Source organism: Lepisosteus oculatus (assembly GCF_040954835.1).
Source record: "Lepisosteus oculatus isolate fLepOcu1 chromosome 22 unlocalized genomic scaffold, fLepOcu1.hap2 SUPER_22_unloc_1, whole genome shotgun sequence".
NCBI classification, from domain to species: Eukaryota; Metazoa; Chordata; class Actinopteri; order Semionotiformes; family Lepisosteidae; genus Lepisosteus; species Lepisosteus oculatus.
Window position 1 is genome coordinate 385,348 of NW_027167649.1, and position 72,089 is coordinate 457,436.

Here is a 72,089-nt window from a genome sequence, read left to right on the forward strand (position 1 = left end):
TTGATAAGGATCACATTGAGATACCACATAAGTGGCTACTGCTTCAAACACAGTCCCCACCCAGGTTTGGGTAACCGGCACACCATTTAACTCGCACACAGGTGTCCGACAGAGTGCATTTGTCGAGCTACAAAGGGCATTAGGCTGTGAGGGCATGCAGAGCGTCCAGTGTGCTGGCAGCACCACACTCTTTTCTAACCATGTCCTTTTCTCTGCTTTAGAGGCCTCAGCCTGAATATCCTGTAGCTGTCCCTTTTTCACCAACAGAGGTTTCACAGGGGTCTCAGACCCCTGTTCTACCAGGACTGCTCACCTGACCGCTACATCTGCAAAGTTGTTCCCCCGAGTTACTGGAAACATTTCTTTATTATGTGATTTACACTTTACCACAGCTACTTCAGTCAGCAGCTGCAAAGCTTCTAACAGTTCAGAGACAAACCCAGCATTCTTGACTGGAGTCCCTGACATGTTGGGGAAATCCCTATTCCTTCACTGCCATCCAAAATTGTGGCATACACCAAATGTATATATACAGTCTATATAAATTGCTACAATTTTCCATTTACCATATTTACAAGTTTCAATTAAATCTTTTCATTCGGTCTGCTAGTTCTACACCAGATTATTCACAGTTTATACAGCCAGGCAGGTAGCCTGCACAACACATAAACACGGCCCCTTGGCCACCGCATCAAGGGGTCCTGAATAATAATAACCCACCAGACGATGCCTATCTCCATGCTCCTGCACCAGCACAACGGCTCACAACCCATTTCTTTCACTTACATACAGATTACATACAGATGATCCGTCTTAGGGAATCCAGTCCAGGGCCAGTGTCTGCAAGAAAGCTTGTTTCAAAACATCAAAAACAGTTTCTGCTGCAGGGGTCAAGGCAATTTTGTCTTTATACTGCACTACCCCCCTTAAACCAATACGTCACTAGACAAGCTCGTTCTGAGAAGGCATTCACCCTGGCTTTATCATGTAGTTGGTTTTATACTCCTTTTTTTCCTCTCAAGATCCAATACTGTCACGACCACCAGCCAGCTGAGATCAACACGTAAGCGAGCCAATCAGCACCAGCAGGGGATTACTACTAACAAGCGCCGCCGCACGAGTTAACACACCTGCAATTGCTCTACCGTGTGGCACGCCGGGTTATTTATACCATTCGTACCTGATTCCCGTTGCTCGGTATTGAGTTCTCTACTTGTTGCTCAGCCTAGCGTTCTTACCCCTCTTTTGCCTTCCTGGAATTCTGCCTGCACCTTTTGCCTTCGGACTTCGGATCTCGTCTCGCCCCTTGGATTGTTTGCTATCATTGCCTGTTTTGGATTTGACCCTGTAGCTCTCTTTTCGACTACGATTCTGTCTCACGTTTTGGATTGTTCGCCACCAGTGCCTTTACCGGATCTCGACTTACCTTCGCCTTCGGACTACGACTCAGCTCCTGGATTTGCTCGGTACGTTTACTTACCTCCCTGCGACTCCTGCATCTGCATCGGATCCTTTTCACCTCTACAGAGCAGCGTTACAAATACTTGGAGTAGCCCGGCCTTATGGATTCCCTCATTAGGTAAAACAATCACAATATCACATAACTCTATTGAGTTAGTTTACATAAATGCTATTTCATGCAGTAATTCCTTATAAAAGGCTGCAGTCTGGGCCTAAAATAGGTCTGGGGTGTCCCCCACCCACATCAGTAGTTGAAACTGTACATCTTTTCCCAAGCAGACTGTGACAGCTTATATTTGCTTTAAACACAACCCTTGCACCCCTTCTCCTGTAGCCTCCTGTTACCCGTTAGAAAACGTTATATCACATCTTTATGCTGTTTTAGTCTAAAAACAGGACAGCTGTGCTCCTGTGTCCCCCAGTTACTGCACACTGTAAGATTATTTCACTTTTATTTAAATCCTGAGATAAATTTAGGAAGGCTACAGAGGGGTTTACTAGATTAAAACTGTTAGTTCACACACGGCTCTCGTTTCAGCTTCTGACGTGTTCTTTAATTGTGAAATCAAGCCTCTTTCTTACAATTTCTCCAAAAAACAGTAACTGCACACCAGCTTATTAGTAGTTTTGTCTTTGGGGTTTTATATCTCGGTATAACATTAAAGTCGCACAATAATTTCGACAAACTGGCGGCTCCCTTTTCTCCTCCTTGGGAGTCTTTTTACCTCTCATTTGCAGCGCTCGCACTTCTGCATGCATGCTTCGCGAGTTATTAAATCAAATCTGTCTCCGCTGTCCGTAATATCAGGAAAGCATAGTTGTACATTCTAGGCAACATCAGGTTTTAACACACTCAAGTAAATTTGTTTTATTACTGTGGAAGTATCTTCGTTCACTTCCTTTTCATCGGCTAACCCCGAGTATACTATCCATAAAGCTATAAACATTTCTGTAAAATCTGAAACATCCTCACTTCCTTCTGCTGACATGCTGTTACTTTTCTCTAATCAGTTTTCGGTGGGTAATGCTCTTTCAAAAATCTCCACACTAATCCCCACCCTTCTCCCAGATTCTCTCTTAAGGCGTGATTTCTTTTTTTGCTGTTTCTTTTTCTGCATATATAACTTCGTTTCGTTCAGCCATTGCTTTTAGCTCTTCCATCAGGGATTTTTGCGTCTCATCTATGATATTCTGTTGAATTCTCAAATATTCCTCTAACTATTGTTTATTTTTATCCAAATGTTCATACACTTTTCTACATTCCTGTTCAGCCTAAATTCCGTCTGACAGTCAATATTTCTTTTAAGTTTCACTTTGGATTAATCAAACTTTTTTTTCTTCACACCAAACCATTTTCACGTCTCCCACGCGCCCCGCGGAATCCCCCAGTCGAGACAAACTGACGAACTATCACAATTCGGGAACATGGACCAGGTTCCAAATCCTGGCTTTAAACACACAGTTGAATCGAGTTACCACCCTCGGCTCTTCTGCGAGTATAGTTCTAGTTACTACCTTCAGCCGTACTGCAGTCGTGTACCAGGATGCAACACCTGGATTTTTTCGCACGGGCAGGGTGAGACGCTATTCCTTCAGCAATCCCTCTTTTTCTACCCCACCTTCACAAAACAGGCATCTAAAAACACATACACCATTAACTCATTTTTCTGCTGTACTCGCTTCAGCTTCAGGAAAACCCTGAACCCACCACAGCAACATGGAGAGGACAAGGGACTTTTTAGAAAAGTGGAGTCCTTACCTCTTTTTAGAAGTGGCTGCCTAACTTTTCCTCTCCATGTTTGTGTGGTTTAATTTAGATGGATACTTCTTCATCATTTGGGTCACATATCCGCCAATCTGCCTCCTCCTTTTTAGAGGACGTTGTAAACCTTTAGGAACAATATGATCTAGCAACAAGGTTATGTCACTGTAATTAGGCTTAAGACAATCAAGAACAAGGCTTTCCTTTCTTCTAAATTCTTTACGGTCATCAGGCAATTTAGGAAAAGACTTAACTAATGCAAATAATTCACTAGGAGACCAAAGTCAATGTACATATGCTGGAGTTCCTTCTGGACCTGGAAAAGTGCACATTGGCATTTCACGAACAAGTGAAAAGGCTTTGGCTCCGGACCGCTTTCTAATTTCGGTGGAGACTTTTTCTTTTTAAAAGGCATGGCCATGACTTTAGCTGCAGCTTGCTGTTCTTTAGTTTCAAGACTAGTCTTTTTTGAAGCTTCCCATTATTTCTGTGATTCCTCTTTCCATTACATAAGTTTTCCAATTCACTTTCTTTCCTTTCTTCTCCTTCTCTTCTAAGTTTCCCCTTCTTCAGGAAACTTCTTTTTCCTAATTCAACTTTCCTCTGTCCATTCTGATTCACTTACAAAGATCCTTCATAGTTATGGGCCCCTAATTATCATATATAAATTATGTGCAAGTTCCCTTACACCTATTACCCTAGCTTTACAGTTCATGAACATAAAACATTTTTTTTACTCTAACCCAGGCTATAATTGTTTCTCTGAATTTGTCGTACATGTACTTTTGCTGGACTGCTCGGTCCCATTTTCGTCTTTGAATTTTAATTTCCCATTTTTACCGATCGGTGCCTTACTTAGAACCTTATCACATTAACTACTCCGCAGAGCAAAAACCACAGGTCTGTGTTAAGATAAGTTCTTTATATGAGTCCCAGACCCGCGTGAGAACACCCCTGTGGCTCGCTTCTCAAGCTATTAATTTTTAAGGATAACTTACTGACGTCAGACAGCTGCCAATTCTCCAGATGCGTCTCTGGAAGGATAAACAATTTATCCTCCGAGGTTCGTCCAATTTTACTAAAATTATCCGTGTCCGGATGGAGTTTCAGCAGCCATTCGCGTTCAGGTTTGTGATCCCGGACGAGCCCCCAAATTGTCATGGAAATATAACTATCAAGGAAGCCACAAGAGAGAGTTCTCACCTGAGTAAGGTCTTTATTTCAATATTGCAATATTGGGAGCCCTGCTGCCACTTCGCAAAGTGCAACCAGAGACTCAATTTGTTACAAGCAGTACAGGGTTTTTATAAGACGTTGCGCTGTAAAAAAGCTCAGCGCTTTGCTCCTTCTAAAACTTCCCCTTTCCCTAAGACAAAACAGATTACATCATAGAGTGAGAGAAGAAGCACTAGACTTGTTATTCAAAGCTAATCAGTTACTTTTGGCTAATTCTAATGACCCAGACAGCATATATTGTTTTGGTACATTGTCTTCTAAAGTAACCTAAACAGTGTACTTTGTTGACGCACTGTTTTCTAAAATTCTGCACGTACTGTAGCACAGCAATTACATCCTTGAAATATATTATCTAAAAGCACCAATATATTTTTTGCAAAGCTCTCTACATTTTAAGAATCAATTTACTTATTAGATTTCCACTTCAATTCCCTCCTTTTTATTCTTGAAAATGATTAAAAGTTAGATTCTTCATATGGACTCCCAGGAGGCTCCCATACTTCGGATTCTTGCATTCTTATCAGAACATACTGATACGCAAACATATTCATTACCATTTTTCAAAGCAGTGGAATAATATATGTCGTACAGCAACACAAAAACAGGAAGACAAGTATCACAGCTACTATAATTGGTGTTAGTAACTTAAAGAAAAACATTCCCCCTGGCCCAAACAGTGATTCTAACCAGGAGAGAAATGGGTGAGGCTCTAGAATGAGGCATTAAAGCACATACATAACAAGATGCATTAAGTTCCTTTAACTTTACAGTATGATTTATAAGTTTATACCACAAATTACTCATATCCCCCTCATTATCAGTTTCATTCAGCCAGTTTGTATACAAAGAGGCTTCGCGTTTAGATTCTTCCTCTTTCTGGGTGGTGACAGGCTTCCACATAAAAAGGAAAAAAGCTGTGCACATCAGTCTCAAGCATGTGATCCCCATCTATCATTTGGAGACATCACTCCTGCGCTTTGCTCAGTTCGTTTGTGACCTTTTTACAGTGGGAAGCATGAATCCAGGGCACCCTTTCCGTGACTTTCACAGCAGTTGCAGTGGTCAGCAGCCTTGGTACGGCCCCCTCCACCTGAGTGAACACCATTTCTTTTTCCTGAAGTCTTTCACCAGAATCCAGTCTCCTTATTCACTCATTAGTTCTTACAGCACAGGTAAATCCCTGCGGGCTGGAGCCCAGCATTTTTCTTAGGGTTTTTTTTTTACAAGATTGGTCAACAGCTGGGTAATATCTCTTAGAAAAATCTACACATTGTTCCACTGCCTCAGCTGTGTCGTTTTGCAGAACAATTCTAGCTGAAGTTGTAAAATTTGTCTTTGGTCCGTTCCTGCAAAACATCTTATTATGAACAAACAAACCATAATAATAATGTGCATCTATGGGAATCACTCCCAAGGGTAACCCCCCTTAAAACTATACTGTTCTACCCATCAGGTTCTGCCACTAGATAAGAGAACCTTTCCCATGAAATCATTTTTTGACCTTCATGCTCCCTTCAGGGCGTACAATTAGCACAGAAGCAGCAGCTTTAGTCCACATGTTTTTCAAGCAGGATATTAACAGTATGATCATAACAAAAAATACCAGACACACAAATATGTATTGAACCAGAGACCCTCTCCAGGTTCCTAGCACAGACTGTAGCCATGCACCAATGCCCCAATCATCTGGATTATAATTATTATATATATTTTTCTTCATCATAGATGTGCTTTGCTAAGTCATTAATTAGCTTTTTCTTATTTTAGTTAACAATGACGAAATGCTAGCGAATAAAATCCACAGTGACCGTGATGAAGACTAAATTGCTTTGCATTTTTATTTGAGTGAATTAGGATGAGTCAAAATGACCTGTTTGACTAAACTCAAACGGAAATTATTTTCATCACATGAAGTTGGCCGTTTACGCATTTACTTTCTGTCTGGCCAGTAGCAAGCCGGCTGCGTTGGGAATAATCCCAGAGCTGTGAGATTCTCACACAGCAGTAGCCCTGAGGCACCCCTCAGGGCTACTGCTGTGTGAGAATCTCCAGTATCAGGGTATGCTGCTCTCTCTCCTCTTCTCCTTTGTTGAGCTGCAGTTCTTTCCATTCGGTCTTCCCCACACCCCCCGTCATGAATCCCCATTGTGTGTTAATTGATTGCTACGTAGACAGACAATGAGATGTATACACTGTGCTAATTAGATTAAAGATTCAAATCGGAGCACCTTGATTAGAAAAAAGAAAAGGCGAGGAGATGAAATAAATGTTTGTGGTTCTCCTTGCTTTCAGCTGGAAGAAAAAGATTTGGAGTCTGAGATACTTTATATACGACGAGCAAACCAAGAAAAACTCTTTTATTATTTCAATATTACTGAAGATAAGGAAGCAGAATGTGGCTAACATTATAAGTTGAAAAATGTCAACAAATCTGAAGCGGCATAAGAACCAGACACTTTCGCATCAAAAATATTTTACTCTGTAGCAAGGCAACAAATTAAACATTCAGAATTAAATGAAGATATTTTAGTTTGCATATCAGGAAAATAATCATTTAATGTCTGGGTTAGAGATTAATGTGTAAGATGTTAATTGCTCATTTAAAATATGAGTGCTAGTTGAACACACCATGAGTGCTGCATTTTAGCTTCATAGTGGCGCTCTGTCAGAAATGTGATTTTTGTTCATGTTATTTATAAATTGTTGAAGTGAGTCTATGAAATTAATTTTGTGTACTGTACATTTCACATTATGTAATAGTGATCAGAAAAGACTTTTCTTTGTGTTTAGTCTATTTATATAGCTGGATATTCAGCTAACCAAGAAAATATTATTGTGGCACCAACATCTTACAGCATGTTCCTCCATTCCGTCTAATTTCTTCAGAAGAGTGTAGGTGGAGTGAAAGCACTGAGGCACACTGAAGCAAGGTCTGTCACTGTTAGCATGATGTATTTAATATGATATTCTTATTTTTTCAGAAGAGTGTGTGTTAGCATGATGTATATAATGACTGAGATTCTCAATATATGTAGTATGTCACTATGTACCTTCTTCCAAGTCTCATGTAGATCACAGATCTTGCTCACACAGGTTTATTAAAATATTCACCCCTGCTCACACCTGAAGAAGGCTTCACAGATGAATTTTTTCTCTCTTCTCTTTTCAGCATGGATAAACCTATTACTTGTTCCTTTATTAACGTACTCTCATTATTGTTTTAGTTTTGTTTTCACCGTGGCGCTAAAGACAGATAATTGTGTCTCATGGAATCTAATTTCAGGTTGGAGGTTAGCTTCAGTAGTTTCCCTTCCTGCACAGACTGATGGGGCTGATTGACATGCCCAGTAGATAGTTAGAGACATTCAGACATTCAGAGAAGTCCACAGAGAGACATTCAGAGTCAGGATGTTATAGCCTCCATCTCCTGTGTCTGTGAGGGTCTGGGTGTAACCTGAGACAGACACCTGCTGTTCTCAGACTGGGGGACAGAGAGGCAGTTCATTCTCCAATTTAACTAGAGATCATTAAAATATTCCTTTGCACTCTTACTTCTTCCTGATTTTTTTTAAATCTCTTCTTCTCAAAAAGAAGTAGAACGAGGAATCATTACATTAATGGGTAATTGGACTGTTCCCAATGATGGGCTGGTTGGTAGTACAAATTACTACTGGAAAGAACACAATTTATTATGTCTTAACATTAAGATTGTTCTTTTCTTTCTTGTGGGATTAAGAATCGTTATGTTTTGTCGTTCAGAACGTCTCTGTACTGTAAGTTTTGAGTGTAGTGAGTAAAACTCCTCCCGCTGTATTTACTGTACAAACATATGGGAACCACACAATGAAGGGCCCACGCAATAACAACACTTGTAAATAAATTGTATGTAAGAGAAATATAGAAATATAATCCTTTTCTAGTGATGTGTGCTAATATGAAAGCCGTTATTTTCCGTGACATGATCTGGTTCGTTAGATTGAATAAAAGGCTGGGCTTGGAGGAGGGGAGGAGACTGCGGGGGTGGAGCAGCCGAACTGATTTCTTTTGATAAGCCACATCTCTCTACTCACTAGAGACACCAATTCCATCTGAGACACAACTCACTGGATGAGCTCTTCAGCATTTCTACTGTTGGATGCATTTTCAATTTCTCCTCTATTTAAGCGGTAGAAAAAACCTGAAGATCTGGATTTTCTATCATTAACATCTGAGTTCAGCTTCTGCAATCAATATTGCCGACAAAAGGTAAGAAATTGTATTTAAACATCATATATGCTTATACAGGCCAACAACACTACTACCAACTTAATAATTAGTTTATGTGGGTTAATGGTGATGAAGGCCAATCTAAAATCCAAACAAAGCAACGAGCAAAAATATGGTTCTTCCAAGTGCTGGAGTGTCAAGTGGAGAGCCAGGTTAACAGCATCCTCAGCAGACTTGATTGCCCGAGAGGCAGACTGTTAAGGATCCAACAGGGGAGATGGGCACAGCTGGAGGTGCTTAAGCGCCAGATGCTCAAAGCCATTCATAGCCTTCTAGCTCAGAGCAGTTGGTCTGGCTTGTAGCCATTAGGGCACGATTTTTTTGAAGATTCAGGACCAGGATTTAGAGTGGACACTCTGAAACTGTGAAGAAAAAGAAAAAAATGACCAATTATGAAACAAAAAATCTGGTCAAAGGCCCCAGCCTGCCAGGTAAACTTCAGTTTGATGTGCTCTTTGAGAATCTTGATTGAAGGGCTCTAGACAATATGTCACTGTGCAGACCACCTGGATCCTGTGTTCACCGGATTTGATTTGTCAGAGATATATTCAGTTCAGTCAACCATGATAAAAGACCTGTTCTCTTTATGGCACAGGTCTTGTAATTCTTTTGAGAACCATGGATTCTTATTGCCATATATCTTAACTGTTTTGTGGGTATGCATACATCTTCACAGAAGCTTATGGAAGATATAACAGTGTCAGAATATTGAATAAGGAAAGTGGAAGCAGAGCTTAATGTGCCCCAATGATCTTACTGATTTTTAGTTTTGACATGATATTTATTGCTTTTAAAGACTACGATTAAAACTTTAAGACTTCCTAACTCATCTCCCATTGTTTAGAGACTTTCAAACATTCTCTGTTTATTGGAATATGTAAAATAGCACTAAGATTTCATTTAAATATGAATATTATACAGTTATCTTTTAATGTGTTATTGTTCAGAACATCTCTGAAAAAGTACTTACAGAACAAATGTAAAACTCATTTCTTTCTGATGTGATGGCAGCCATCGTGTGCCAGAATACTTACCACACCAGCTCTCAGTGGGGAGAAGAACAGTGTGATAAAGCCAATTCATAAATAGGGATTATTATGAGGCCATGATTGGTAAAGGCCAATGGGAAATTTAGCCACGATGCTGGGGTAACACCACAGGGGGTCAGGACCCAACAGGTCAGTTTTACGACCCATCCGAAAGACAGCACCTTTCTACAGTACAGTTTCTCTGTCACTACTCTGGGGCATTAAGACCCACATAGACTGCAGGGTGAGCGTTCCCTGCTGGCACCACTAACACCTCTTCCGGCAGCCTTACTTTAATTACTTTCCTTTTTCTCAGGAGGTCTCCCATCCAGGTACTGACAAGGCTCACACCTGCTTAGCTTCAGTGGGTTGCCAGTTGTGAGTTGCAGGGTGGTATGGTTGCTGGCAATTAGATGGGAACCTAAGGGAATTGTTTTAGCTAATTCATTTTGACTTCCCCTGATATTAATAATGTAGACTTAATTCTTCATATATCTTTTGAAAAGGAAAATTCCCTCAGTCTTTTACATCTGAAGACGTCTGGGGACAGATCTCACATGGCTTCAGTTGGAACATCCACCAAGTAAGAGTTCATTGTTGTTGTACAAAGTCATGTTTTATTTCAGAATCATGTACCTAGCTGATAAAATACAATTAGGGAGAAAGCTTAATTAGGAAAATGTAGGCTTTCTCTTGTTTCTATAGACAAACATTTTTCTATGTTGTCTTAGGAAACCCAACAGGATTCCCCTGGTATGCAAGATATGCCTGAGGACATTTGACCAGCTTCCTGCTCACTTGAAGAGGGTGTGTATGAAGCAAGCCACACCAGAGGAGATCAGGATGACCTCTCGCCAGGCCAGGAAGGATTTGATGAATCACCTGAGGAATGGGCATGTTGTGGATTACGAGAGCATAGAGCTATTGTTTGACAAGGCAAATAGGAACCTAGCTGTGAGACTGGTGGAGTCCATGGGCTGTTTTGTACGTGGGAAACCTGAAGACAAACCAGCAAGGTGAGAGATTCAATTTTGCCATTTCTTCATTGTATTTTCAAAGGCTTTTTTGAAACCGGTTATCTCGGTTAGTATTTTATGAAATGGTACTTTTACAGTTCCAGATGCCCTGAGGAAGCGCATGCAGTCCAGCAGAAAGAGCTGCCGCAGGCTCCTCCAGAGACTGAGGAGGACGAGGAAGATGAAGGGGAACATGGGAGGTCTGAAGAACTGGAGCAGCAGTAAGACTTTCCTCTCATGTTTCCATTTTGATTAATAATTCCACCGGCTCTCTTATGTATGAAATCATTCTGTGATTAGTGTCCTATATCCCTACAGGACCCCAGTAGTGAAGAGTTATCAGCAGGCTCTCCGGAAGAGAGTGGCCCGGGCTGGACTATACAGAAAACACAATCTGGATGTTCCTCTCCTGGCTGGGTTTAAACAGTACCTTATCCAGGACCTGGGTGTGGTAAACTGCTCTCAGGAGGTAGGTATTTAAAACTGGGCAGAGGCTCACAAAGTACATATTTTAAATCATTCGCACAGAATTTACCCATCTGAGATTTTGCCAGTCCTAAAAATAAACCCTAAAAACATTTTTTTTAGATACACAACGTTTCCAGATTTCTGTTTTTTATGGATCCGTCTAAAGCATCCTTGATGTTTGTGAAGGACATTCCCAAAACACGCAATTTTTTTTACCAACTGAGGATGACTGGACTGTCTCACCAAACCATTGCTAATTACATCAAAAATATCAACCGGTTCCTGTGCTACATCCTGAATGCCACCAACCTAAGACAGGAGGATCCCAGCCTGGCTAACATCATCATCATCTTCCAGAGCATCCTAAAGGACATTCAGCAGAAAAAAAGCAAGGATGTCTCAAAGGAAGTAATCAGAAAGAGGTATGTTCCATTTGGAACTCTGATTCCAGTTGGTTTCCAGTTCCAGTACATGATGGGAATTGACATTGATGGTACTACTCCTTTTGCCACAGATACAGACAGCTGCAGACTCCTGGGCCGAGCGCCAGTGACTGCTGGAAGGTGCTGAGGGCTGCAAAGAGAGATGTGGAGCGGATACTGAAGAAGACGCACACCTCTGAAGACATCACCATGCCTGAGCAGCTTCTTGTGCTGTATTACCTGCAGGCCATTCTCCAGCTGAAGCACCTACAGCACCCACGGGTGGTAAAGAATATGACAGTAAGCATGACAGTCATGCATATTTCAGTTGTTTGGCCCAATTCTAACAATGAAACAATGATCTGACATTCATAAAGAGACAGAATAACAGTGCTGGTCAGGGCTCATCGCTGTCACTTAGGTGGCGCTCCTGTAACTTAGGGCCTTTACAGGGAGACCTGCTGTGCCAGTGATCCTGGACTGGAGGGAAGGGTGGGGGAGAAGATGCTCTAAGCTCTGTGTTCAGTCAGAGAGATTGGACAGTGGAAGTATGAGAGTGGAATTTGATTTCCACCCCAGCTTCTCTTCAGTAACTTCATATGTAACAAGAGTTAGTGAATGGCAAACATCAAGTTCAAACAGCCTCAGCGGCACTAAATCATAATCATTCTTGATGACACCTCCTCATGTTATATGTAAGCCCCTTCTCTCTTTCACATTTATCTCGCTTCCACCTCTTGGCACCTCTCTTCCATACCATCCCCTACTTGTGAGTCCTCATTGGGATCCCAGCTGCCTCGTCCTACAGAAGCTTAGCACCCAGCCAAGTGGGTCAGACTGACTGATTGAAACACTCAACACTCTCCATACACTTCATTGCTGGGTGCTGCTGTTGATACTGTAAAATGATCATTGGCAGTTATGAATCAGTTATTATTTATTGAATTGCTTGTGATTTCAGGTCCAGGAATGGATGCAGAGAAAGAATTTTGTGTCACAAAGAGGGCAAAAACTGGTGATAATAGCAGTGAAAAAGCACACAACCTCCTCACAGCAGCTGACATGCTTTGCACTGAATGAAGAAGAGGAACATGTAAGTGTGAAAGTTACGTTGATATACTCTCTCCAGTTCATTGTCAACATCTGTCTTCGGCATTCAACAATACAATACAAAGTACAATAACTGCATTTTGTCTGTTATTTCAGATGTTTCACCTTTACTTCACTAAACTACGCTGTACTGCCACTGACAGCATCTGTGGAACAGAGACTGAACATTTTTTCATTTCTTCTGTGGGGGAGCCAATTTATAGTCCTTCCAATGACCTGCGAAGACTGCATGAGAAGTAAACCAAATCACAAAGTTGTTTTAATGTATTAATCAAACTGTCTGTGGCTTGGAAACAATCATACACTTTGTGTATGTGTTTATTTTGTAGATACCACCTCTCATTCATCACCAGCCAGGCTGCCAGGAGGGCATTTGAGACGGCCACAAAGAGGCTCACAGATGCACAGAACAGCATTGTGGCGGATTATCTGGCCCACTCAGATGGTACTGCAGAGAAACACTATAGGATACTGACACATGACAACATCTGCTCAGCCATTGAAGTCATTGAAGGTGTTGCAGAGGAGGGAGCTCAGTAAGTATCACCATGTTCTGAACAGATGACAAAATATTCTTGTGTCATAAACAGCAATTACTTAATGCTTTTGAAAGAGCAATCGCCACTCAGTGCTGCAGTATGCGCATCTGCTGTATAACACTGCTTTCAGTTCTTTTCAGCCAATGTGTTACAGAGATTATTGTGATCTAATATTCGTTTTTACATCAGATCAACACCAAAATGCACTGTGGCAGCTGCAGGATCTGGAAATCCAAAGATGGATGATGCAACAGCCTTCCAGGAGCTGACACGGGAGTTTCCAGTGTTGTTAGACGGGCAGCTTCCCAGAAAGAAAGAGCGCCTGAGACTGACTGGAAGTCATGACCGACACTGTTACGACAGGTGGAGATCAGATCAGAGGAAGATGAGACTGCAGAACATTATTGGTAAGTTTACATATCAATTATTTTCACAGAGAAACAGACAAAGAAAGTGAATTTGGAATCATTTCTGAGGGTTTCTGTTCTGGTTTTCATTCCAGACCATTACGCTTTCCGGTTACCAACGGAAGGCCAGGTGACTCGCTATTTTCAAAAGATGAGCTGGACTGCAAATACACCAAAAGCATCTGAAGTGCTTGAGAAGTGGAAGCCCAACACAGGTGCACAACCAAATGTAAGGCAAATTAAAAAGCTGGTAAAGCGTCAAACCTGGAGAGGCCTGACTATCACTGACGATCCAGTGAAGGGGAAGAAGGTTGTGACTTCCAGGCGTTTCCAGAAGGCAGAGGTGGTATGTGATTACCATGGCGAGGTCATCACAAAGACAACTGCAGAAGTCCTAATGGCACATATGGCAGAGGGAAAAATGAGACGTCTTTTCTTTTTTGACGGACCTGCACAAAAAATGTGCATTGATGCTTGTGAAGAACATTGCGCCTGCCACCCGGATAAGGAAACGATCGGAAGGTGGATAAATTCCTCTAAGAAAAAAGACAACATCAGGGCTGTCAGAGAGTCATTCATAATCAACGGACAGCCCGTCATGAGAATTCTGTTTATAGCGAAGAGGGACATTGCTGAGGGAGAGGAGCTCCTCTTTGATTACAGAGTTTCGAGGAAATCATTTCAGGGTGAAGTACAGGCTCTAGAGTGGTTGGATAACTAACCAGTTCCAGAAAATACTTTGTAAGTATGTTGAACATATTTTCTTTCAGCTATTAAAGATAGTGTCTTCTTGTGACTTGAAATCTATCTCAGTATTGCGTGTGTCATTGTTTTGAAGATGACATGTCTCATTCTCCAACAGCTAGGGCACCAGGAGGGGATAAGAGACAGTAAAAATTAGATAGATGAAGCTCAGAAGAGCATAGAGGCTGATTAGCCATCCCACACAAATATTCCCAAGACAAAACACTATGAGACATCTGCCCAGCTCTTGTTCTTATTGAAAGTTTTGGAATGAAGAGGTCTAATTGTCACCACTTTTGAAAAACTGTCGACTTTATCTGAATGTTTCAAAAGAGCGATCACTCCACTTAAAAGTTTTCCAATTAGTTCATGATCAGTGGAGCAATGCAAATAATCTTTTTCAGTGTAAGACATCTCCTTTTGGGTCAGTTGAAATTAAACAAACTCTCAAATCTTTTTGAGACGATGTGTTACACTAATTATTGATTTATGAATGTATTGTTCACAGACAAAGGAGATATGATTGTCAGAAGACGGGTGATGGCCCAGCATTCCCAGAACGGACACTGGAGTTTCCAGCAGCATTAGATGGGCAGCCGCTTGGGAAGAGACATCGGCTGAGACTCACTAAACTTCATGAATGACACCAAGAACAGAGCCTACAAGATGAGTCTAGATAACAATTCCTTAAACCTTTTAGTGAAGGTTTCTGAAAAGGCTAAGGACTACAGCAATTATTTTTGGACTACAGAGATATTTTAAAACCTCATTAAGAAGTTAGACATTTAATGAAAAGTGATTTATCTTTACAAGAATGTTTTAAAACTTTAATTGCAGTTCAATAGATGCCGTAGACCGAATCTACAATGACTGCATTTTATTTTCATTTTAGCCATAAACTGTTGTAATTATTTTAATTGAAAAAAAAATGTATTCAGAGCACCAAATCCAGTTGATTTTGGAATTGAGAGGCAATTATTAGCTATAGCGGTTTCAATTATTGTCGACTATCGGTCCTGGCCGGTTTCAATTATTAGCTATAGCGGTTCCTATCTATGACTGAGCTGTGATTTCTGTTTAATAGAGACCTGTCTCTTACACAAAGGAGATTTTTTACTCTAACAGGTGTCACTCCCCAGCAAAGTCTATCACATTCCATAATGATTTACTGCATTGGAGCAGATAAGCAGACTCAGTCCACTGCAGCTTTTAAAATATGACAGGTTTCTGAGAATTTCAAAGCAATAGAAAAGTGCAACAAATGGAGTTCTTGAAGTTGTTCTTTCATTGTGCCTTCAACAAAATCATATTAATGTGCTTCTGCTGTTTTGTAGAGTCCGCCTGCCACTCATCTCCTGGCATGTTGCCAGTAGGACACATGAGAAGCCACAAAGCAGCTGATTGAGGTCCAGGAGAACATGCAGACACAACAGAAGTGCATTGTAATGTTTCAGCAGCCTCTTGGGAAGAGATGGACTGAGACTGTGCTTCATAAAAGACACAGTTTGATTTCACCCAGAACAGAGCCCACAAGTTGATATGATATGATATGGGCTGGGAGATTAATGCTGCATCACTGCCATGGATCCAAGAGGGACATCGTGTATGTAGCTATCATTCAGGAGGATTCTGACAAGAGGTAAGACTTCTATTTTACATTTAAACCCATGTTTAGCTGTGTTTTTTAGATTCAACTGAACCAATTTCTGTGTGTGATAATGTCCTTGAATTCTGACAACATCACACTAAATTACATGATAGTATAAAACAGCTAATGTTTCTAGAGATAAAGTTTCTGGGATGCTTCTCAGTACTTTGCATTACCAGGGACAGTTTAATTCGCCTTGTACAGTATTGAAAGACCAAGATGCTGTTTATTTAACATTTTATAGAACTTTGTCTACTATGGCAACATGATGAGCTTGGTGAAACTTGGAAAAATACTGCTTTGCCACTTATCTTAAGATAAAGATAGCATAAAGGTTTATCTTTTGCACCTACCTGCCCCCCGGGGAAGGCCAATGCTTTCTAAGTTAATGTTTCCCTACAGTAGACTGTACCTTATCTTCTAAGGTAATGTATATTGACCCAAATCAGTTTTGGAATCCAATCTACTGACGAGATGGAGCACATCCTTTTTTGGATACAGATTCATTGCAATAATGTAACTGCAAATGAATATAGATGAGCATGTATGTTTGTTCATATACAGTGGCAGGAGCAGTTTCTCATTGCAGTGAATTTTCAGGGCCAATTTAATCTCTCCATCTTATACTGAATATGAAAGGTAGCATTGTCTATATGGACTCCTCACTAGTTGGAATTTGTATATATTCCAGTGTTCCCTCAGCCAGTCCTTCTGTTGTAATTCAATTTATCTTATAAAATTCCTTCCCCACTTCTAGGACCAGCAGTTTTTGAACTCCACAATGGCTCCTATTGGAAAGTTTGTGACTGAGACCAAGTAAGAGTTCACTTTTTTATATTAAGCCATTATTTCATTTGTAGCAATGAGCAATTCTGATATAAATACAATAAAATCATTATGCTCAAACTATGAGAGAGAAAATTAAGGATAATTTAAGAAATCAGTCTTAGCTTGTTTCTATACACAAATTATATTATTTATTTTCAAAGGAAACCCGCAAGGATTCCCCTGGTGTGTAAGATGTGCCTGAATACTTTTGATCAGCTTCCTGCTCACTTGAAGAGGGCGTGTACGAAGCACGCCACGGCAGAGGAGATCAGGATGGCCTCTCAACAGGCGAGGAAAGATAAATCACCTGAAGAACAGGGCCATCGTGGATTACAACAAAACAGAGATCGTGTCTGGTGAGGCAAACGGGACAGTGGTTGTAAGACTGCTGGAGTCCTTGGGCCTTTTTGTACGTGGGAAGCCTGAAGACACATTGGCACGGTGAGATATTTTTAATTTGTAAGGCTTCTGTAGTTTCTTTTTGAAATCATTGTTACAACATATTATGTTAAAGCATGTTGAAAAGAATCTTGCGATCTCCTAATAGCTTCTGATTCTGGTTCTCTTTCCATACTCATCCTTCTTGATCTCAGTGCTGCCTTTGACACTGTTGACCATAACATCTTGCTTTCTCGTCTCGAGACTGTGTTTGGAGTCTCTGACACTGCCCTCAAATGGTTTAAGTCTTACCTCACTGATCACTGTCACTTTGTCTCTCTCAATGGGTACAGGTCTGAAATTGGTCTTCTCAAGTCTGGTGTCCCTCAGGGCTCAATACTGGGCCCCTTGCTCTTCAGCATTTACATGTTCCCACTTGGTCAGCTTTTAAGATCACATGGCCTCAGCTTTCATTTTTACGCTGACGATACTCAAATATACATCCATACCAAACCCGACACTGATGTGGCTGTCTCTATTCTATCTAATTGCATCTCTGACATAAAAATTTGGATGACTCAAAACTTCCTTCATCTTAACTGTGACAAGACTGAAGTCATGCTTATTGGTACCCCCCATCAACTTCGTAAAGCCAGTCCTGTAACCCTGTCTGTAGATGGCTCTGTACTTGAGCTCCAATCAAAATTGAAACACCTTGGGGTTATATTCGATTCTGGCTTAACATTCGACCCACATGTACAGCATACTGTCAAAACATCTTTTTTTCACCTTAGAAATATCACAAGACTACGCCCTATGCTATCATTAACTGTGGCTGAAAAACTGATCAACATATTTGTATTCTCTCGAATTGACTACTGCAATGCTCTGCTCCCTGGGGTATCTAAATCTACTCTGAACAAGCTGCAGTATGTCCAAAATTCAGCAGCCAGAATCCTGACCAGATCTAGTGCAAGTGTTCACATTACTCCTATCCTGGAGTCCTTGCACTGGCTTCCGGTCAAATTCCGCGTAGACTTTAAAATCCTCATGCTCACCTACAAGGCTTTACATGGCTTGGCACCTCAATACCTGTCTGAACTTTTATCGCCCTACTCCCCACCTCGCAACCTCCGCTCTTCAAATTCTGCCCTCCTTACTGTCCCCCAAGCCCGTCTACATTGTATGGGTGACAGGGCCTTCTCCTGCTATGCCCCCAAGCTCTGGAACTCCTTGCCCAAGGATATTAGAGAGTCACCTTCTCTAAACTCCTTCAAATCCAGACTCAAAACCCTCCCTTTCAGAAAAGCCTTTACTTAACTGGTTCCATTCTTCACCCCTCTGCTCTTCTTAATACCATCTTCCACAGTCTCCTCTATTGTTATTGTTGTATTGTTGTAATTATAATTGTGTCCTGTCTTGTGAATTTTTCTTATTTATTGTTGTAGTCTTCTTATTTATTGTTATTGTCATCCTGTAAAGCGCTTTGAGAAGCCACCTTTAAAGGCGCTATATAAAATAAAGTTTATTATTATTATTATTATTATTATTATTATTATTAATCTACCTGTATTCCAGCGGCCCTGAGCAAGAGGCCGCTGTCCAGGAGGAAGAGATGCCAGAGGCTGCTCCAGAAATTGAAGCAGAAGCGGATAAGGAAGGGGAAGATGTGAGCTCCAAAGAACTCTATCAGCAGTAAGACTTTTTATTTTTCCGATGTATCTATTTTTTACTAAAATTCTAATTTGTCTTATAGGTATTAAATGTTTAAACCGGTGTTTTATATTCTTACAGACCCCCAGTAGTTAAAAAGTATCAGCAGGCTCTCCTGAAGAGAGTGGCCCAAGCTGGACTCTATAGAAAGCACTCCCTGGATGCTCCTCCTGGCTGGATTCAAACAGTACCTTACCAAGGATTTGGGAGTGGCAAATTGTTCTCAGGAGGTATTTATTTTTTAAAGGCATTTAAAATTAAGCAGTGGTATCTCCATTGTACATGTTTTTATTCCTTAGCTTTCACCCATGTGAAATGATGTCAGCCATAAACATCATTGTGAGGAAACACTGGGGAAAAAGTCATGCAGGAAATGGGGGATGAAAACAGGGGGGCGTGTCCATGCAGTGCTGGTGATCCGGGGAAGTGTGGCCGAGGCAAACAATCCAAAGAATAAGTCCAAGGGAGAATCCAACAAAAAAAGCAAAGGTCCATGTCCATGTAATCTATCCAAAAACCAGGGATTAAAAACAGGTGCCGGGTCGGGACCGGCCGGGGGAACAGGAACAGGAGCAGGAAGTTAAAAACACAACAGAGCCAGGCACAACCAGGACCCGGGCTCGCACGATGCGGAGATCAGGTGCAGAGCCTCCAGTGAAGTGAGCGCCTGGCTTTTAGAGGTGAACTGAAACAGGGTAGGAACAAGGAACAGATGCGGTGAATGAGGCAAATGAGGAAGGGCTGGAGCGCCTTTAAGAGTAGGGGTTTGCGATCGTCTTACAGGTTGGCATATTTATTTTATTTTCTTGCTATTACAGGTTGAGGAATGGATGCAAAGAAAGACTGTTGTTTCACCAAGTGGACAAAAAATGGTCATAATTGGTGTGAAAGAGCACAAAACTGCATCACAGCAATTGGCGTCCTTTGCATTGAATGAAGAAGAGGAACATGTAAGTTGATGGCTACACTGAAATATCCCTTAAGGGTTGTGGTAGAACTGGAACCTTCCTGTCAAGCGGTGGGTGCAAAGCAGAGTAACACACATATTGTGACACCAGTCCATCACAAGACACACACACTTAAACCACAGGCAATTTTCATAGAAGCCAATTAAAATACATGTTAATATAGAAAAAAAGACCTCTCCCTGTATAGCTACCATCATTTGCAATATCTAAGAATATTTGGAATGTACCATAATTGCATTTTGTTTTCCATCAGATGTTTCATGTGTACTTCACACAACTGCACTCTACTGCCAAGGACAGCAGCTGTGGACAGGAGGAAGAGAAGTTTTTCATTTCATCTGCTGGAGATCCTATTTACAATCCTACCAACGACTTGAGAAGACTGTATAAGAAGTAAGCAGAATAATATTATTATAATATTATATATTATAATAATATTATATTATATATTAAATATATATAATTAATATAAACTGATGGAAAAATAAATGCAACACCTCCACACTCTGCCCCCAGCCTGCAGCATGCCAATGGCTCCCTTCCTTTTTTCTGGTGACATTCAAGGCATTATGGAATGCACAGACAACTGACTAGGTGTGGCCTTTTCCTTGCAGTGACCTAAGCTTTGAATTAAGTCTTTTTAAAAGGTGACCTGGTTCTGACAATGTTTCACCTGTACCTCATTGTAGTGCACCTAATGAGCTTTTGCATGATTGCCAAGTTGCAATGCCTCACTGTACTAGCTTTATTGCTGGTCAGACAAATTGACAACTTTTTGTGAAAGTACATAAGCTATAACTATAGCAACTAAGGTATAGTATTATTATTCCGGAAAATGTTGTATTTCTTTTGTCCATCAGCATCTTTTTTTTTTTTTTTGGTGAGTTGGAAATGATCACATATGCTTGCTTGTTTATTTTGTAGGTACTGCTTGCCATTCATTACTAGCCAGGTTGCCAGGAGGGCATTTGAGACGGCCGCAATAAATGTAACAGATGCACAGAAGAGCATTGTTGCAGATAATTTAGCACATTCCAATTCTACGGCAGAGAAACCTTATAGAATGCTGACACATGCCAACATCTGCTCAGCAATCGAAGTGATTGAAGGCTTTGCAGAAGAAGGATTGCAGTAAGTGTCACTGTGATCTCAAAATGAGTAAACAAAATCAGTATCTCACAAAACTACAATTACACAATTACTTATTTTTTTAACTTCAGGTCAAGCTCACGGGAGAAAACATCAGACTCTGAACAACGCACACCACTTGTGGAGTAAGTTGGAATCTAATATTCCCTTTTCATTCATTTTTTACATTGTGTTACAAAGACCTGTGATATTTTATTTAAATACTTACAACAGATCAAGGTCAAGATCCACTATGGCAGCTGCAGGATTTACTTCTACGAAGTTGGATTATTCTACAGCCTTCCAACAACTGATACAGGTGTTTCCGGTGACATTAGATGGACAGCTTCCCAAAAAGAAGAAGCGTGTTAGCCTGACTGGAAGTCATGACCGTCACTGTTATGACAGGTGGAGAACAGAGCAGAGGAAGATGAGACAGCAGAATATTACTGGTAAATGTACAAATCAATTATTTTCACCAACAAACACTTAATGTAAGTTTAGAATATATTCTGAGAATGTATATTGTCATTTTCTTTCCAGACCATTACGCTAGACAGTTACCAACAGAAAGACAGGTAACCTGCTATATTCAAAAGATGGGATGGTCAGCCAATGCATCAACAGCATCTGACGTTCTTGAGAAGTGGAAGACAAACTTGGAACTGCCACCAAATGATAATGAAATTAAAAAGTTGGTAAAGCGTCAAAGGTGGAAAGGCCTGCACATCGTTGTCGATCCTGTGAAAGGGAAGAAGGTCTTGACTTCCAGACGTTTCCAGAAGGGAGAGGTTGTGTGTGATTTTCATGGTGAGGTCATCACAAAGACAGCTGCAGAAGCCCTAATGGAACAGATGCCAGAAGGAGAAATGAAATATTTATCTTTTTTGATGGACCTGTACAAAAATTGTGCATTGACGCTTGTGGTGAACACTGCACCTGTCATCAAGATAAGGAGACGATCGGAATGCAGATACATTTCTCTAAGAAAAGGGACAACATCAGACCTGTATTAGAGACATTCATAATCAACGAACAGCCCATCCTGACAATTCTGTTTTTGGCAAATAGGGATATTGCTGAAAGAGAAGAGCTCCTCTTTGATTTCAGTGTTTCAAGGAAATCATTTCAAGGAGAAGAACAGGCTCTGGAGTTGTTGGATCACTAAGCATTTAAAACAATACTTAGTAGGTATATGAAAGCACAAGTTTTGCAGATATGTATTTTCTTGTAGCTTGAAATTATGGTTAGAATTCTGTTTATTTTATTATCTAGAATATGGCATTTCTCATTCTCATCAGCAAGTATAGCAAGTATATTGGGGGGGGGGGGGTATGCGATGCCCAACAAATGATTTTCAGAAGAGCATAGAGCCAAATTAAATACCCCACTCAATTGTTACTGCAAAAAAATGCCACATGCTGTAAACAAAACATAAAAAGATTTAAAGATGTGAACTATTTTTGAAATTTGTTGACACTATCTGAACAGCACAGCATTCCCAGAATGGACAATGGAGTTTTCAGCAGCATTAGAAGGGCAGCCTCTTGGGAAGAGAGATGGAATGAGACCGACTGGACTTCATTAATAACACCGTTCTTATTGAAAGAGAACAGAAAGATAAGTCTGGATAATAATTTTTACTCTGATTTTTTAGTTATTTTCTTTCATTATCTACAGAATAGATTTTTGATAATCATATCGATAAGCTTCTTTTGAAACTGCCCAACATTACCAAACAGAAGAATTTTTCGGCAGGACACCATTTGTGCATCGAAAGCACTGGAGAGGTATATATGACAGATTATGTTCTGCCACTGAAATACTAATTGCTTCATTTCAGTTCATCCTTAGACAAGCAGAAGAAAAAAGTTTGATGGAATTAGATGGCATTCCTCTTGGGAAGAAAGATAACAGAGACTGACTGGACTTCAAGAACAGCACCTTTCTGATTCACAGAGAACAGAACACAAAAGATTAGTCTACGGAACAATTGCTTTATTTTCTTAATTAAAATTTCTGAAAAGTTTAAGGACAACAGCAATGAACATTGTTAATGAGTTAGAGGTTAGATAAACCTGTATTTCCAGTGGTTTGTCATTTCAACAATGTTTTAAAATTGAATTTCTATACAGTGGACACCCTTGACATAACACAAAATGAAACCATTTCATTTTCATTTTGGAGCTAAACTGCTGGGAACATTTTTTCAGTAAACTGTTAAAAGCATATTATGGTCTGAAAGCCAAGATATTATTTGTGACCACATTAATTAATTACTTTTTAAACTGTAAAGTAATAATCTGCTAACATGGCTAGTTTCTATCACTGAGCTGGGATTTCTATTTACGACAGAGATCAGTTTCTTAAACAAAATAAAATTGTCTCCATCCTGGAAAATCAGTCACGAATTTGAATAGGGCTTATGGCATTTGATCAGTTTCACAGCCTAATTCTACTGCATTTGTTTTTTAATGATTCACAATTGTGAATATTAGAAATGTTAATGCACAGAGTTGCTTAGGCTTTTATTTTTTAATTTTGTTTTCAACACAATCATAATGATTATGCATATGTTATTTTTTGTAGCTGTCACCTGCCATTCACTACCAGAAAAGATGCAAGGATGTACATGAAGAGGTGTGATGACCAGGATGACAGTGCTGCTCAGGACAAATCACAAATTTTCACCTGCCTAACACCTTTGAAGAAGAAATCAATAATGCAGAAAAACTGAAAATAGGACTGTGCGAGAGTTTTGTCTTTTGCCTCCAAACTATTTTTCTAATTGTATAATGTTAGCATACCCAGAGGGGTTGGGCAGTCAGTTGATCTTGGACCCCTAGAGGTTTTTTTTCTCTCCTTACTAAGGAGTTTTTGGTTCCTCTCCTCAGTTATCTTCTGGCTTTTACTCTTTCTATATTGTAACATCATGTATCATCACCCAGCTATGTTAAGTGTCTCAGGTCAACCTTGTTATGAAATATGTTATATAAAAATCAATTGAGTTTAACCATACTAGTTGTGAATGCTGTCATATTTTATTGCCATAATTTATATATAAAAAAAAAATATTGTGCAATTAGCTTTTTCAAACTTTTCTATATAAACTATTTTATATATAAACTTTTCTATATATATTTTCTATATAATTTCAATACAACTTCTAATTGTGACCATCATGAACAATGACTGCTTCTTGTTTTGGGATTAAAATATTTTTTTATTTTTGATCTCATAACTAAAAAATGTATGAAACAAACTGTAAGATTGCAATGTATTAAAATTGGCCCCTCATTGTTCTGTGATTCTTACCGATTGTGCAGACCACAGCAGGTCAAAGGAATTCACAGATAACTCTACTCTGAGAATTTGGTAAGTTTAGTGAAGAGAAAAATCAGTTGTATCATTAATTTCTTAATGATTTCACAGCTGACTTTCAAAGTGAAAAGTATGTGAAATTCAACCGAGTATGGATAAGTGTTTTAGCTAGGAATAATGGAATAGGACTCCGGTTCTATTTTGTGGGTTTCCGGAACTGGTGCCACGATTAAGAGGGATGGCCGGGGGCATTCGTATTGCGCCGCTAGAGGTGAAATTCTTGGGCTGGCGCAAGACAGACGAAAGTGAAAGCATTTGCCAAGAATGTTTTCATTAATCAAGAACGAAAGTCGGAGGTTCGAAGACGATCAGATACCGTTGTAGTTCCGACCATAAACGATGCCGACTCGCGATCCGGCGGCGTTGTTCCCATGACCCGCTGGGCAGCATCCGGGAAACCAAAGTCTTTGGGTTCCGGGGGGAGTATGGTTGCAAAGCTGAAACTTAAAGGAATTGACGGAAGGGCACCACCAGGAGTGGAGCCTGCGGCTTAATTTGACTCAACACGGGAAACCTCACCCGGCCCGGACACGGAAAGGATTGACAGATTGATAGCTCTTTCTCGATTCTGTGGGTGGTGGTGCGTGGCCGTTCTTAGTTGGTGGAGCGAATTGTCTGGTTAATTCTGATAACGAACAAGACTCCGGCATGCTAACTAGTTACGCGGCCCTGTGCGGTTGGATTCCAACTTCTTGAATTAAGAATAAGTGGTTTTTAAACTTAGAATCCCAATCATAACTGATGCTGCGTTTAAAACCATTGTTAATGGACATTAAATGAAAGCTCTGGGTCTCTGCTTTCACATGCATTGTGTTTTAAGCTTGTAGTATGCACCGTTTCGGAGATATTAATGAAAATATGCCATCGGTTTGGTCAATATTCTAAAATATTGGACGTATATTCTTATGATGGCAGACATGATGCTGCGTTTAAAACCGGGGTTAATGGGTATTAAATGAGCTATGGGTCTCTGCTTTCACATGTATTGGATTTTGAGCTTGTAGTATGCATCGTTTCGGAGAACTTAATGAAAATATCCCATCTGTTTGGCCATTATTCCTCAATATTAAACACACTTTCATTTGATGGCAGACATGATGCTGCGTTTAAAGCTGGGGTTAATGGACATTAAATGAAAACTCTGGGTCTCTGCTTTCACTTGCATTGGGTTTTAAGCTATATAGTTTGCACTGTTTCGGAGATATTAATGAAAATATGCCATCCGTTTGGTCAATATTCTAACATATTGGTCAGAACGTTTCGGCTGTGGAGCCTTCTTCAATTTATTTTCTGTTTTAAATGATTACTAGTGTGGCGTAATATATTGGTGACCATGTGACGAAGACTGTGCAGCATTATTGGGTTGCACGTAATGTTTATTTGATTAATTAGAAAGTTAGGATGTCTGATCTGGAGGGCCTGTTGCGATATGCTAACGTACCGTAATGGAGTGTAGTGTGGTGCTAGCGACACGTGGTCATGCAAGTTAGCATGCAAGCGTTATTTTTTTAATTTCTTTTTATTACATATCATGTGGTGATATTATATATCTTATTTCTGTGAATATTACAGTTGTGTGCCCAATTAATCACGGTAGTTCATAAAGGTAATGTTTAATGCATTATATGGTGTTTAACCCCATGTTATATTTTGCTAAGCAGGAGAGAGAGACATTTAGCGTGTGTAACGCCCATGTGTTTTATGTTCTATAAGGTATGTCGTCCATTTTGTTATAATTTTTTTCTTTCTTATTTAATATGTTAGGTGTGTCTTATATCATGGAGAGTACATATAATGTGATGATAGATAAAACATGGGAAAAGAAAGGGGCTAATTATGGGTGTATAACAATCATTGTAATTGATTTGATATTGATATGATATATGTGTAGTCATCTGAATGTACATAGATGGTGGGTATTGTGTTAATTATATATTATATTATATAATTACATTTATATATGTAATCTATTATTTTTATATATCATTCTTTATATTGTTAGATCTTATATATCATTCTAGATATTATTATTATTCTGTTATTTTATATAATATGATATAATAAGGAGAGTCTCAGATGCATTGTGGATGCCAATCGGGAGAGAGAGAGACATTTAGCGTAACACCCACGTTTTATGTTCTATCAGGAAATAAAATCGCAGACCTCTACCTGGTGTCCCTGGGTGTTCATTTGACACAATGCAGAGGAAGCCGTCCGCTACAAAGGCTCAACTCAAATTCTACCTGGCGTACCTGGGCTTTTTCCTGCGCCTCTATTTGCAAGCAGGCCAGATGAACTTTCAGGCGAATCTCATTTTTTGACCCAGTGGAGACCGGAGAGAACGGTTCAAAGGGAGGTAATGTGGCCTTGACGTCTGCCTCCGTTAAGTCTTTAGCCACCACCTGCACCTCAATGTGTTCTTCGCTAGCCATAGCAGATTTAGCACCAGCCCGAGGAGGACTGGCGTCGTTGCTCGCTAGTGCAAAGACTTCTAATTCCACCAATTTATCAATCACAGCTCTCTTGATGTTCCTTTTAGGAGCTTGCGTCGATACCTGAATCTGGAAGTGATCAGCAATTTGGAGCAATTCGTCCTTCCTACTCCTCTCCAGCTGCTCAAAGGAAGGCTCCTCCACAAACGTTTGCAAATCAAAAGTGGCCATAACTACCTTGCCAAAAACACAATCCACAAATCAGAATCCTATAGCAGTCCTTATTCCTAAACAAATACCCGATAAAGCTAACCAGTCCCAAAATGCACAAAAGTACAAACACCAAAATTCTGCAACCAAAAAAGAAATCCTTAACACTGGGATTTGATCTCCCGGATGAGCCCCGAAAAATGTTATGACCCCAAGTATCTAGGGGTAAAGGGGTGTAACATTTAGGATAATTTTTGGATACAGGTGGGTTCTGGTGAGGGATTTAGGAAGCGTGACAACAAGGGTTAGTGCAAAAAGTGATTATTTTAAGTGAATAAGTTACTGGTATGTGATAAGACACAATAACACACAGGGTAAGGGAACTATAGTAGTGCCAAAGAAAAGAAAACAACAAATAAAATGGAACTGGCTAAGAAGGTTTGGGAAAGCTAACCTTACTACAAAAGAAAACCCAAAACACACGGTCTTCGGCATCTTCAAACAGCCTAGCTAACCTTCACTGACCTCCCAAAACCATACAAGAAAACGGCATTCACCCGTCCTAAACTAGTGTTACTATTACAAAAATCAACTATGTGTGCAGAATGTACCTGACAACGTAAACTAACTCTATACACAAAGTACAAATAAGGGAAAATGAGAGTAGACAACAGGAACAGGGTACAAAAGAACATAGAGGTTGATGGCAAGGAAATAATAATAATAATAATAATAATAATAATAATAATAAACTTTATTTTATATAGCGGCTTTAAAGGTGGCTTCTCAAAGCACTTTACAGGATGACAACAACAATAAATAAAAAGAATACACAATATAAAACACAATTACAATATACAGAGTAAAGGCTTTTCTGAAGAAGAGGGATTTGAAGGAGTTTAGAGAAGGTGACTCTCTGATATCCTTGGGGAGAGAGTTCCAGAGCTTGGGGCATGACAGGAAAAGGCCATGTCACCCACACAGTGTAGACGGGCATGGGGGACAGTAAGGAGAGCAGACTTAGAAGAGTGAAGGTTGCGAGGTGGGGAGTAGGGTGATAATAGTTCAGACAGGTACTGAGGTGCCAAGCCATGCAGAGCCTTATAGATGAGCATGAGGATTTTAAAGTCTAAACGGAATTTGACCGGAAGCCAGTGCAAGTACTCCAGGATAGGAGTAATGTGAACACTTGCACTAGTCCAGGTCAGGATTCTGGCTGCTGAATTTTGGACATACTGCAGTTTGTTCAGAGTCTATTTAGATACCCCAGCAAGTAGAGCATTACAGTAGTCAATTCGAGAGAATACATATGTGTTGATCAGCTTTTCAGCCACAGTTAATGAGAGCATAGGGTGTAGTCTAGCGATATTTTGTTTGTTAGCGATGTTTTGACAGTATGCTGCACATGTGGGTCGAGTGTTAAGCCAGAATCGAATATAACCCCAAGGTTTTTTAACTTTGATTGAAGCTACAGAGTACAGAGCCATCTACAGATAGGGTTACAGGACTGGCTTTACGAAGTTGATGGGGAGTGCCAATAAGCATGACTTCAGTCTTGTCACAGTTAAGATGAAGGAAGTTTTGAGTCATCCAAATTTTTATGTCAGAGATGCAATTAGATAGGATAGAGACAGCCACATCAGTGTCAGGTTTGGTATGTGATCTTAAAAGCTGACCAAGTGGGAACATGTAAATGCTGAAGAGCAAGGGGCCCAGTATTGAGCCCTGAGGAACACCAGACTAAACAAGACCAATTTCGACCTGTACTCATTAAGAGAGACAAAGTGACAGCGATCAGTGGGGCAAGATTTGAACCATTTGAGAGCAATGTCAGAATCTCCAAACACAGTCTCAAGACGAGAAAGTAAGATGTTATGGTCAACCGTGTCAAAAGCAGCACTGAGATCAAGAAGGATGAGTATAGAAAGAGAACCAGAATAAGAAGCTATTAGAAGATCGTTGGTGACTTTGACCAGGGCAGTTTCTGGGCTGTGAAGTTGATGGAAGCCAGATTGGAGGGATTCGAAAAGGTTGTTTGTCATCAGGTGGTTATGTAACTAAAGTGTGACAGCACGTTCTAGAATTTTAGCAAGAAAGGGTAAGTTGGAGATGGGGTTAAAATTGTTAAGATTGTCCAGAGCCATGTTAGGCTTTTTTGGCACGGGCGTAATGGCAGCAGTTTTGAGGACCGTTGGTACAATGCCAGTGCTCATGGATTCATGTATAATATTGAGGACAATGGGACAGGATAAGAGAAACAGGACTGAAATAAAGTGGTGGGAATGGGATCTAAAATAGATGTGGTGGGTTTCATGCATGTAACTAGTTTATTGAGGGATGCTGAGTCAAGAAGAGAGAATCTGGAGAGAAGGGAACCAGAGAAGTTGGATGAGGAGGGAGGAGGTATGGAAATGATATGCGTAGTGGAGAGAATGTGATGCCGGATGATGTCGATCTTAGAACTAAAGAAATCTAAGAATGTGTTGCAAAGTTGTGATGAGGCAGGTAATGTGGTGGGGCAGTTTGGCTTGAGCAGTCTGTTGATGGTGGAGAAAAGAAGTCTGGGGTTGTTTTGGTGATTTACAATGATCTGAGAAAAGTAGGTGGATCTAGCAGGCTCTATAGTAACCTTATATTCAGATATGTAATCTCTCCAAGCCTGATAATGTACTTTTAGCCTAGAAAGACGCCACCTACGCTCAAGTTTGCGAGAGGCTGCCTTCATGGATCGCAGCTGGTCATTGTACCGGGGGCAGGGGGAGAGAAGGAGATGGAGTTTTTAAAGAAGCAAATGGAATGGATCAGCGTGTGTCTACCCTTCGCCGACAGGGGCGGGTAACCCGCTGAACCCCATGCGTGATGGGGATCGGGGATTGCAATTATTTCCCATGAACGAGGAATTCCCAGTAAGCGCGGGTCATAAGCTTGCATTGATTAAGTCCCTGCCCTTTGTACACACTGCCCGTCGCTACTACCGATTGGATGGTTTAGTGAGGTCCTTGGATCGGCCCCGCCGGGGTCGGCCACGGCCCTGGTGGAGCACTGAGAAGACGATCAAACTTGACTATCTAGAGGAAGTAAAAGTCGTGGGTGTCGAGGGTAGATAAAAGAGCACTGTCAAGTAACTGTATTTTGTCCTCTAGAGGGTCAGAGGAAGAGAAACAAGATAAGGAGGACAGAACAGAATTTACAAACCTTGAGTGATCAATTGATCGCCAGCCGGGGAAGTTTACAGTAATGGCAAAATAAACGATAAACACAAACAAACAAAAGTATAAGGAAAACACAAATAAAAGGCCGAAGCTATACCAAAGATAAGTCAAGCGGGACCGAAGTCAAACAAAAGGCCCCTTCGTTCTGAAAACCTAATATACTGAATTATCTGTGTTCTGATTGGCTGAGAGTTAATTGAAGATTAACTGAAACAATGATGTAATGATGGACCAATGGGGGAGGAAGAACAATCAAGGTCAGGAAGTGTGGAAGATAGCAACAAAACACACATAAACCACACACTGGGACGTAACAGCAGTTGTCCTGTGTCTCCAGCTTCAACGCAGTGATATATATATATGCTCCTGTGATTTATTGGTACATGCCCTGGGCAATAATCAGGATCAGGATTTAGCTCCAGACAGGCCAGAGATAGTGTTGTGAAGTACAGCAACCCACAGGATCACAAAGGTAGAGCCACTACACTGCATCTCCTTCAAAAAACAACATATACTGTACAGTTATGTAGCAGCATAGTACTGCTTACAGGTCTCAGAGACGGTGCGCTGTCCCCGTTGACAGAAACCTGTGCTTGCTGCCAAAATTATCATATTTTACTAGAGCTTACATTTTGGATCTAGATCTGCAAGTCTGGCCGACAGGTCTTTTAAGTAATGACAATTTCTGGATCATGTCAAATGAGCAGGAAAAGTGTATTCAGTGATGTGTTTGCAGTGATCCTGTGGCTCTGCCCTCAATACCATGTGATTGATATATTTATGTCATGTGTGGGTATTTGTCCCAGGTATTAATCACAGGCAATGTCAACAGAACAGAGTTCCACACTCCAGAGTGCTTCAGAGTTGAACTTGAACTTGAACTTTATTGCCATATGTAACCGGTACTGGTACAATGGAATTCTTACTTACAGAAAGTCTCTCATTTGTAAAACAAGTGTAAAAAACAAAACAAAGTGCAAACAGTGCATCAAGACAATGTACAAACAAACAATACACAATGTGCAAGTAAACATGCAGACAGTTTGAATGTAAACAATACAGACGTGTAAACAATGACTGGAGACGTACAATAAATAAATTACAATGAGGTAGATGGTGATGGTGTAGGTGTGGTCCGAGGGGGATGGCTAAATGTTTTCGCCAGTCTCACTGCTTGTGGATAGAAGCTATTGAAGAATCTAGTGGTAAGTGTCCGTATGCTCTTATATCTCTTGCCTGAGGGCAGTGGGGTGAAGAGCTCATGCCCGGGGTGGTGACTGTCCTCTGTGATGGCCAGAATTCTACCACGGCAGCGATCCTCATAGAGCTGTTTAATCTCGGTGAGACCGCAGCCGATGATCTTCTGGGCCATATTGACCATTCTCTGCAGTACCTTTTTTTCTCGCGAAGAGGTGTTGCCATACCACACGGTGATCCCGTTGGTGAGGACGCTCTCGATAGTGCAGCGGTAGAAGTTCACCAACACATGTATTGGCATCCCCCATCGCTTGAGGCACCTCAAGAAATAAAGGCGCTGCTGAGCCTTCTTCATGATAGAGTCAGTGTTCACAGTCCAGGTTAGATCTTTAGAGATGTGAATTCCCAAAAACCTAAAGCTGGTGACTGTTTCCACTTCCGTTCCATCAATACTGAGTGGGCTGTGAGTGTGTGGCCTGTGTCTCCGAAAGTCCACTATTAGCTCTTTCGTTTTCTTTATGTTCAAGTCCAGGTTATTGCTATGACACCACCTATGCAGCTGTACAACTTCATCCCTGTAAGTGGACTCGTCATCATCACTGATCAGTCCTATTATAGTGGTGTCATCGGCAAACTTAATGATGCGGTTGTTGCTGTGTCTTGCTGTGCAGTCGTGAGTAAATAGGGAGTACAACCTTGGACTCAGACAGCAGCCTTGTGGGGTTCCAGTGCTCAGGGTGAGTGGTGTTGATGTTTTATTGCCTATCCGCACCACCTGTGGTCTCTCGATAAGAAAGTCCAGCAGCCAGTTGCAGACAGAGTTGCACAGACCTAATCCCCTGAGCTTTGTCACCAGTTGACTGGGTATGATGGAATTGAATGCTGAACTGTAGTCCACAAACAGCATTCTCACATACGAGTTCTTAGTGTCCAGGTGTTCCAAGGCTGTATGCAGAGCCAGAGTTCCATAGTTCCATAGTTCCAGAGTTCCATACTGCCTAAACATAAGCAGCTCTTGCATGGTAGATTATATCATAGTACAAAGGTAACAGCAAAACTGCACTACAGCATAACTGTTTTGCTTTTTCATTTAGAAAATAATACTGTATTTTTTCAAAATTCAATGCATTTCAATTCCTTTTTACCTTTTCTCAGTTATACCTTTCCTAACTTGTAAGGTCAATATCTCCACCTTGTGGTCATTGTTAGTAATGTCTTATTTTGAGTAAACCTTTATTTCAATTCTCTATTTGGTGATTTTACTTTTATTTATTTGAATTGTTCATTCAGCAGTACTAGATTTTTTTTAAAAATTGAAGGCTACTACTATACATAATGTGAGTTTATTTAAAAAATGAAATGAAAGGAATGCATTTTTATGAGAAAAACAATGTTGATGTTCCCGTGATAATCGTGTTGCATCATTAGGACACTTTGTGGGCTTGAACTACAAAGATTTTCCTGTTCTATGGTAAAAGATAAATTAAAACAAAAGTATGTATTTTAGATTTGTTTTTTAAAACATGTAATAATTTATTTAATGAACATAAAAACATTTTAAAATCATACTTTTAGTATATTTAGTCCCTAATCCACAATGCAATGATAATTTGTGCAACATGCACAGGTGTGTCTCAAAGGACACAGTACTGCATACTCCAGAGTGCTTCAGAGTTCCATAGTGCCAAAACATAAGCAGCCCTTGCATAGTAGAGCACATAATAGCACAAAGGTAACAGTGACCCCGCACTACAGCATTACTGTTTTGCTTTTTAATTTAGAAATAAAAAGAGTATTTTTTAAAATTCAATGCATTTCTATTCTATTCTTTTACCTTAACACAGCTTTGCCCTTCTTAACATGGGAGGACAATATGTTATAGAGTTCTGCATCCAGCAGTGCAAGATTTTTTATCCAAGTTCAATAGATTTTTCATAGTAATGTAACTTTCCTTAAAAAAATAAAATGAAATGAAAGGAATACATTTTTATATGGAAACCTATACTGACATTCCCATGATAATCTTTCTTAGTTCATGTATTGCATTAGAACACTTTGTGGGCTTGAGCTACAGTGATTTTTCTGTTCTGTGATACATACAGGAAAATTGTATTCAGTGAAGTGTTTACAGTGATTCTGTATTGCCCAGGGTATTAATCAGGATCAGGATTTAGCTCTAGACGGGCCAGAGATAGTGATGTGAAGTACAGCAACCCACAGGATCACAAGGGTAGAGCCACAGCACTGTTTCTTCTTAAAAAACCAACATATACAGGTATGAAGCAATCACATTGTAGCAGGAGTGACATTGATTAATTACTTGCATTACGGGGCTTGTAGAATCTATAGGGTATGATGTCCACTGAAGGCCTTCAGAGCCCAGTATATCAAACGCCTAGCTGTAAGCCTGGCATGTTGCACCACAGAATCACTTTTAAACCTTAACTCTGGTATACTTAGTTCCTATTGCTCAGTGCATGACGAAAGTATTGCTTCCCGGTGTCTGACATAGAACACTGTGACAACCTTTGAGGTAATCCTGTGCACGTTTAATGAATTATCATATTTTACTAGAGCTTACATTTTGCCTGCAGATCTGCAGTCTGGGCAACAGGTTTTTAAGAAACGACAAATTGTGGATCATGTCAAAGGAACATTAAAAGTGTATTCAGTGAAATATTGGCAGTTGTCCTGTATCTCCAGCTTCAACACAGAAAGATAGATATATGCTCCTGTGATTTATTGGTACATGCCCATTGGTATTGGTACATGGCAATAATCAGGATCAGGATTTAGCTCCAGACGGGCCACAGATAGTGTTGTGAAGTGCAGCAACCCAGAGGATCACAAGGGTAGAGCCACAGCACTGTTTCTCATTACAAAAACAAAATATACTGTACAGGTATGAAGCGATCACATTGTAGCAGGAGTGACATTGATTAAGTGCTTGCATTACGGGGCTTGTGGAATCTATAGGGTATGATGTCCACTGAAGGCCTTCAGAGCCCAGTATATCAAATGCCTAGCCACAGATTCACCACAGAATCGCTTTAAAACCTTACCTCCTCTATATTTAGTGCTAAAAGGTCCATGCAATGAGCCAAGTATTGCTTACAGGCCTCTGAGACAGAGTACTATGCTTTTTGACACATACCTGTGCTTCCTGCAAAAAATACCATATTTTTCTAAAGCTTACATTTTGGCTGCAGATCTGCAATCAGACCTACAGGTGATCCCAAAGTATAGCAGGGCTCACTTCTTCGTTATCATCGTTCTCTAAATATGACTTGACTTCTTATTCATTCTCTAAACTGTATTTCTAGGTGTACTATCTTGGTGTAAAATTATACATTCTTCCACCTCATGCCAATCACTATTAAACATGAAAAGTCCTCTATTCTGGAGTATGCTGAGTATTTAACATTATATACCGCTACTTTACAATTTCCATACACAACCAGCATATAATGGTGTGATGTATACGCTGGCAACTTGAACATATAAATCCATACAACATGAACAGTAAACAAAAACAATTTAAAAAAGAATGACTTCCACCGATGGGGTCAAACGGTGATCTGGTTCCTTCCCAGGAATGGAGGGGAAGTTCCTGTGTCCTGTGGGGGCCCCTCGCTGACACGAGCAGGTTAATTACCTCCCCCACTCCTATCTCTGCCAAGAATGAAGCTCCACCTTCCCGGTCAGTTTGGAAAGTCACTGTCTAATACGGGGCTGAAGACAGGGGGGCGTGTCCAAGGTGCGCTGGTGCACGGGGGAGGTGTGGCCGAGGCGAACAATCCAAAACAGTAGTCCTTAGAGAGAATCCAAAAAAGTGGGTAAGTCCAAAACCAGGAGATCCATCAGAACAAGGAATTAAAACACGAAGGCCGGGTCGGAACCGGCAGACAGGGAACGGGAACCGAGATTAAAACCTTAACGGGACCAGGCGCTTCCAGGTCCCGGACTCGCACGGTACGGAAACCAGATGCAGAGCCCGGATGAGCGTCAGGGCCTGGCTTTTAAGGTGGGCTGGGAATAGGAATCAGGTGCGCAGAATAAAGTCTCAAGTGAAAGGGCTGGAGCACCCTTAAGGAGGGGGGACTATAATCGTGACAATAACAGGTCTTTATAAATCATATATATATATAAAACAAGCGGAAATGCTATCTGTAATCGTATTAAAATGCTTATATATTATAGTTCCCAAATATGACTGATATGCAACAGAAAGTATCAAGTGATTTTATAATGTTTCTTGGTTTATATCTGCTGTGGGTGAAATTCATCTGTTCATTTCCGAACTGCATCAATGTTATATCCTCTTTCTTCAGGTCCTCTGCTGACTCCTCAGCATTATTGAAAAGCTGTGTTCCTGTCTCCCACTGGATTCACATCTTGGCCAGATAGGGTGTCTGAAAGGGTGCTCCTCTGTTTCCAGTGTGTCTGTCTTCTCTAGTTGTTCTTAAATCTGCTCTGTGAACCCCTCAGGGGGATTGTGTGGTAGCGGGACCTACTTGACCCTGCACAGAGCCCTCATCTGGAGCACATGGTTGGACTGTATGCATGACCATTATCTCTCATTGCTCAAGCCTGCTCATTACACCTTCTGGTTAAGAATTCCCTTGACAGCATGATTGCAATTTTATGCTGGAAAGCAGCAAAACCAATACGTGATCAATATGAATAGAATATTCCTATATCATAGCTTGACATCAAACTGTTACAGATCTATGGTCCCTGCCTTGCCATCTACTCATGTACTGCCCTGCTGGTAGTTTTTCTAACTAAAATAACTTTCATGAGTTCCATAGCTTCAGGCACGAACTGGAGCATATCCTTCAGCTCCTCAATATAGGTCTTGACATTACAACCAGGTATTGTCAGATCAAGTATTTATTTTCTTGCTAGCTGTCTAAATTAGTGGAGGTTAAATCTGCTGTCTTACCTACAAAATGGATCAAGGACAGGATGAATACACCTGAGCATCCTGTATATGGCTCTTTCTGATCCACTCGGAGATCCTCCTCTAGAGACACTCTGAGCCCAGGCTTCCTGAATGCCCTCTACCCTTGGCCCCTACCTGAGACACGCATGCTCTGCTTGAGATCTCTGATTTCTTGCAGGGCAGAGTCTAGTTCCTCAGTAAGCATGTCTCTTTGTTCAGTTATTCATTAGTCTTGTTGTATAAACTTTCCAGTTTGATTTCCTGTTCATGCAAGCTTACCTGTATCTCAGCAGTGAAGCATCTGGGCTTTCCTGTAAGCTCTACACTGAAATCCTGAGCCAACCATCGTGCTACTGTCTTAGTATTAAAATACTCCCTCTCAATTTCAGCATTTGTTTTTTTTTGTTTGGTTTCTCTGTTGTTCTAATGGCAGATAAAGGTGTCTCATGGAATCTAAGATCAGGTTGGAGGTTAGTTTTAGTACTTTCACTTTCTAAAAAGACTGATGGGTCTGATTCTCATACTAAGTGGACAGTTAATCAAGTCCACAGAGAAATATTCAGAGTCAGGATGTTAGGGAGTCAGGGTGTGTCCTGAGAGAGACCCCTGCTGTTCTCAGACTGCAGGAAAGAGAGGCAATTCACTCTCTTTAATAAATCTCATATTTTACCGAGAAGATGCTCCAAAACTTGTCCTTCTCCATAAAAAAAACTTCCTGGAGACACTTAATACCTGGGACAAATACCCACACATGACATAAAATATATCAATCACATAGTATTGAGGACAGAGCCAAAGGATCTCTGCAAGCACTTCACTAAATACACTTTTCCTGTTCATTCGACATGATCCAGAATTTGTCATTTCTTAAATGACCAATCGGCCCGACTATAAATCCACAGCAAAATTGTAAGCTGCAGTAAAATATGATAATTTGGGGAAGCGAACAGAGGTTTCTGTCAAATGGGGAATGCACACCGTCTCCGAGACCTGTAAGCAATACTATGCTCATTGCATGGACCTTTAAGCACTAAATATAGAGGAGGTAAGGTTTTAAAGCGATTCTGTGGTGCAACATGCCTGACTTACAACCCAGTCTTTGATATGCTGAGCTCTGAAGTCCTTCAGTGCACATCATACCAACATCCCATTAATGCAGGCTCTAAATCTTTACATGGCTTGGCACCTCAATACCTGTCTGAACTTTTATCGCCCTACTCCCCACCTCGCAACCTCCGCTCTTCAAATTCTGCCCTCCTTACTGTCCCCCAAGCCCGTCTACATTGTATGGGAGACAGGGCCTTCTCCTGCTATGCCCCCAAGCTCTGGAACTCTTTGCCCAAGGATATTAGAGAGTCACCTTCTCTAAACTCCTTCAAATCCAGACTCAAAACCTTCTTCTTCAGAAAAGCCTTTACTTAACTGGTTCCATTCTTCACCCCTCTGCTCTTCTTAATACCACCTTCCACGGTCTCCTCTATTGTTATTGTTGTATTGTTGTAATTATAATTGTGTCCTATCTTGTGAAATCTTCTTATTTATTGTTGTAGTCTTCTTATTTATTGTTATTGTCATCCTGTAAAGCGCTTTGAGAAGTTACCTTTAAAGGCACTATATAAAATAAAGTGGATTATTATTATAAATCAATGTCACTACTGCTACAATGTTATCGCTACACACCTGCATATGTATACACACCTATATATAGTTTTTGAAGGAGAAACAGTGCAGTGGGTCTACCCTTGTGATCCTGTGGGTTGCTGTACTTCACAACAGTATCTCTGGCCCATCTGGAGCTAAATGCTGATCCTGATTATTGCCCTGGGCAATAAAGAATAACTGCAAACACTTCACTGAATACACTTTTCCTGCTCCTTTGACATGATCCAGAATTTGTCATTTTTTAAAACACCTGTCGGCTAGACTGCAGATCTGCAGGCAAAATGTGAGCTATAGTAAAATACGGTAATTTTTGGAACAAGCACAGGTATGTGTCAAAAAGCATAGTGCTCTATCTCAGCAATACTTTGTTCATTGCATTACACAATGTTTTTTCACATATGTTAATGAAATCAGGTCTTAAGTGTTGTTTATAAAACAAAACTAATTAAAATAAATGCTTTGTTTTTATTCATCTTGTATCAAAGAGCAGACATTTTATTGTAGCTCAAGCCCACAATGTGTTCTAATGCAATACATGAACTAAGGAAGATTATCATGGGAAAGTCAGTATTGGTTTCTTTATAAAAATGTATTCCTTTCATTTCATTTAATTTTTTAAAGAAACTTACGTTACTATGATAGTTCCATTGAACTTGGGGGAAAAAAATCGTGTACTGCTGAATGTAGAATTTAAATCTATAGCATTAAAATCACCTATTGGAGAATTGAAATAAAACCTGCACTCAAAGTAAGACATTACCAACAATGACCACAAGGTGGAGATAGTCATCCCATGTTAAGAATGGCAAAGCTGTGTTAAGGTAAAAGGAATAGAAATGCATTGAATTTGAAAAAATACTGTTTTTATTTCTAAATTAAAAAGCAAAACATTAATCCTTTAGTGTGGGTTCACTGTTACCTTTGTGTTATTATGTGCTCTACTATGCAAGAGCTGCTTATGTTTAGGCAGTATGGAACTCTGAAGCACTCTGGAGTATGGAACTCTATTCTGATGACACTGCCTGTCATATACACACACATAACATAAATATATCAATAACATAGTATTGAGGGCAGAGCCACAAGATCACTGCAAACACTTCACTAAATACACTTTTCCTACTCATTTGACATGATCCAGAATTAGTAATTTCTTAAAAGATCTGTCGGCCCGACTGCAGATCCACAGCAAAAATGTAAGCTCTATTAAAATATGATAATTTTGGGCAGCAAGCACAGGTTTCTGTAAATGGGGACAGTGCTCCGTCTCCAAGAACTGTAAGCAGTACTATGCTGCTACACACCTGTATATGTTGGTTTTTGAAGGAGATGCAGTGCAGTGGGTCTACGCTTGTCATCTTTTGGGTTGCTGTACTTCACAACATTATCTCTGGCCCATCTTGAGCTAAATCCTGATCCTGATTTTTGCCTTGGATATGTACCAATAAATCACAGGTGCATATACATATATCACTGTGTTTAAGCTGGAGACACAGAATCACAGAAAACACGTCACTAAATACACTTTTCCTGCTCCTTTGACATGATCCAGAATTTGTCATTTCTTAAAAGACCTGTCGACCACACTTTAGACTTTACACTTTAGACAGAATATTCATATAATTGTTAGATCGAACAGAGAAGCGTGTTTTGATGAGTTGTGAATATTTCTGTCAGTTTCTGAAAGTGGATGAATTTTTTGAAAAACTAGTCACTTTGGGGAGACAGAATATGGATAAAATTCTTAGATTGAACAGAGAAGCATGTTTTGTTGCCTCCAACAAAGGAGACACAATCTGGGGATTGTATGAAGCAGGCATTCCCATTATTACGTCTGCATATGGGAGCCAAAGCTGATGAAGCCATTACTCAACTTATTGATACAAAAGGTCACGTTTTATACAAAATTACAAACAGATAACCCACCCAGAACAGTTTCAGTACAGTTCCATGCCATATATGGTGTAAAGCTAGGCTGCGCCTTGGTACGTGATAAACTATAAGAATTGTAAGAATATTCTTGGGCTCCTTTAATTATTTTTAAGCAGATATTATGTACTTCTAGAATTTGTTAATCATGACTTAAGCAGATATCAGGCACCCTCAGTTCTGGTCAGGCTGCCCGAAGCTGGCTCTGCTCTTCATGTTCCAGGCGCGTAGCCAGCTCACACTTAAATTGGAGTTAGTAATTTCCCATTATTCTGGCAAGATAGTTAGTAAATGATGTTAGTACATTATTTACACAGTAAAAGCAAACTAGTGAAATAAATGAACAAGTAATAGGTTTATTCCATGCTGAAAAAAAGAAGAAAGAAAACACAACGTTTCGGCCGTGGAGCCTTCTTCAGGTGTGAAATAATGTTTGATTCCTCAATAGTATGTGGGGGAAGGTTTGCCCTTCTCAGTCACCGCAGGAAGTGGAGACGTTGTTGTGCTTTTTCTTGCTAGGGAGGTGGTGTTGATGGTCCAGGTGAGGTCATCTGTGATATGCACAGCAATCAACTTAGTACTTCTAGCTGTCTCCACAGGGGAGCCATTAATGGTCAGTGGGGAGTGATTAGGGCGGGCCTTCCTGCAGTTAACTATCATCTCTTTTGTCTTATCGACATTCAGATACAGATTGTTGTTGATGCACTAGTTGCTCCACTTCCTTTCTGTATGATGCCTCATCGTTGTTACCAATTAGACCCACCACTTTCTTGTCATCAGCAAACTTGATGATGTAATTTGCACCGTGCTTAGCAGTGCAGTCATGAGTCATCAGCGTGAACAGGAGTGGGCTGAGTACATAGCCCTGGGGGGTTCCAGTGTTCAGTATTGTGGTACTAGAGATCTTGTCTCCAATCCAGTGCATGTCAAAGAAGAGACTAAGATCTTCAATTTAATGCCCATTAAACCCACAGTTCAGCTCAGGATCAGCCCTGCACTCCCTTAAATATGTGTCCCTTATTTTTCAATATTCACAAAATGGATGGCATATTTTCATTCATATCTCCAAAACGGTGCACACAAGTATAAAACCAAATGCACATGAAAGCAGAGACTCAGAGCTTTCATTTAATGTCTATTATCCCCAGTTTAAAAACTCAGCATCATATCCACCTCCATAGAAATTTGTATCCATTTTTTGAATAGTGACAAAATTGATGGCCTGTTTCAATAATACTTCCGAAACTCTGCATACAACAAGCTTAAAACCAAATGCACATGAAAGAAGAGACTCAGAGCTTTAATGTAATGCCCATTAACCCCACCGTTCAGCTCAAAATCAGCCCTGCACTCCGTAAAATGTGTCCCCATATGTAGAAAAATTAAAATGGACAGAATTATAATGTTGGTAAGAGAAGATCTATTTATTAATGTGCACATGGGAGAGCTGCTTGCAAAAGCTAGTCTCTCCAAAAGACGTTGCTCAGCGCTTTTTATACACAGTGACAAACTTCCTACCTTTAACATAGATTACCTAATCCCTAAAATGAACTGTTAGTTTTTTAGTCAAGATCGAGTACAGAAAAACAACTCCTTATTAAGACTTTCGTTATTGCTTACATTCGCAAAACAAGACATTCGCTTTCCCTTTTTACTACATTTAAGACATGAGCTGTATTTTTCCACTGATGTTTCCATATGTCAGGGTTATAAGCAATTCAGAAGCTAAAAGACAAGCAGTTTTTTTTAGCTTTTATACATTTTATAACATTCCTTCAGTCCCTCCTTTAGAACATATTTGTTTTCACACCACTTTGTTCTAAACAATGAGACTAGCTAACAGAGCTAGTTACCTTTTTGCATACAGCTTTAAGACAGTGAATACATAAAATAAAAATGATTAGTAGTATTAGGCCAATAAAGAAATATTGTACCAGTGATCATCCCCAGGCTCCGAACACAGACTACAGCCACTTTCCCACTCCCTAATCATCAGGATTATAGTCGTGATATTTTTGTCCTTCATCATTGATGTGCTGTGCTGAGTCTGTGATGTGTTCAAAATTGTCTAGTATGTAAGTACTACATAGTCGTTCTTACCTTAAAAGAGGATGGCCTAAAACTGTGATTATAGCGGGGAGCATACGGTTAGTTCCATTCTAATACATTTGAGGTACACTCAGACGAAAAGCAAAACTATTTACCCAGGTTATTCGCAGGTTATTAAATCAAATCTGTCTCCACTCTCCGTAATTTCAGGAAAGCATAGTTGTACATTCTTGGCAACATCAGGTTTTAACCCACTCAAGTAAATTTGTTTCATTACTGTGGAAGTATCTTCATTCACTTCCCTTTCATTGGCTAACCCCAATCATTATCTATAAAGTTATAAACCTTTTTGTGAAATCTGAAACATCCTCACTTTCCTTCTGCTGACATGTGGTTACGTTTAGTTTAGCTGTTACTGTTACTAAACTAAAACATAAAAGATGCAAATACAGACAGATACACTTAACACCAAGGGCCAATATGACCAGAATCCATTTAACCACCCATCAATACTGTATATCTTTGGACTGATGGGTAGAAACCAGAGCCCCTGGAGGAAACCAAAGCAAACTATGCGATATTACAATTTTTCAGTTATTAAAACATGTGTTACAAATCTAGCATACTCAAATCTAGCATGCAAATCTTATACATACTCATGTCTGAAATTCATAGAATGCTGATATTTCAATCTTTCATTTGCAATGTTTTGCACAAAATAAGCAGCTGAACAGCAGGCTGTGACATACCTTTATCCAGTGATTTTCAGAGCAGAAACATTAATGTGGGCAGGAGGTTTTTTCTATGGTCTGCTGTACTTCAGCTAGCCACATTTTGGCTGTGCTGTGTGTACTCCTGGGAACCCTGGACAGTAATGAATATCAGGCAGTATGTATAAATTAATCATGTGAGCATATTATTGTGTTGAAGCCAAACAAAAAGAATCATTTCTAAAACGTCAATTTAACCTTTAGTGTCTGGTCTTGAAATGCTGTCCCATCACCCTTCGTCTGACTTCTGGATGTGTTAATAGATAAATGTTATTTTCTTTTTCCCATATGCTCTTCTCTGCATCATTAAGTACTTGTGGGTCATATCATGTAGCTCCTGGCATCTTTACTGGCAGGCAGCTGCTACAAAAAAGTAACATAAATGATAACATCTGCATATGATGGTGTTGAAGACAAAAACAAAAGAATTCAACAAATCTATACTTTACACTTTACTATAGCTTTTACATCATGACAATCTTGTCATATTTACAGTCATCAATTGTTTTAGGTTGCTTAACTGATTATCTGGAGACGCTTGTTCCAGTGAAAAAACAATGGCCTTTGTTTAAGAGAAAACTTACATTTTTAAACATTCTTTTAAAGATAAACCTCTGAAAATATGTTTTTAATCAAACTTAATTATCCTATAAAATAGCTGAAAAATTATTTAGTCCTTAACCTCTTCAGAAAACTTCACTAAAAGGATTAAGGAATTGTTCTCTCGACTCATCTTCAATTCAATTCAATTTATTTTTATTTAGCGCCTTTCATAACAAGGTTGCCCAAGGTGCTTAACAAAGCAAGTAACCATGCATTGTGTTGAATACAGAACAGAAAAGACCAGAAGGCAACAGAGGAGATGATCCAAAAACTCCTTAGTAAGGAGAGAAAAACCCTCTATGGGTCCAAGGTTAACTGGCTGCCCAACCCCTTTGGGCATGCTAGCATTATACAATTTAAAAAAAGGAATAAATGAATAAGGGTATTAATCCATCCATCATTTCATATCATATCATATCTTGTCATCTTGTGGGCTCTGTTTTGGGTGAATCCAAACTGTGTCGTTCATAAAGTGCAATCAGTCTCAGTCCATCTCTCTTCCCAAGAGGCTGTTGAAACATTACAATAGGCTTCTGTTGTGCCTGTATGTGTTTCTGGACCTCAGTCAGCTGCTTTGTGGCTTCTCATGTGTCCTACTGGCAACATGGCTGGAGATGAGTGGCAGACACAATGAAAGAACAACTTCAAGAACTCCATTTGTTGCACCTTTAAATTGCTTTTACATTATCAGAAGACTGCTTATCTGCTACAATGCAGTAAATCCTTATGGAATGTGACAGACTCTGCTGGGACAGGACACCTGTTAGAGTGAAAAATGCCCTTTGTGTAAGAGACTGGTCTCTATTAAACAGAAATCACAGCTCAGTCATAGATAGGGGCCACTATAGCTGATAATTTCAAAATCAACTGTATGTTCTGAATTAATATTTTTTTCAATTAAACTATTTACAACAGTTTATGGCTAAAATGAAAATAAAATGCAGTCATTGTAGATTAGGTCTACAGCATCTATTGAACTGTAATTAAAGTTTTAAAATATTATTGTAACAATAAACCATTTAAAATGTTTTTTTAATCAAATGTCTAACTTCTCAACAAGGTTTTAAAATATCTCTGTAGTCCAAAAACAATTGCTGTAGTCCTTAGCCTTTTCAGAAACCTTCACTAAAAGGATTAAGGAATTGTTATCTAGACTCATCTTGTAGGCTCTGTTCTTGGTGTCGTTCATGAAGTCCAGTCAGTCTCAGTCGATGTCTCTTCCCCTGTTCTGGGAATGCTGGGCCATCATCCATCTGTTGTAACAGAAAAAATAAGGTTCTGGATCCCGAGATGAAGTTAAATAGATGAGTTTATTGCATGCAAGGAACAATAAAGCCGAAGTCTTGTTTCCCGCAAGAAACAACAAAACCGAAGTATTGTTCGATGTGCCGATACAAACTTTTATGTTATATAGTCCTTACTTGCTGCTTCGGACGTCATTCGGTGTTATGGTAAAGAGGGGGGTCATGGTACTTGGCCAGTTAAGAGACCCTGGCCAAATGGTCAGATTACGCCCCAAGGGGGTTCCTAGCTCGCATCAGTTAACCCCCTTTCCTGCCATAAACCCCTGTCGCTTAGAAGTCTAATTTTCAGGCAGAACTGACTTAAGTTAACCCTTTTACATCTTGTGCATTACTTCATTCCCCCCTAATAAAATATGTCATACATCAGCACTGCCTATTTTTACACATACAATGTCAGGGCAGATCATTCTTTGATAGATGTACAGGCATGCATTACCATGACATTGTGCGTTCCATGGTTACAACAAGATGTGATTGATGTTTTTGTACAAGTGATAGTTACAATTATACATATAAAACATTCATAATCCTACAAATACATAAAGTCCTACCCCAGAACCCAAACGCAGACCTCAGCCATGTGGAGATTTATCGTCAGGATCTTAGAATAGCAATATTGACCCAACTCCAATTATCATTTTTTGGCTCATAGATATGCCAACACCCGGAATGTATTGATACCATATCCCCAGTAATGCTCCTCAGGCCTAACAAGCACACTGTTGGTCTTAGGAAGCATCAGACACAGAAATGGTAACAACATCCTTCTTTCTGTTCACTCAGTCTCTGGTGCCGTGGGTCGGTGAAAGTGCGATGCCCGGATCCAGCGATCTCGTCCTGTCACTCAGATGGCACAGTCAGTAGTTAGTGGCACTTGATATGGTCCCTTCCAGCAGGATTGCAACGTCTGGCAGGGTATATCTTCTTCACCTACACCCACTCGCCAGGTATCCAGTCGTGTCTCCCCTCTACTGGAGGTCCCCAAGTGTCCAGCACCTGTTCACGAGCCCTGTGCACCGCTTCAGTTAACAAACCTACAATACTGTTATAGAGAGTTTAGTAAATTCAATAGTCCATTAGCCAAACTTGGCCTCCAGGGAGTTTCTTTGGTTGCCCGTGATGACCTCAAATGGGCTCAGTCTCACAGTTTCATTTGCTCCAGCCCGCAAACTGCACAGGACCGCAGGTAGAGCATCTACCCACGGTGTTCCTTCGGTTGATATTTTCTTTGTTGGTCTTTTAGACTGTGGGTGATGGGGGCAATGTAACTTCCACCTCACCCCAATGAGGCGATTACAACCTGGCACACCTTCCCAGTGTAGTATGCCTCTAGATCAGTATCCAAGGGGCAGGGCAGTCCGCACCATGGGATCATCTTAGTCATACACCTGGGTATCCACCAGCCCACACCCCATCATCATACAACCCCACATTTTTTACACATTTTCTAACCACTATTAAACATCTATTAAAGGCCTCAACCTGAATTCTCCCTTTTCCCAAATACAGGTTTCACAGGAGTCTCAGACTCCTGCTCTCCCAGTGCCGCTCGCCTGGCATCTGCATCTGCACGGTTGTTACCTTGAGTTACTGGAATTCTTTATTTATTGTGTTATTTACACCTTACTCCAGCTGCTTCAGTCGGCAGCTGTAAAACTACAAATCAGTTCAGAGACAAATCCAGTATTCTTAACTGGAGTCTCTGCCATTGTGAGAGAATCCTGTTTCTCCATAGCCATCCAGAATTGTGCCTACATGCAACAAATACATACATTATATACATATACAGTAACCCTTTAACATCTTTCTTTTTACAATCTTCCATCAGGGCACTAAACTGACTTGCTGCGCTGAGGCAGTGGAGGGGCATTTTTCAGATTGTTAGCACCTCGAATTCTGTTGTAACAACTCAGCCTGTTCTCTGTTCTCCCTCATGCATCAGAGAGGACCCATCAGTAAACAGTATTACATTTTCTTGAAATTTTCACGGTTCCCCACCTTTTGGTTACAGCATCTAATGGTATAATAGTGCCTACCTCCATGCTCCTGCATCAGCACAGCTGCCCAGAACCCTTTTTCCACACTTACATACTGTACAAAGGAATGGTACATCCATCTGAGGAAACCCCAGTCTCAGCACCTGTAAGAGAGCTAATTTCAAATTATTACAGGCGGCTTTTGCTGCTGGAACCAAGGCAATCTTGGCCTTGGACTGCACTCCCCCCTTAAGCAGATCTGTTAAAAGTTGTGCTCACCCCGTAAAAACATTGCACCCAGGCCCTGTTAAAATTACACACTGCAAGACACAAAAGGGCCTTATCATAACTGCTTAATATTAGACACTCTAAACCTGAAGCAACTCAAGACTTGTGGGTTTCCTCATCAGGGGAAGCACTCAGATTACCATCAACATACTGAGGGATCACAGTCAGCTGAAGCCACGTGATACCCTGTTCTGGATAGTCATTCCTTGTAATGCATAATATTCCAACCCAATAGATCTGGGATAAAACCACCCACATTCGCGTGATAAGTGCACGTGAATGTTAAAATCTGGTACTCAGCAAGTAAAACTTGCTGCCCCAATACTCCTGTGGCCTCCTGCCATCTCCCCATATACATTACTCTATAGCACACTGTGAAGTGAGACAAGCATGACAGTAGTGCTCCAGTATCCCATAACAGAGAAACCAACACCCCATTAACAGTACATTTTAGGTTTAACTCCTTTTATGCACTGGACTGGGACAGACTTAGGGAGGCTACAAGGGATTTACAGGATCTAATCGTTAGGTAAACAGATCTTCTCACAAGACTGTTTATTCTCCCCAGTCTTGATTCTAAACCTACAGCGTTTCAGCATGTCTGGTTTCGAGACATTTGAATAAATCCAACTTGTTTCCACTATTACAACTAATTGTATATACATACAAAAACTGTTTATCTAATTCCTTTTACGTCCACCTGTACTGTACTCAAACATTTCAGATGCTCTTATATTTTCCAATCTCCTTTAGTTGATTTTCGTCAAGTCTCTTTAGTTACGTTTCTAGCCAGTCCCGCTGGCTAAACACACTCGCACCGTCTTTTAGTATACCAAAACTCAGTTACACACATACATGCCGGCACACAAATTCATAAAACACACATACACATCGAGAATATATTTTTCTCTTCATACTACAATGTCCTGTATTCTTGTTTCACTTCTACAAGAATCCTTTTAATTCCTGAAGCGCACTCCAGGTTTGCTGCATTCCTAATTTCGGATGCGGTACTTTAGCCCACCGGTCAATATCTTCCGGTTTTGGATTTGATTGTATGGGGGAATGAGGGAAGGTAGGTGGGAGTGCAGACCCCCACAACAGGGTGCGAGACAGTTAGAGTGAAGCTGTCATAACCAGCGCCAGCCCCTGCTGCATCAAGTACTTTCCCACTTCGGGTGAGAGTACAGATCTGCGGGCGCCCTCCCTTTAAGAGGGGAGTCCCTGTTCCGTCTCTATCACACTCGTACCAGGTGTCAGCCCACTCAGACCCCCCGTCTCCATATGGTCACTGTGGGAATTGATCCCAATTATTTTCATTTCCTGCCTGTATGTTCCCTTATGGGAGAGCAGGATATAATTTAGTTGACTGTTGTAACACATTAACTGGTGCAGTGCGACCAGGAACTAATTCTTCTTTTAGTTTCTGATTCTCCTGCACACAAGTAGGGGATGGTGTGGAAGGGAGGTGCAAAAGATGAATGTGAAGGAGAGAAGGGGCTTACATATAACATGAGGTGTCATCAAGAATCATTATGATTTAGTGCTGCTGAGGCTGTTTGAACTTGATGTTTGCCATTCACTAACTCTTACATATGGAGTTACTGAAGAGAAGTTGGGGTGGAGATCAAATTCCACTCTCACAAGTCCGTTGTCCAGTGCGTTCAATCTCCCTGAGTGAACACAGAGCTGAGAGCATCTTCTCCTTCTCCCCTCCCTCCAGTCCAGTCTCCTTGTTAAGGCCCTAAGTAACGGAGCGCCACCTAAATGACAGTGATGAGCCCTGACCAGCACATTATAAATGTCAGATCATTGTGTCATTGTTAGAATTGGACCAAACAACTGAAATATGCAAGACTGTCATTCTCACTGTCATATTCTTTATCACCCGTGGGTGCTGCAGGTGCTTCAGATGGAGAATGGCCTGCAGGTAATACAGCATAAGAAGCTGCTCAGGCATGGTGATGTCTTCTCCAGTATCCACTCCACATCTCTCTTTGCAGCCCTCAGCACCTTCCAGCAGTCACTGGCACTCGGCCCAGGACTCTGAAGCTGTCTGTATCTGTGACAGAAGCAGTAGTACCATCAACGTCAATTCCCGTCATGTAACGGAACCAGAAACCAACTGGAATCAGAGTTCCAAATGGAACATACCTCTTTCTGATGACTTCCTTTGAGACATCCTTGCTTTTTTTGCTGAATGTCCTTTAGGATACTTTGGAAGATGATGATGACTTTAGCCAGGCTGGGATCCTCCTGTCTTAGGTTGGTGGCATTCAGGATGTAGCACAGGAACCGGTTGATGTTTTTGATGTAATTAGCAATGGTTTGGTGAGACAGTCCAGTCATCCTCAATTGGTAAAAAAAGTAGCGCGTTTTGGGAATGTCCTTCACAAACATCAAGCATGCTTCAGACGGATCCATAAAAAACAGGAATCACGAAACGCTGTCTTTCTAAAAAAAAATGTTTTTCGGGTTTATTTTTAGGGCTGGCACAATCTCAGATGGGTGAATTCTGTGCTAATGAGTTAAAATATGTACTTTACGAGTCTCTGCCCAGTTTTAAATACCTACCTCCTGAGAGCAGTTTACCACACCCAGGTCCTGGATAAGGTACTGTTTAAACCTAGCCAGGACAGGAGCATCCAGAGCATGTTTTCTGTATAGTCCAGCCTGGGCCACTCTCTTCTGGAGAGCCTGCTGATAACTCTTAACTAATGGGGTCCTGTAGGGATACAGGAGACTAATCATAGAATGATGTACTGTAACAGAGCCAGTGGAATTATTAATCAAACTGGAAACATGAGAGGAAAGTCTTACTGCTGTAGGGAATTTGTGTATTTACTGGGACAATTATTAATTGATAAATGGAGAAGGAGGGAGAGATTCCTGCTGCGGCGCACTTGCAGTTACTCTCTGAAGGCCAGCTAGTTAGTCCTGGCTGAACTAGCAGAGTTTGTGCACATGAAAAGTGACTGGGGGTCCAAGCAAGTCACACTTTTAGACTGGAAGAAGACCGGTTCGCTACCGATGTAGCGATAGTCCTGAATCCTGAGATTCAGCTCTCGACAGTTCCGACCATAGTTCACTATCAGGCGAGCGTCCGCGGTGGGGTACTGGCGGTTCACGAGGCTTGCTGCTGGGCTAACCTCGGGCGGATCCTTTGGTTACGCATCGGCGACCTCCGGTCTCGACTCTTAGAACAAAGTAAAGTCCTGACACTCGGAAACACTGGCCATCACGTGATTGTCCGAGCTGAGTCTGAGAATGTCCTGGAGGGCCACCTTCTGGGCCCTGTGCTGCCTCTTTTATCTGGAGGAACTATGGTCATTCATTGGTTGAAAGTTTTGCGGGCATTCGAGACCCACGTGGGGTTGTCCTGCACTACCAGTTCCTGATTGGCTAGTTGAGGTGGAGGATGAGTAACAATGCACTCTGACCTTAGGATTGTAAACCTTGGGATGAGACTCTTCCATGGAATCTCCCAGACAGTAAGGCGCCAGAGATGACCATTTATTAGGATAGCTGGAGAATCTCAGCCTTGGGAGTTATTCCTTATCAGGAAACTCTGTCAGATAGAAAAACACCTTAAATCTGAACCAAATGGAATGGCCTCTCTGTGTCCAGCACCACTGAGATGAGGGAGAGAGAGACTGGCAAGGGAGCAGCAAACTTAATTCCTGTATTATAAGCCATGCCGCTACACTGCTGCTCCAGTTTTCCAGAGCTCCCATGTTCCCCTTCATTTTCCTTGTCCTCCTCAGTCTCTGGAGGAGCCTGTGTCATCTCTTTCTGCTGGACAGCAGGCACTTCCTCGGGGTATCTGGAACTGTAAAAGTACCATTACATAAAATACTAATTGAGCTAACCAGTTTCAAAAAAGCCTTTGAAAATACAATGAAGAAATGGCAAAATTGTATCTCTCACCTTGCTGGTTTGTCTTCAGGTTTCCCATGTACAAAACAGCCCATGGATTCCACCAGTCTCACAGCTAGGTTCCTATTTGCCTTGTCAAACAATAGCTCTATGCTCTCGTAATCCACAACCTTCCCATTCCTCAGGTGATTCATCAAGTCTTTCCTGGCCTGGTGAGAGGCCATCCTGATCTCCTCTAGTGTTGCTCGCTTCATACACTCCCTATTCAAGTAAGCAGGAAGCTGGTCAAATGTCTTCAGGCACATCTTGCACACCTGAGGAATCCTGTTGGGTTTCCTAAGACAACATAGAAAACTATTTTTCTATAGAAACAAGAGAAGACCTACATTTTCCTAATTAAGATTTCTACCTAATTGCTAGGTCACAGTGTTGATGACATTTTATCAGATAGGTACATGATTCTGAAACATGACTTTGTAAAACAACAATGAACTCTTACTTGATGGATGTTCCAATTGAAGCCTTTTGAGATCAGTCCCAAGACATCTTCAGATGTAAAGGTCTGTGGGAATTTTCCTTTTCAACAGATATATAAAGAAATAAGTCAACATTATTAATATCAGGGGAAGTCAAAATGAATTAGCTAAACCAACTACCTTAGGCTCTCAAATAATTGCCAGCAACCTTACCACCCTGCAACTCACAACTGGCAACCCACTGAAGCTAACCAAGTGTGAACATGGTCAGTACCCGGATGAGAGACCTCCTGGGAAAAAGGAAGGTAAGTAAAGTAAGGCTGCTGGAAGAGGTGTTAGTGGGGCCAGCAGGGAGCGCTCACCCTGCAGTCACTCTTAATGCCCCAATATAGTGACAGAGAAACTGTACTGTAAAAAGGTGATGTCTTTCAGAAGAGACGTAAAACCGAGGTCCTGACTCTCTGTGGTGTTACCCCAGCATCCTGGAAAAATTTCCCATTGGTCTTTACCAATCATAGCCTCCTAATAATCCCCATTTATGAATTGGCTTAATCACACTGTTCTCCCCACTGAGAGCTGGTGTGGTGAGCATTCTGGCACACTTTGGCTGCCATTGCATCAGAAAGTAATGAGTTTTACATTTGTTCTGAAGGAACTTTTTCAGAGATGTTCTGAACAACCCCATTTGATATCAATTTAATTCCTATGAGTGATGTACTTGCCTTAAGTATCTAGTGTAGAAGTATTAATCAAGGTTCATTTACGAAACGGTATAAATGGTTTTGGTTTGTAACTCTTCGTTATCAAATATATGCCTTTTGTATTCTGTTAACCCTCACTCTTAAGATCTGTTATGTTTATATGCACATTTTATGTATTAATAAATGTATTGTCGTGTATTAGTATCCATGTCTGTGCATTGCTGAGTTATCCCACAAGGTCGGTTTTCTAATAGCCATCAAAGAATCATTTTGTGACTTACTGCTACAATTAATAATTGTCCCAGTAAATGCACAAAACCCCTACAACTGTATATGGCTGGTATTGGTAGTTTAAATAAAAACTACACATCATTATTTCACATTTCTTCCTAAATATTTTAAGCATCAAAATATTTCATTCGATTACATGTGGTTAATTTGGAAACATTTTTTACGTTCTCCTTCTGACTGTATTAGGTTTATATACTTCATAAAAGTTATAATGTTTTATCCTTTTCTGCGAATACGCTCGTTATCGCAGTAAACAAAAGCATACTTTTTAGAATTTGATTAATAGGGAATATAATATGGAATCACGTATCTAAATAAATAACAATATTCAATTCAATTTATTTTTATATAGAGCCTTTCACAACAAGGCGCTTAACAGTACAATTGAAGATACATTTTGTTATTAGAGAACAGAAGACAACAAATGAGAGGAACCAAAAACTCCTTAGTAAGGAGAGAAAAAACCTCTAGGGGTCCAAGGTCAACTGGTTGCCCAACCCTTTTGGGCATGCTAACATATAATTTAAAAAAGAAAATGATGAGGGTATTAATCCATCCATCCATCATGTTTTCTGTGTGTTAGTACTCCATGCAGATCTCTGTAGACCATTCGATTCCTCTTAAACGATAGCTAAATCCACGATGTCCCTCTTGGATCCATGGCAGTGATGCAGCATCCAACTCAGATGGTACCCAGCCCAGGCACCATCCGGACATGTGGGGAGGAGAATAGGATAATTTGGGTTATGGGTTAATTTGGGTTAACCCTAATTATTATTCCGGAAAATGTTGTATTTCTTTTGTCCATCAGCATCTTTTTTTTTTTTTGGTGAGTTGGAAATGATCACATATGCTTGCTTGTTTATTTTGTAGGTACTGCTTGCCATTCATTACTAGCCAGGTTGCCAGGAGGGCATTTGAGACGGCCGCAATAAATGTAACAGATGCACAGAAGAGCATTGTTGCAGATAATTTAGCACATTCCAATTCTACGGCAGAGAAACCTTATAGAATGCTGACACATGCCAACATCTGCTCAGCAATCGAAGTGATTGAAGGCTTTGCAGAAGAAGGATCGCAGTAAGTGTCACTGTGATCTCAAAATGAGTAAACAAAGTCAGTATCTCACAAAACTACAATTACACAATTACTTATTTTTTTAACTTCAGGTCAAGCTCAGGGGAGAAAACATCAGACTCTGAACAACGCACACCACTTGTGGAGTAAGTTGGAATCTAATATTCCCTTTTCATTCATTTTTTACATTGTGTTACAAAGACCTGTGATATTTTATTTAAATACTTACAACAGATCAAGGTCAAGATCCACTATGGCAGCTGCAGGATTTACTTCTACGAAGTTGGATTATTCTACAGCCTTCCAACAACTGATACAGGTGTTTCCGGTGACATTAGATGGACAGCTTCCCAAAAAGAAGAAGCGTGTTAGCCTGACTGGAAGTCATGACCGTCACTGTTATGACAGGTGGAGAACAGAGCAGAGGAAGATGAGACAGCAGAATATTACTGGTAAATGTACAAATCAATTATTTTCACCAACAAACACTTAATGTAAGTTTAGAGTATATTCTGAGAATGTATATTGTCATTTTCTTTCCAGACCATTACGCTAGTCAGTTACCAACAGAAAGACAGGTAACCTGCTATATTCAAAAGATGGGATGGTCAGCCAATGCATCAACAGCATCTGACGTTCTTGAGAAGTGGAAGACAAACTTGGAACTGCCACCAAATGATAATGAAATTAAAAAGTTTGTAAAGCGTCAAAGCTGGAAAGGTCTGCACATCGTTGTCGATCCTGTGAAAGGGAAGAAGGTCTTGACTTCCAGACGTTTCCAGAAGGGAGAGGTTGTGTGTGATTTTCATGGTGAGGTCATCACAAAGACAGCTGCAGAAGCCCTAATGGAACAGATGCCAGAAGGAGAAATGAAATATTTATCTTTTTTGATGGACCTGTACAAAAAATGTGCATTGACGCTTGTGGTGAACACTGCACCTGTCATCAAGATAAGGAGACGATCGGAAGGCAGATACATTTCTCTAAGAAAAGGGACAACATCAGACCTGTATTAGAGACATTCATAATCAACGAACAGCCCATCCTGACAATTCTGTTTTTGGCAAATAGGGATATTGCTGAAAGAGAAGAGCTCCTCTTTGATTTCAGTGTTTCAAGGAAATCATTTCAAGGAGAAGAACAGGCTCTGGAGTTGTTGGATCACTAAGCATTTAAAACAATACTTAGTAGGTATATGAAAGCACAAGTTTTGCAGATATGTATTTTCTTGTAGCTTGAAATTATGGTTAGAATTCTGTTTATTTTATTATCTAGAATATGGCATTTCTCATTCTCATCAGCAAGTATAGCAAGTATATTGGGGGGGGGTATGCGATGCCCAACAAATGATTTTCAGAAGAGCATAGAGCCAAATTAAATACCCCACTCAATTGTTACTGCAAAAAAATGCCACATGCTGTAAACAAAACATAAAAAGATTTAAAGATGTGAACTATTTTTGAAATTTGTTGACACTATCTGAACAGCACAGCATTCCCAGAATGGACAATGGAGTTTTCAGCAGCATTAGACGGGCAGCCTCTTGGGAAGAGAGATGGAATGAGACCGACTGGACTTCATTAATAACACCGTTCTTATTGAAAGAGAACAGAAAGATAAGTCTGGATAATAATTCTTACTCTGATTTTTTAGTTATTTTCTTTCATTATCTACAGAATAGATTTTTGATAATCATATCGATAAGCTTCTTTTGAAACTGCCCAACATTACCAAACAGAAGAATTTTTCGGCAGGACACCATTTGTGCATCGAAAGCACTGGAGAGGTATATATGACAGATTATTTTCTGCCACTGAAATACTAATTGCTTCATTTCAGTTCATCCTTAGACAAGCAGAAGAAAAAGAAGTTTGATGGAATTAGATGGCATTCCTCTTGGGAAGAAAGATAACAGAGACTGACTGGACTTCAAGAACAGCACCTTTCTGATTCACAGCGAACAGAACACAAAAGATTAGTCTAGGGAACAATTGCTTTATTTTCTTAATTAAAATTTCTGAAAAGTTTAAGGACAACAGCAATGAACACTGTTAATGAGTTAGAGGTTAGATAAACCTGTATTTCCAGTGGTTTGTCATTTCAACAATGTTTTAAAATTGAATTTCTATACAGTGGACACCCTTGACATAACACAAAATGAAACCATTTCATTTTCATTTTGGAGCTAAACTGCTGGGAACATTTTTTCAGTAAACTGTTAAAAGCATATTATGGTCTGAAAGCCAAGATATTATTTGTGACCACATTAATTAATTACTTTTTAAACTGTAAAGTAATAATATGCTAACATGGCTAGTTTCTATCACTGAGCTGGGATTTCTATTTACGACAGAGATCAGTTTCTTAAACAAAATAAAATTGTCTCCATCCTGGAAAATCAGTCACGAATTTGAATAGGGCTTATGGCATTTGATCAGTTTCACAGCCTAATTCTACTGCATTTGTATTTTAATGATTCACAATTGTGAATATTAGAAATTTTAATGCACAGAGTTGTTTAGGCTTTTATTTTTTAATTTTGTTTTCAACACAATCATAATGATTATGCATATGTTATTTTTTGTAGCTGTCACCTGCCATTCACTACCAGAAAAGATGCAAGGATGTACATGAAGAGGTGTGATGACCAGGATGATAGTGCTGCTCAGGACAAAATCACAAATTTTCACCTGCCTAACACCTTTGAAGAAGAAATCAGTAATGCAGAAAAACTGAAAATAGGACTGTGCGAGAGTTTTGTCTTTTGCCTCCAAACTATTTTTCTAATTGTATAATGTTAGCATACCCAGAGGGGTTGGGCAGTCAGTTGATCTTGGACCCCTAGAGGTTTTTTTTCTCTCCTTACTAAGGAGTTTTTGGTTCCTCTCCTCAGTTATCTTCTGGCTTTTACTCTTTCTATATTGTAACATCATGTATCATCACCCAGCTATGTTAAGTGTCTCAGGTCAACCTTGTTATGAAATATGTTATATAAAAATCAATTGAGTTTAACCATACTAGTTGTGAATGCTGTCATATTTTATTGCCATAATTTATATATAAAAAAAAAATATTGTGCAATTAGCTTTTTCAAACTTTTCTATATAAACTATTTTATATATAAACTTTTCTATATATATTTTCTATATAATTTCAATACAACTTCTAATTGTGACCATCATGAACAATGACTGCTTCTTGTTTTGGGATTAAAATATTTTTTTATTTTTGATCTCATAACTAAAAAATGTATGAAACAAACTGTAAGATTGCAATGTATTAAAATTGGCCCCTCATTGTTCTGTGATTCTTACCGATTGTGCAGACCACAGCAGGTCAAAGGAATTCACAGATAACTCTACTCTGAGAATTTGGTAAGTTTAGTGAAGAGAAAAATCAGTTGTATCATTAATTTCTTAATGATTTCACAGCTGACTTTCAAAGTGAAAAGTATGTGAAATTCAACCGAGTATGGATAAGTGTTTTAGCTAGGAATAATGGAATAGGACTCCGGTTCTATTTTGTGGGTTTCCGGAACTGGTGCCACGATTAAGAGGGACGGCCGGGGGCATTCGTATTGCGCCGCTAGAGGTGAAATTCTTGGGCTGGCGCAAGACAGACGAAAGTGAAAGCATTTGCCAAGAATGTTTTCATTAATCAAGAACGAAAGTCGGAGGTTCGAAGACGATCAGATACCGTTGTAGTTCCGACCATAAACGATGCCGACTCGCGATCCGGCGGCGTTGTTCCCATGACCCGCTGGGCAGCATCCGGGAAACCAAAGTCTTTGGGTTCCGGGGGGAGTATGGTTGCAAAGCTGAAACTTAAAGGAATTGACGGAAGGGCGCCACCAGGAGTGGAGCCTGCGGCTTAATTTGACTCAACACGGGAAACCTCACCCGGCCCGGACACGGAAAGGATTGACAGATTGATAGCTCTTTCTCGATTCTGTGGGTGGTGGTGCGTGGCCGTTCTTAGTTGGTGGAGCGATTTGTCTGGTTAATTCTGATAACGAACAAGACTCCGGCATGCTAACTAGTTACGCAGCCCTGTGCGGTTGGATTCCAACTTCTTGAATTAAGAATAAGTGGTTTTTAAACTTAGAATCCCAATCATAACTGATGCTGCGTTTAAAACCATTGTTAATGGACATTAAATGAAAGCTCTGGGTCTCTGCTTTCACATGCATTGTGTTTTAAGCTTGTAGTATGCACCGTTTCGGAGATATTAATGAAAATATGCCATCGGTTTGGTCAATATTCTAAAATATTGGACGTATATTCTTATGATGGCAGACATGATGCTGCGTTTAAAACCGGGGTTAATGGGTATTAAATGAAAGCTATGGGTCTCTGCTTTCACATGTATTGGATTTTGAGCTTGTAGTATGCATCGTTTCGGAGAACTTAATGAAAATATCCCATCTGTTTGGCCATTATTCCTCAATATTAAACACACTTTCATTTGATGGCAGACATGATGCTGCGTTTAAAGCTGGGGTTAATGGACATTAAATGAAAACTCTGGGTCTCTGCTTTCACTTGCATTGGGTTTTAAGCTATATAGTTTGCACTGTTTCGGAGATATTAATGAAAATATGCCATCCGTTTGGTCAATATTCTAACATATTGGTCAGAACGTTTCGGCTGTGGAGCCTTCTTCAATTCATTTTGTTTTAAATGATTACTAGTGTGGCGTAATGTATTGGTGACCATGTGACGAAGACTGTGCAGCATGATTAGGTTGCACGTAATGTTTATTTGATTAATTAGAAAGTTAGGATGTCTGATCTGGAGGGCCTGTTGCGATATGCTAACGTACCGTAATGGAGTGTAGTGTGGTGCTAGCGACACGTGGTCATGCAAGTTAGCATGCAAGCGTTATTTTTTTAATTTCTTTTTATTACATATCATGTGGTGATATTATATATCTTATTTCTGTGAATATTACAGTTGTGTGCCCAATTAATCACGGTAGTTCATAAAGGTAATGTTTAATGCATTATATGGTGTTTAACCCCATGTTATATTTTGCTAAGCAGGAGAGAGAGACATTTAGCGTGTGTAACGCCCATGTGTTTTATGTTCTATAAGGTATGTCGTCCATTTTGTTATAATTTTTTTCTTTCTTATTTAATATGTTAGGTGTGTCTTATATCATGGAGAGTACATATAATGTGATGATAGATAAAACATGGGAAAAGAAAGGGGCTAATTATGGGTGTATAACAATCATTGTAATTGATTTGATATTGATATGATATATGTGTAGTCATCTGAATGTACATAGATGGTGGGTATTGTGTTAATTATATATTATATTATATAATTACATTTATATATGTAATCTATTATTTTTATATATCATTCTTTATATTGTTAGATCTTATATATCATTCTAGATATTATTATTATTCTGTTATTTTATATAATATGATATAATAAGGAGAGTCTCAGACGCATTGTGGATGCCAATCGGGAGAGAGAGACATTTAGCGTAACACCCACGTTTTATGTTCTATAAGGAAATAAAATCACAGACCTCTACCTGGTGTCCCTGGGTGTTCATTTGACACAATGCAGAGGAAGCCGTCCGCTACAAAGGCTCAACTCAAATTCTACCTGGCGTGCCTGGGCTTTTTCCTGCACCTCTATTTGCAAGCAGGCCAGATGAACTTTCAGGCGAATCTCATTTTTTGACCCAGTGGAGACCGGAGAGAACGGTTCAAAGGGAGGTAATGTGGCCTTGACGTCTGCCTCCGTTAAGTCTTTAGCCACCACCTGCACCTCAATGTGTTCTTCCCTAGCCATAGCAGATTTAGCACCAGCCCGAGGAGGACTGGCGGCATTGCTCGCTAGTGCAAAGACTTCTAATTCCACCAATTTATCAATCACAGCTCTCTTGATGTTCCTTTTAAGAGCTTGCGTCGATACCTGAATCTGGAAGTGATCAGCAATTTGGAGCAATTCGTCCTTCCTACACCTCTCCAGCTGCTCAAAGGAAGGCTCCTCCACAAACGTTTGCAAATCGAAAGTGGCCATAACTACCTTGCCAAAAACACAATCCACAAATCAGAATCCTATAGCAGTCCTTATTCCTAAACAAATACCCGATAACGCTAACCAGTCCCAAAATGCACAAAAGTACAAACACCAAAATTCTGCAACCAAAAAAGAAATCCTTAACACTGGGATTTGATCTCCCGGATGAGCCCCGAAAAATGTTATGACCCCAAGTATCTAGGGGTAAAGGGGTGTAACATTTAGGATAATTTTTGGATACAGGTGGGTTCTGGTGAGGGACTTAGGAAGCGTGACAACAAGGGTTGGTGCAAAAAGTGATTATTTTAAGTGAATAAGTTACTGGTATGTGATAAGACACAATAACACACAGGGTAAGGGAACTATAGTAGTGCCAAAGAAAAGAAAACAACAAATAAAATGGAACTGGCTAAGAAGGTTTGGGAAAGCTAACCTTACTACAAAAGAAAACCCAAAACACACGGTCTTCGGCATCTTCAAACAGCCTAGCTAACCTTCACTGACCTCCCAAAACCATACAAGAAAACGGCATTCACCCGTCCTAAACTAGTGTTACTATTACAAAAATCAACTATGTGTGCAGAATGTACCTGACAACGTAAACTAACTCTATACACAAAGTACAAATAAGGGAAAATGAGAGTAGACAACAGGAACAGGGTACAAAAGAACATAGAGGTACCATAGATGGTAAGGAAATAATAATAATAATAATAAACTTTATTTTATATAGCGGCTTTAAAGGTGGCTTCTCAAAGCACTTTACAGGATGACAACAACAATAAATAAAAAGAATACACAATATAAAACACAATTACAATATACAGAGTAAAGGCTTTTCTGAAGAAGAGGGATTTGAAGGAGTTTAGAGAAGGTGACTCTCTGATATCCTTGGGGAGAGAGTTCCAGAGCTTGGGGCATGACAGGAAAAGGCCATGTCACCCACACAGTGAAGACGGGCTTGGGGGACAGTAAGGAGAGCAGACTTAGAAGAGTGAAGGTTGCGAGGTGGGGAGTAGGGTGATAATAGTTCAGACAGGTACTGAGGTGCCAAGCCATGCAGAGCCTTATAGATGAGCATGAGGATTTTAAAGTCTAAACGGAATTTGACCGGAAGCCAGTGCAAGTACTCCAGGATAGGAGTAATGTGAACACTTGCACTAGTCCAGGTCAGGATTCTGGCTGCTGAATTTTGGACATACTGCAGTTTGTTCAGAGTCTATTTAGATACCCCAGCAAGTAGAGCATTACAGTAGTCAATTCGAGAGAATACATATGTGTTGATCAGCTTTTCAGCCACAGTTAATGATAGCATAGGGTGTAGTCTAGCGATATTTCTAAGATGAAAAAAAGATGTTTTGACAGTATGCTGCACATGTGGGTCGAGTGTTAAGCCAGAATCGAATATAACCCCAAGGTTTTTTAACTTTGATTGAAGCTACAGAGTACAGAGCCATCTACAGATAGGGTTACAGGACTGGCTTTACGAAGTTGATGGGGAGTGCCAATAAGCATGACTTCAGTCTTGTCACAGTTAAGATGAAGGAAGTTTTGAGTCATCCAAATTTTTATGTCAGAGATGCAATTAGATAGGATAGAGACAGCCACATCAGTGTCAGGTTTGGTATGTGATCTTAAAAGCTGACCAAGTGGGAACATGTAAATGCTGAAGAGCAAGGGGCCCAGTATTGAGCCCTGAGGAACACCAGACTTAACAAGACCAATTTCAACCTGTACTCATTAAGAGAGACAAAGTGACAGCGATCAGTGGGGCAAGATTTGAACCATTTGAGAGCAATGTCAGAAACTCCAAACACAGTCTCAAGACGAGAAAGTAAGATGTTATGGTCAACCGTGTCAAAAGCAGCACTGAGATCAAGAAGGATGAGTATAGAAAGAGAACCAGAATAAGAAGCTATTAGAAGATCGTTGGTGACTTTGACCAGGGCAGTTTCTGGGCTGTGAAGTTGATGGAAGCCAGATTGGAGGGATTCGAAAAGGTTGTTTGTCATCAGGTGGTTATGTAACTGAAGTGTGACAGCACGTTCTAGAATTTTAGCAAGGAAGGGTAAGTTGGAGATGGGGTTAAAATTGTTAAGATTGTCGAGAGCCATGTTAGGCTTTTTTGGCACGGGCGTAATGGCAGCAGTTTTGAGGACCGTTGGTACAATGCCAGTGCTCATGGATTCATGTATAATATTGAGGACAATGGGACAGAGAGAAGAGAAACAGGACTGAAATAAAGTGGTGGGAATGGGATCTAAAATAGATGTGGTGGGTTTCATGCATGTAACTAGTTTATTGAGGGATGCTGAGTCAAGAAGAGAGAATCTGGAGAGAAGGGAACCAGAGAAGTTGGATGAGGAGGGAGGAGGTATGGAAATGATATGCGTAGTGGAGAGAATGTGATGCCGGATGATGTCGATCTTAGAACTAAAGAAATCTAAGAATGTGTTGCAAAGTTGTGATGAGGCAGGTAATGTGGTGGGGCAGTTTGGCTTGAGCAGTCTGTTGATGGTGGAGAAAAGAAGTCTGGGGTTGTTTTGGTGATTTACAATGATGTGAGAAAAGTAGGTGGATCTAGCAGGCTCTATAGTAACCTTATATTCAGATATGTAATCTCTCCAAGCCTGATAATGTACTTTTAGCCCAGAAAGACGCCACCTACGCTCAAGTTTGCGAGAGGCTGCCTTCATGGATCGCAGCTGGTCATTGTACCGGGGGCAGGGGGAGAGAAGGAGATGGAGTTTTTAAAGAAGCAAATGGAATGGATCAGCGTGTGTCTACCCTTCGCCGACAGGGGCGGGTAACCCGCTGAACCCCATGCGTGATGGGGATCGGGGATTGCAATTATTTCCCATGAACGAGGAATTCCCAGTAAGCGCGGGTCATAAGCTCGCGTTGATTAAGTCCCTGCCCTTTGTACACACTGCCCGTCGCTACTACCGATTGGATGGTTTAGTGAGGACCTTGGATCGGCCCCGCCGGGGTCGGCCACGGCCCTGGTGGAGCACTGAGAAGACGATCAAACTTGACTATCTAGAGGAAGTAAAAGTCGTGGGTGTCGAGGGTAGATAAAAGAGCACTGTCAAGTAACTGTATTTTGTCCTCTAGAGGGTCAGAGGAACAGAAACAAGATAAGGAGGACAGAACAGAATTTACAAACCTTGGGTGATCAATTGATCGCCAGCCGGGGAAGTTTACAGTAATGGCAAAATAAACAATAAACACAAACAAACAAAAGTATAAGGAAAACACAAACAAAAGGCCGAAGCTATACCAAAGATAAGTCAAGCGGGACCGAAGTCAAACAAAAGGCCCCTTCGTTCTGAAAACCTAATATACTGAATTATCTGTGTTCTGATTGGCTGAGAGTTAATTGAAGATGATGTCAGACTGAAACAATGATGTAATGATGGACCAATGGGGGAGGAAGAACAATCAAGGTCAGGAAGTGTGGAAGATAGCAACAAAACACACATGGACCACACACTGGGACGTAACAGCAGTTGTGCTGTGTCTCCAGCTTCAACGCAGTGATATATATATATATGCTCCTGTGATTTATTGGTACATGCCCTGGGCAATAATCAGGATCAGGATTTAGCTCCAGACAGGCCAGAGATAGTGTTGTGAAGTACAGCAACCCACAGGATCACAAAGGTAGAGCCACTACACTGCATCTCCTTCAAAAAACAACATATACTGTACAGTTATGTAGCAGCATAGTACTGCTTACAGGTCTCAGAGACGGTGCGCTGTCCCCGTTGACAGAAACCTGTGCTTGCTGCCAAAATTATCATATTTTACTAGAGCTTACATTTTGGATCTAGATCTGCAAGTCTGGCCGACAGGTCTTTTAAGTAATGACAATTTCTGGATCATGTCAAATGAGCAGGAAAAGTGTATTCAGTGATGTGTTTGCAGTGATCCTGTGGCTCTGCCCTCAATACCATGTGATTGATATATTTATGTCATGTGTGGGTATTTGTCCCAGGTATTAATCACAGGCAATGTCAACAGAACAGAGTTCCACACTCCAGAGTGCTTCAGAGTTGAACTTGAACTTGAACTTTATTGCCATATGTAACCGGTACTGGTACAATGGAATTCTTACTTACAGAAAGTCTCTCGTTTGTAAAACAAGTGTAAAAAACAAAACAAAGTGCAAACAGTGCATCAAGACAATGTACAAACAAGCAATACACAATGTGCAAGTAAACATGCAGACAGTTTGAATGTACGTACAATAAATAAATTACAATGAGGTAGATGGTGATGGTGTACAGTAGGTGTGGTCCGAGGGGGATGGCTAAATGTGATCGCCAGTCTCACTGCTTGTGGATAGAAGCTATTGAAGAATCTAGTGGTAAGTGTCCGTATGCTCTTATATCTCTTGCCTGAGGGCAGTGGGGTGAAGAGCTCATGCCCGGGGTGGTGACTGTCCTCTGTGATGGCCAGAATTCTACCACGGCAGCGGTCCTCATAGAGCTGTTTAATCTCGGTGAGACCGCAGCCGATGATCTTCTGGGCCATATTGACCATTCTCTGCAGTGCCTTTTTTTCTCGCGAAGAGGTGTTGCCATACCACACGGTGATCCCGTTGGTGAGGACGCTCTCGATAGTGCAGCGGTAGAAGTTCACCAACACATGTATTGGCATCCCCCATCGCTTGAGGCACCTCAAGAAATAAAGGCGCTGCTGAGCCTTCTTCATGATAGAGTCAGTGTTCACAGTCCAGGTTAGATCTTTAGAGATGTGAATTCCCAAAAACCTAAAGCTGGTGACTGTTTCCACTTCCGTTCCATCAATACTGAGTGGGCTGTGAGTGTGTGGCCTGTGTCTCCGAAAGTCCACTATTAGCTCTTTCGTTTTCTTTATGTTCAAGTCCAGGTTATTGCTATGACACCACCTGAGCAGCTGTACAACTTCATCCCTGTAAGTGGACTCGTCATCATCACTGATCAGTCCTATTATAGTGGTGTCATCGGCAAACTTAATGATGCGGTTGTTGCTGTGTCTTGCTGTGCAGTCGTGAGTAAATAGGGAGTACAACCTTGGACCCAGACAGCAGCCTTGTGGGGTTCCAGTGCTCAGGGTGAGTGGTGATGTATTATTGCCTATCCGCACCACCTGTGTTCTCTCGATAAGAAAGTCCAGCAGCCAGTTGCAGACAGAGTTGCACAGACCTAATCCCCTGAGCTTTGTCACCAGTTGACTGGGTATGATGGAATTGAATGCTGAACTGTAGTCCACAAACAGCATTCTCACATACGAGTTCTTAGTGTCCAGGTGTTCCAAGGCTGTATGCAGAGCCAGAGTTCCATAGTTCCATAGTTCCAGAGTTCCATACTGCCTAAACATAAGCAGCTCTTGCATGGTAGATTATATCATAGTACAAAGGTAACAGCAAAACCGCACTACAGCATAACTGTTTCGCTTTTTCATTTAGAAAATAATACTGTATTTTTTCAAAATTCAATTCCTTTTTACCTTTTCTCAGTTATACCTTTCTTAACTTGTAAGGTCAATATCTCCACCTTGTGGTCATTGTTAGTAATGTCTTATTTTGAGTAAACGTTTATTTCAATTCTCTATTTGGTGATTTTACTTTTATTTATTTGAATTGTTCATTCAGCAGTACTAGATTTTTTTAAAAAAATTGAAGGCTACTACTATACATAATGTGAGTTTATTTAAAAAATGAAATGAAAGGAATGCATTTTTATGAGAAAAACAATGTTGATATTCCCATGATAATCTTCTTTAGATCATGTGTTGCATCATTAGGACACTTTGTGGGCTTGAACTACAAAGATTTTCCTATTCTATGGTAAAAAATAAATTAAAACAAAAGCATGTATTTTAATTAGATTTGTTTTTTAAAACATGTAATAATGTATTTAATTAACATAAGTGAAATAAAAACATTTTAAAATCATACTTTTAGAATATTTAGTCCCTAATGCACAATGCAATGATAATTTGTGCAACATGCATAGGTGTGTCTCAAAGGACACAGTACTCCATACTCCAGAGTGCTTCAGAGTTCTAAGTGCCAAAACATAAGCAGATCTTGCATAGTAGAGCACATAATAGCACAAAGGTAACAGTGACCCCGCACTACAGCATTACTGTTTGGCTTTTTAATTTAGAAATAAACAGTATTTTCTAAAATTCAATGCATTTCTATTCTATTCTTTTACCTTAACACAGCTTTGCCCTTCTTAACATGGGAGGACAATATCTCCACCTTGTGGTCATTGTTGGTAATGTCTTACTTTGAGGGCAGGTTTTATTTCAATTCTCTTAGGTGATTTTAATGTTATAGATTTCTGCATCCAGCAGTGCAAGATTTTTTATCCAAGTTCAATAGATTTTGCATAATAATGTAAGTTTCCTTAAAAAAATAAAATGAAATGAAAGGAATACATTTTTATGAGGAAACCTATACTGACATTCCCATGATAATCTTTCTTAGTTCATGTATTGCATTAGAACACATTGTGGGCTTGAGCTACAGTGATTTTTCTGTTCTGTGATACATGATAAATAATAACAAAAGCATTTATTTTATTTAGTTTTGTTTTATAAACAACACTTAAGATCTGATTTCATTAACATATCTGAAAAGCATTGCATAATGCAAAGAACAAAGTATTGCTTACAGGCCTCTGCGACAGAGTGCTATGCTTTTTGACACATACCTGTGCTTGTTGCAAAAATTACCGTATTTTACTATAGCTTATGTTTTGCCTGCAGATCTGCAGTCTGGCCGACAGGAAAATTGTATTCAGTGAAGTGTTTACAGTGATTCTGTATTGCCCAGGGTATTAATCAGGATCAGGATTTAGCTCCAGACGGGCCAGAGATAGTGATGTGAAGTACAGCAACCCACAGGATCAAAAGGGTAGAGCCACAGCACTGTTTCTTCTTAAAAAACCAACATATACAGGTATGAAGCAATCACATTGTAGCAGGAGTGACATTGATTAAGTGCTTGCATTATGGGGCTTGTGGAATCTATAGGGTATGATGTCCACTGAAGGCCTTCAGAGCCCAGTATATCAAATGCCTAGCCACAGATTCACCACAGAATCGCTTTAAAACCTTACCTCCTCTATATTTAGTGCTAAAAGGTCCATGCAATGAGCCAAGTATTGCTTACAGGCCTCTGAGACAGAGTACTATGCTTTTTGACACATACCTGTGCTTCCTGCAAAAATTACCATATTTTTCTATAGCTTACATTTTGGCTGCAGATCTGCAATCAGACCTACAGGTGATCCCAAACTATCCCAAAGTATAGCAGGGCTCACTTCTTCGTTATCATCGTTCTCTAAATATGACTTGACTTCTTATTCATTCTCTAAACTGTATTTCTAGGTCTACTATCTTGGTGTAAAAATTATACATTCTTCCACCTCATGCCTATCACTATTAAACATGAAATAATCTATTCTGGAGTATGCTGAGTGCGGGACATTATGGAGTATGCTGAGTATTTAACATTAAATACCGCTACTTTAAAATTTCTATACACAACCAGCATATAATGTATATGTATGTGATGTATATGCTGGCAACTTGAACATATAAATCCATAGAACATGAACAGTAAACAAAAACAATTTAAAAAAGAATGACTTCCACTGATGGGGTTAAACGGTGATCCGGTTCCTTCCCAGGAATGGAGGGGAAGTTCCCGTGTCCTGTGGGGGCCCCTCGCTGACACGAGCAGGTGAATTAGCTCCCCCGCTCCTTCTATCTCTGCCAAGAATGAAGCTCCACCTTCCCGGTCAGTTTGGAAAGTCACTGTCTAATAACAGGTCTTTATAAATCATATATATATATAAAACAAGCGGAAATGCTATCTGTAATCGTATTAAAATGCTTATATATAATAGTTCCCAAATATGACTGATATGCAACAGTGATTTTACTATGTTTCTTGGTTTATATCTGCTGTGGGTGAAATTCATCTGTTCATTTTTATCCTCTCCGAACTGCATCAATGTTACAGTATATCCTCTTTCTTCAGGTCCTCTGCTGACTCCTCAGCATTATTGAAAAGCTGTGTTCCTGTCTCCCACTGGATTCACATCTTGGCCAAATAGGGTGTCTGAAAGGGTGCTCCTCTGTTTCCAGTGTGTCTGTCTTCTCTAGTTGTTCTTAAATCTGCTCTGTGAACCCCTCGGGGGATGGTGTGGTAGCGGGGCCTACTTGATCCTGCACAGAGCGCTCATCTGGAGCACATGGTTGGACTGTATGCATGACCATTATCTCTCATTGCTCAAGCCTGCTCATTACACCTTCTGGTTAAGGATTCCCTTGACAGCATGATTGCAATCTTATGCTGAGAAGCAGCAAAACTAATACGTGATCAATATGAATAGAATATTCCTATATCATAGCTTGACATCAAAGCAGTTACAGATCTATGGTCCCTGCCTTGCCATCTACTCATGTACTGCCCTGCTGGTAGTTTTTCTAACTAAAATAACTTTCGTGAGTTCCATAGCTTCAGGCACGAACTGGAGCATATCCTTCAGCTCCTCAATATAGGTCTTGACATTACAACCAGGTATTGTCAGATCAAGTATTTCTTTTCTTGCTAGCTGTCTAAATTAGTAGAGGTTAAATCTGCTGTCTTACCTACAAAATGGATCAAGGACAGGATGGATACACCTGAGCATCCTGTATATGGCTCATTCTGATCCACTGGGAGATCCTCCTCTAGAGACACTCTGAGCCCAGGCTTCCTGAATGCCCTTCTACCCTTGGCCCCTACCTGAGACACGCATGCTCTGCTTGAGATCTCTGATTTCTTGCAGGGCAGAGTCTAGTTCTTCAGTAAGCATGTCTCTTTGTTTAGTTATTCATTAGTCTTGTTGTATAAACTTTCCAGTTTGATTTCCTGTTCATGCAAGCTTACCTGTATCTCAGCAGTGAAGCATCTGGGCTTTCCTGTAAGCTCTACACTGAAATCCTGAGCCAACCATCTTGCTACTGTCTTAGTATTAAAATACTCCCTCTCAATTTCAGCATTTGTTTTTTTTGTTTGGTTTCTCTGTTGTTCTAAAGGCAGATAAAGGTGTCTCATGGAATCTAAGATCCGGTTGGAGGTTAGTTTTAGTACTTTCACTTTCTAAAAAGACTGATGCGTCTGATTCTCATACTAAGTGGACAGTTAATCAAGTCCATAAAGAAATATTCAGAGTCAGGATGTTAGGGAGTCAGGGTGTGTCCTGAGAGAGACCCCTGCTGTTCTCAGACTGCAGGAAAGAGAGGCAATTCACTCTCTTTAATAAATCTCATATTTTACCGAGAAGATGCTCCAAAGCTTGTCCTTCTCCATAAAAAAAACTTCCTGGAGACATTTAATACCTGGGACAAATACCCACACATGACATAAAATTTATCAATCACATAGTATTGAGGACAGAGCCAAAGGATCTCTGCAAGCACTTCACTAAATACGCTTTTCCTGTTCATTTGACATGATCCAGAATTTGTCATTTCTTAAATGACCTATCGGCCCGACTATAGATCCACAGCAAAATTGTAAGCTGCAGTAAAATATGATAATTTGGGGCAGCAAACAGAGGTTTCTGTCAAACGGGGAAAGCACACCGTCTCCGAGACCTGTAAACAATACTATGCTCATTGCATTGACCTTTAAGCACTAAATATAGAGGAGGTAAGGTTTTAAAGCGATTCTGTGGTGCAACATTCCTGACTTACAACACAGTCTTTGATATGCTGAGCTCTGAAGTCCTTCAGTGCACATCATACCAACATCCCATTAATGCAGGCTCTAAATCTTTACATGGCTTGGCACCTCAATTCCTGTCTGAACTTTTATCGCCCTACTCCCCACCTCGCAACCTCCGCTCTTCAAATTCTGCCCTCCTTACTGTCCCCCAAGCCCGTCTACATTGTATGGGCGACAGGGCCTTCTCCTGCTATGCCCCCAAGCTCTGGAACTCTTTGCCCAAGGATATTAGAGAGTCACCTTCTCTAAACTCCTTCAAATCCAGACTCAAAACCTTCTTCAGGAAAGCCTTTACTTAACTGGTTCCATTCTTCACCCCTCTGCTCTTCTTAATACCACCTTCCACGGTCTCCTCTATTGTTATTGTTGTATTGTTGTAATTATAATTGTGTCCTATCTTGTGAAATCTTCTTATTTATTGTTGTAGTCTTCTTATTTATTGTTATTGTCATCCTGTAAAGCACTTTGAGAAGCCAGCTTTAAAGGCGCTATATAAAATAAAGTTTATTTTTATTATAAATCAATGTCACTACTGCTACAATGTTATCGCTACACACCTGTATATGTATACACACCTATATATAGTTTTTGAAGGAGAAACAGTGCAGTGGGTCTACCCTTGTGATCCTGTGGGTTGCTGTACTTCACAACAGTATCTCTGGTCCATCTGGAGCTAAATGCAGATCCTGATTATTGCCCTGGGCAATACAGAATCACTGCAAACACTTCACTGAATACACTTTTCCTGCTCCTTTGACATGATCCAGAATTTGTCATTTTTTAAAACAGCTGTCGGCTCGACTGCAGATCTGCAGGCAAAATGTGAGCTATAGTAAAATACGGTAATTTTTGGAACAAGCACAGGTATGTGTCAAAAAGCATAGTGCTCTATCTCAGAGGCCTGTAAGCAATACTTTGTTCTTTGCATTACGCAATGTTTTTTCACATATGTAAATGAAATCAGATCTTAAGTGTTGTTTATAAAACAAAACTAATTAAAATAAATGCTTTGTTTTTATTCATCTTGTATCAAAGAGCAGACATTTTATTGTAGCTCAAGCCCACAATGTGTTCTAATGCAATACATGAACTAAGGAAGATTATCATGGGAAAGTCAGTATTGGTTTCTTCATAAAAATGTATTCCTTTCATTTCATTTTATTATTTTAAAGAAACTTACATTACTATGATAGTTCCATTGAACTTGGGGGAAAAAAATCTTGTACTGCTGAATGTAGAATTTAAATCTATAGCATTAAAATCACCTATTGGAGAATTGAAATAAAACCTGCACTCAAAGTAAGACATTACCAACAATGACCACAAGGTGAAGATATTGTCATCCCATGAATGGCAAAGCTGTGTTAAGGTAAAAGGAATAGAAATGCATTGAATTGGAAAAAATACTGTTTTTATTTCTAAATTAAAAAGCAAAACATTAATCCTTTAGTGTGGGTTCACTGTTACCTTTGTGCTATTATGTGCTCTACTATGCAAGAGCTGCTTATGTTTTGGCAATATGAAACTCTAAAGCACTCTGGAGTACGGAGCATTGTGCCCCTCGAGACACACCTGTGCATGATTCACAAATTCTCATTGCATTGTGCATAAGGTACTAAATATACTAAAAGTATGATTTTAAAATGTTTTTGTTACACTTATGTTAATTAAATAAATTATTACATGTGTTTAGAAATAAAATCTAATTAAGATACATGCTTTTGTTTTTATTTATCTTGTACCATAGAACAGGAAAATCTTTGTAGTTCAAGCCCACAGTGTGTCCTAATGATGCAACACATGATCTAAGGAAGATTATCACGGGAATTGTTTTCTTCATAAAAATGCATTCCTTTCATTTTATTTTTTTAATAAACTCACATTATGTATAGTAGTGGCCTTCAGTTCGAAAAAAAATCTAGCACTGCTAAATGCACAATTCAAATCAATGAAAATAAAATCACCAAATAGAGAATTGAAATAAAACGTTTCCCTCGAAATAAGACATTACTAACAATGACCACAAGGTGGAGATACTGACCTTACAAGTTAGGAAAGGCAAAACTGAGAAAAGGTAAAAGGAATTGAAATGCATTGAAATTTGAAAAAATACATTATTTTTTTGTAAATCAAAAAGTGAAACATTTATTCTGTAGTGCGGTTTCGCTGTTACCTTTCTGCTATGATAAAATCTACTAAGCAAGAGCTGCTTATGTTTAGGCAGTATGGAACTCTGAAGCACTCTGGAATATGGAACTCTATTCTGTTGACATTGCCTGTGATTAATACCAGGGACAAATACCCACACATGACATAAAATATATCAATCACATAGTATTGAGGGCAGAGCCACAGGATCACTGCAAACATTTCACTAAATACACTTTTCCTACTCATTTGACATGATCCAGAATTAGTAATTTCTTAAAAGATCTGTCGGCCCAACTGCAGATCCACAGCAAAAATGTAAGCTCTATTAAAATATGATAATTTTGAGCAGCAAGCACAGGTTTCTGTCAATGGGGACAGTGCTCCGTCTCCAAGACCTGTAAGCAGTACTATGCTGCTACACACCTGTATATGTTGGTTTTTGAAGGAGATGCAGTGCAGTGGGTCTACGCTTGTCATCTTTTGGGTTGCTGTACTTCACAGCATTATCTCTGGCCCATCTGGAGCTAAATCCTGATCCTGATTTTTGCCTTGGATATGTACCAATAAATCACAGGTGCATATACATATATCACTGTGTTTAAGCTGGAGACACAGAATCAC

At 40.2% G+C, this 72,089-nt stretch overlaps 1 protein-coding gene and 1 long non-coding RNA gene across 10 annotated transcripts; both read left to right on the plus strand.

The window, feature by feature from the left end:
* Window positions 1-748: 748 nt before the first annotated feature.
* On the plus strand, window positions 749-24,140 carry LOC138225620 (uncharacterized). 7 transcript variants are annotated; one of them, XM_069186229.1, is made up of 26 exons: window positions 749-1,579; window positions 8,533-8,704; window positions 10,260-10,336; window positions 10,485-10,769; window positions 10,868-10,990; window positions 11,070-11,238; window positions 11,358-11,659; window positions 11,752-11,959; window positions 12,621-12,752; window positions 12,866-13,005; window positions 13,099-13,305; window positions 13,498-13,715; window positions 13,811-14,456; window positions 14,968-16,098; window positions 16,865-16,923; window positions 17,097-17,376; window positions 18,892-19,008; window positions 19,108-19,256; window positions 19,845-19,976; window positions 20,248-20,387; window positions 20,919-21,125; window positions 21,215-21,268; window positions 21,357-21,574; window positions 21,666-22,313; window positions 22,614-22,912; window positions 23,712-24,140. In XM_069186229.1, exons 3-13 carry the CDS (start codon window positions 10,311-10,313, stop codon window positions 14,434-14,436), a joined length of 2,436 nt encoding a protein of 811 aa, XP_069042330.1. In that variant the 5' UTR covers window positions 749-1,579; window positions 8,533-8,704; window positions 10,260-10,310; the 3' UTR covers window positions 14,437-14,456; window positions 14,968-16,098; window positions 16,865-16,923; window positions 17,097-17,376; window positions 18,892-19,008; window positions 19,108-19,256; window positions 19,845-19,976; window positions 20,248-20,387; window positions 20,919-21,125; window positions 21,215-21,268; window positions 21,357-21,574; window positions 21,666-22,313; window positions 22,614-22,912; window positions 23,712-24,140. The 7 variants fall into 7 exon arrangements, with proteins under 7 accessions (XP_069042330.1, XP_069042328.1, XP_069042334.1 ...); XM_069186227.1 differs by having other exon boundaries at window positions 21,666-22,309; XM_069186233.1 differs by having other exon boundaries at window positions 11,088-11,238; window positions 21,666-22,309.
* A 29,112-nt stretch (window positions 24,141-53,252) lies between these two features.
* Window positions 53,253-56,518, plus strand: LOC138225629 (uncharacterized). 3 transcript variants are annotated; one of them, XR_011184098.1, is made up of 5 exons: window positions 53,253-53,504; window positions 53,594-53,647; window positions 53,736-53,953; window positions 54,989-55,287; window positions 56,089-56,518. It is a non-coding gene; the product is annotated as an uncharacterized lncRNA (long non-coding RNA). The 3 variants fall into 3 exon arrangements; XR_011184099.1 differs by lacking the exon at window positions 54,989-55,287 and having other exon boundaries at window positions 53,258-53,504; XR_011184100.1 differs by lacking the exons at window positions 54,989-55,287; window positions 56,089-56,518 and adding an exon at window positions 54,045-54,187 and having other exon boundaries at window positions 53,258-53,504.
* Window positions 56,519-72,089: the final 15,571 nt, after the last annotated feature.

Bases quoted from the DNA above. Each gene is read 5' to 3' on its own strand.
- LOC138225620 (XM_069186229.1), top strand. From the start codon at position 10,311: ATGGCTTCAGTTGGAACATCCACCAA. The intron at 10,770-10,867 runs GTGAGAGATTCA...GTACTTTTACAG, and splicing joins CCTGAAGACAAACCAGCAAG to TTCCAGATGCCCTGAGGAAG. The intron at 13,306-13,497 runs GTAAGTATCACC...TTTTTACATCAG, and splicing joins GTTGCAGAGGAGGGAGCTCA to ATCAACACCAAAATGCACTG.